The sequence below is a fragment of the Mustela putorius genome, unplaced genomic scaffold, assembly GCF_011764305.1.
Source record: "Mustela putorius furo isolate JIRA1106 unplaced genomic scaffold, ASM1176430v1.1 tig00000129_pilon_pilon_pilon, whole genome shotgun sequence".
NCBI classification, from domain to species: domain Eukaryota; kingdom Metazoa; phylum Chordata; class Mammalia; order Carnivora; family Mustelidae; genus Mustela; species Mustela putorius.
The window spans coordinates 44,749,552-44,820,927 of NW_025421290.1; the positions used below are offsets into that span (position 1 = coordinate 44,749,552).

Consider the following 71,376-nt stretch of genomic DNA (forward strand, 5'->3'; position numbering starts at 1 on the left):
TAAGCTATATGATTCTGACATATATTGAAAGTGTAAATCACAAAAAAACTAATAATTTCACTCAGTTAAGTTTTTACTTGGTACACCAGGTATTTTTATATCAGTCCTTAATTCATGGATTCAGGAATGAAAGCAGAAATGCAGAGTAGCCGGTAGATGTGAGCCTGCTGTCCATGGTCCTGAATCACCCATTGACTCACCTTAGGGTCTGGTTGCTTTGCCTCACCCTAGGAGGGCTAAAATCAGAGTCGGGATTCAGAAACCCTGTTCTCATTCTAAACTGTATGACTAATTGAGTGATAAGAGACAGATTATTCCCTTGTTCTGTCTCAACCTTGATTTCTTCCAATGTAAGATGAGCAGGTTGAACGAGAGGAACCTAAGCACCAATATTCTAGGATCTTGTGACTTCAAACATTTTGCCCAAAATCACCAACATATTTGAACAAGCTGAAGGGCTCTTGATGATTGAATAAAATGTTATTAAGGGTCATTTCTTATACTCCAGGTACTATGTTAGGCACTAAATATACAATGGTATATAATTTAGAACCTTTTTGATTGATACAGAGATAAAACACGCAGGCTTCTGTGAAGAATGGATAATGATGGCGCATTATTAGCTGGGACTAAGGAACAATTAGAATGAGGATCTGTGACACTCAGTTCTTCTTTCTTTATTCTTTTTTCTTTATTCCAAAATGAATTATTCTATTTAGAATGTGTGTGGCAGACAGAGTCTAAGGTGACCGTCAGTTATCTCAGCTCCCTAACATACATAACCTTGTGTAAACTTCCCACTTCCCTTGAGTGTGGGCATGATCTGTGACTTGCTTCTAACCAGCAGAATATGGCAGAGTTAATTAGATGTCTCTTCTGTGGTTACGTTACATAAGACTGTAGCATCTTTCTCATTAGCGTATTTTCCCTTGCTGTATTGGATGACACCAATGGACATGATGGAGAGGCTTATGTGACAAAAAACTGAAGGCAACCTTAAGCCAGTAACCAGGTAGGAACTAAAGGTTCCCACCTTTAGGCTACAAGATTCTGAGTTCTGCCAACAACCATGTAAATGTGGAAGGGGATCCTTCCCATTTGAACCTTGAGATGAGAGTGGAGCATCAGCTGACACCTCAGTTCTAACCTTCAGGTGAAATCCTGCCCAGATTCATGACCACAGGAACTGTGAGATAATAAATGTGTGTTGTTTTAAGTCACTGGGTTAGAATTTTGTTGTGCAATAGACTAATACAAGAAGCATGGCCCTTAAAATCCCCACACCCACCTCCCAAACTGTGGAACCTGGGTGGATCTGAAGATCACATGTTCTCCTTTCATGTTAAAAAAAAATCCCAAGGAAGGGCTCTGATTGGCCCAGCTTGTGTGAAGCTTCCATCTTACTAATCACTGTGGCCAAGGAGGTAGGCATCAGCAAAAAGATAGTAGCTGCATTTTTACTAACTGATTTAAATAGATATATTCCTCAATAAGAGGAAGTGCAGTTATGCATAGGCAGAATGGTAGCTATCCATGGCAAAGGTGAACAGTGTAAATACATTCTTTGCCCATAATCTAGAGGCAGATGCAGATGAGTTAATAGCCCATGACCTTGCAATAATTTGTGTGCTGCAGCATAGGAAGTACAGGTCAAAGAGGGACCTTTAACACAGACTTTGTGAGTCAGGAAAGAATTTCCAGGGAAAGTGATACCTACAAAAGAACCTAAAAACTGATTAGGGGTAATGCAAGTAATTAAAGGATAGGTAAGAATGTCTATGGCACAAGGAATAGGATGTGGAAAAGCCCAGGAACTAGAGAAAGAATGAAATATTTGGTGAACTCCAAATATTTTTTAATGCAGTCACATCATAGCATAGAGGGTGTGAGAAAAATACCAAGAGAGAAGCTGAAGAAATTTGTCAGCATTGGGACATAATTACCTTGTATTGGTCAGAATTCTTATTGACAAATCATAGACTCCGCTCCATTAGTTAAACCCACAGGGTTAAGACACCATGCTGTCAGCAACTATGCAGCCATGACTAATACTAAACATACCAGAGCACTTACCACTCGGCACCAATCATCCTGGGCAGGGTACTGCTCCAGATACCCCCACGATTGCTCCTGACAAAAACCGTCTCCTGCGTTATGACTGGTCTTGCTGCCTCATAGAACACTTCCATATCCAATTCTCCCAGGAGGGATCTCGTTGGAGGAACCCAAATCACATGCCTCATGGCAATGTGACTGTTAATGTTATTTTTCACTCAGCCATGGGAATGCAGGCATCAAGTGTGGGAGCTATCGAAGAATAGTCAGATTTTTCAAAAGATATTAGATGTCCACGAAAGGCAGCTATTCAGGAAAGGCCGCGTGAGCCAATTAAGGGATTTTGCCATTGTCTTGAAGGATGTTGTTGAAGAGGTTTCAGTAGGGGAATGGTATGGTTGTCATAGTTTAGAGGGTCACTTGGGCTGCAGGGTGGGGGATGGACTGGAGGCAGAGAGGTCAGGTAGAAGCCTGCTGCAGGCACCCAGGTGAGAAAGTCTGAATGTTTCAACTAAAGCTAGTGCAGTGGTAATGGAGAGAAGGACATCTTTAGGCAGGTCCTAGAAAGCACACAGAGAAGTGCTTTCTTTTATGTAGATAAAAATAATAAATCACTTTGCCTTTTCTGGGCTTCATCTTAGCAACTCTTGAGGCTCTTCCTATTTACATAGGGTCAAATTTGGATTTTTTTTTTTTGATAGAGAGAGAGAGTAGGGGGAACAGAGAGAGAGGGAGTGAGAATCCCAAGCAGACTCCCAATGAAGAGCCTGACATGAGGCTCAGTCTCATGATCTTGAGATCATGACCTGAGCTGAAATCAAGATTCAGTTGCTTAACCCCCTAAGCCACCCACCTGCCCCACAGATTTGGATTTTTAAATATGTTTTCCCAAAGAAACAATACTACAAGGGGTTGGCTATCTGGGGAATTAAACTATCATTTGTAACACCACTCCAAATATCTATTCATCATGGAATCTTTCTTTCAATGAAATCTAATATAAATTAGAAGACAGTGGCTATTCAGCTATGTGGAAGGGGGCTTTGAGTGTAGAATTCTTCCCTCCATGTCTCCCCAAAACATTAGCCCCGAGGAATCTCTGCAGAACCCTGGATTGCGTGGTTCACATTTTAAGGCCACGTGCCCCTTGAAAGTGTGCCTTAAGGGTCCACCAAACAGCTAACACAGAAAAATGGTATGCACCAGAATACTATGTCTGCTATTATCAATGCTAGAGGAATTCACTGGGGGGAGAAAGGAAAGGGAAGGGTGCAGCTCCCAGAGATGGTTTCTTGGAGGAAGGTGTGGCTGCAGCAGAACATCCAAGGCCAAGAAAGTTCTGGTGAGGAGAGGAAAGGGACATAAGAACAAACTTGGATATTGGGTACCATTTTAGTGGCAACTATAATTGGATGGTTGGCATGGTGGGCAAACTCAAAGATGCCCCTGGTAACCCAGCCCCCTGGTCTTCACACCCTAGAATAATTTCCTCTTCTTGAGTGAGTGTGGGCAGGACCTCTGACTTTCTTTTAACCAGCAGAATATAGCAAAGGTTATAGGGTATCACTTCTCTGCTTAGGTCACCTAACATTGTGGTTTCCATCTTTCTGGTCTTCTCTCTCTAATGCTTTCTTCACATGTACAAGTTGATGAACCAATGCTGGAGAGGTCCATGGGGCAAACTGATAGGCAGCTAGGAAGTGAGCTTCTCAGTCCATCTTCCCACAAGGAACTAAACTCTGCCAACAACAGTGGGCAGAAAAGCCTGGTGCAGATACTGTCTCCAACTGAGTCTTCAGATGAGCCCCTAGCCCTGGCTGATACATTGATTACAGCTTTGTGAGACACTATGAATCAGAGGGTCCAGCTAGACCATGCCCATTCTTCTGAGTCACACTAACTGTCAAATAATAAATGTGTTCTCTTTTTAGTCCTTGAGTGATATGGTAATTTGCTGTGAAGCAGTAGATAACTGGAGATTTGAGGTTTGCTCTTGACATCTCTGACCCTTGGCTTTCTTCTCTGTGAGAGTGGGTAATGCATGAACCACCTCTCACTCAGGCTTGGTAGAAGGACTGAATAAAATAAAATGTGGCGTGCCAGGATTCTACAAGGCTCATGGTAGGTGTTCAGTAACCATTACCTCTGGCAGCGCCATCAACCATGCATAAAAGGAGAAATAACCCCCAACAAACTTTTCCAATCTGTGCATCTTTGTCACATGGCAGAAGAATTAATATGCATGTCTTTATGAGCTGCTCTCAGAAATTTATCTCCAGAATGAGGGCAAAGAAAATAAGTAAATAAAATAAAATAAAGACAAAAAAAAAAAGTCTCCAAATGCCTTAAGCCTCTTGGCTCCTTGGGTTGGCCTTGACTGTACATGTTTCTCAAAAACAATGCACCAGAGAAATCCCTGGTTCAGGACTATGGTTGGATTTACAATACTTATTAGTTTATCCTGTGTCGGGGGTGGTGGGGGAAGAAGGGCAACATGACACTAATTTTTCGAGGCAGCCTTTCCCAAGTTGCTGTAAAAAAACACAAGTTTGCATTTTCTTTATTACTCCTCCATCATACTTAACCCCCACTGCAGACTATAACCTTTGGCTATTAGTTACTCTCTAGTTGTAATACTTAAAATTAAGAGGGTAAACATATTCTGTACTGCTTTGCCGGGAAAGCTTGGCTGATCCAACAAATTTTTAACTCCGTAGGACAGATTTTGCTGTATTAGTGCTTTATCTTTCCTGTTGTGCTGCCTTCCCCAGGGAGGAATATTATCTCAAAGTCATCGCGAAAGACCCATCACCGCCTGCTGCTTTCTGCGTGACCACTTACATCTCTCTTCTCCTATAACTTCTCCACCTGTTCGAGTAAGCACACCCACACTCACACACGCAGAGGTTGTCACTCACTTCTAAGGTGGCAACAACGTGACTGGGGAATGGGGAACTCATAATCCTTTGCACTGACTACACTTCCACCTACCTTTTCTGTCCTACCCAAGCAAGCAGCAGGGTTGCTCTGATCACCTAAGAGCTGCTAGGAACCGCAGCTAGAGCGACCCTTGAGAGGACCTGAGAAGACGGGGAAGCTACCAGAGAGGTACCCCCTGCACTTGTATATTCCATGATCTCTTAAAAACCTAATGGGTTACAATGTTTTAACAAGGTTGTTGATACTTAGACCTTAATGGTTTAGAGAAAACAAACAGGAGGGGGGAAGAACTTTTCTTCCTTTGTTCCAAAGTATGGAGTGACTAAGTGTGTGGAGTGGGTTGGTAGAAAATAACAGTAGTTTAAAATAACAGCTGTTTGGAAGGCAGCAAGCTAAGTCTCTCAGCCACTGAGCCTCTTGCTACTCTGAAAAGGGAGAAATTCGTTCTTGAAAGTTCTGCGTTTAGATCACTGATGGGGCAGAACGCATTGCATTTTCTTAGTTATAGCCTCTGCCTGGTCCGATAGAAATATATTTTATGGTTACTTTTAAGTTAATGACTTCTAACAGTTTGAAATATTCATCAGCCAAGTTTAGATTTTTGGAGATTAAAAAGAGCCTTGGGCTTTTGGGGGATGCCGCTTCTTCATCTGTAAAATGGGGATAATAATAGGGACTTGCAGTGTTTCTGTGAATTTTAGGTGGGAATAAAGCACGGGAAAGCATCTGGAGCAGAGCCAGGTCCAATCATGCTCCCAGAGATGACCGTGACAAGGACTATAATGAAGGCATTACCTCAGAGACTTGTGTATCTAGAGATCCCTATTTAAAGTTTTCTCAACTCAGTGAAACATCTTTGGAAATTTTCCTGGATGGCTTATCAATAGAATCCTGCCCCCCAGCAATTCCACATCCATGGTACCTTTTCATAAGCAACCCAAAGCCCCTCCCTCTTTGTTCATTTATTCGTTTAGAGGAATCAGGGGCAAGGTAACCAGCTTCCTCAAACTGGGCTTGGTTCTCCACAGAGCCTCGCAAGACACATCAGGCTCTGGCTGATTTGTTGGATCAAATGAGAGTCTTAACAAGGACCCTGATAGGAAAGACAAGGTGCGGAAGCTTTTGTCTTCTTTGCAGCCAAGAGCCTCATTCCTGACTCGCGACTGAGGTGACAGTGTGACGGTCTGTTTAGCCTTGGCAGATGACACAGTTAACTGACTGTGTGTGGTGGGGGGCAGGTTCTTCCGCACGGAATCTCTTAATTACCATGGCTTCGCTATCATTGGAGCATATCTGTCAAGTTTTTAAAGCAATTAACATTATGGATAGTTGAGACTAAGGGAGAATGATTGACTTCAAAAACCTTCGCATTTTTAGTAATTTCAGGGAAATGTCTGTTTTATGGGAAGTTCTCGGCAGAATTGAATTACTACATTAATATTAATCCTTGGAATAAGGTCATGTGTACTTGGATGTACACAGAGTGATTAATTTAATAATACTTGCCAAGTTTTACCTTGGGAGCCGAAACCAAGCATGCTGACGCCAGGTAATTATCAATAAAATATCTAAGAATCATTCCATTTGTAATTAACTGGGGACCAGGTTAGTATTCCCTTGCCCCCTTGCATTGTAAGTTGTTAAACACACACACACACACACACACACACACACACACACACACAGAGAGCAATTAACTCTGATTTAAGAATTCAACACCATTCAAGCTATGGCTGAGAGAGATGGCAAAAATAAAGCTCAGAGAAGGGTTAGGTGCTCTGTGGTCTGGATGAGAGCCCGAGACCAGAGGTGTGAGCACAGACGTTAGAGGATCCATATGGCACACAGCAAATGGGACTGGAAAACCATGGAATAGTGGGCTTTGTGGATCCCCCTGAAGGCATGGAACATTTAGAGCATTTCGCAGGACGCTGCCTTGTTTACGTCCAGGTGGAAGTCCCTGGCATTCTGCGTGATCTTCTTACATGCTGCATAAACACAGAGTAACACCAAGATGCCCCCTAGCTGGAGAGCTAGCCTAACTTTGGTTGAAATAAGCTTTGAGCATGATTAAGTGGCTGAGGACGGATGCATCAGGGTCTGAATAACATTCGACTGCTTCTCAGGAGTAAAGCTCTCAGGGGTGTCTGTCAGCAGGGGAATCCTGCCAAGGGCAACCTGCAACCAAATACCTTGATTATCTGTCACTTGGAGACAAAAGCAGCAACAAGAAAAATAGGAAATGTAAAAATGTAAAATGGGCTTGTCACTGCTGTCATCACACTCTGATAGGGGAAAGGAAAAAAAGCTCCAAGCAATGATGGCTTCAGGGAGAGCAATACCTGGAATTCACGGTGGCGTGAGCTGGACCCGGCCACTTAGGATAGGGGACACAGTCCTCCACTCAGGCACTCAGAAGAGTATTGAATCAATGTGGCCTTGCTGGTGCTGTTCATTAGGGGATGCTCTCCTTTTTGGGGCTGGAAAATCTTTGCTTCTGCTCGCGGGCTGTAGATTACTGCATGGGAACATTACCCTGTGTTCCCATCGTGGTGTTTGTGAGACAGTCAAGGGTGGGGACACAGAACCTGTTTGCATCCAGTCTGCTGAGAAAAAAAAGATGGAGAAATGGCCACCAACTTTCATTTTTCTGGAAAGAGACCATTTTGCTTTTCTTTGCAACGCTGCTTGGAAAGAAAACACATTTCTGTTAATAGCGCTGAGCAGCAATGTTGTCCTGCTGGATAAATGCACCTGGCTGAGTTAAGTCTCTCGCTGCCTTTGGGATGTGACAGATTCTTCTCTCACTCTGGCCGAGCTAGCTGGGGCCTCAGCCACCAGCTCTTCAAGGTCTGGGCTGAGTTTGCTGAATGACATCCCCAGAGACCCCGACAGAAGGCGAATGCAGCTAAGTTAGCTTATACCGCAGCTAACCCCTTCGTGTAACACGGTAATGTGTGAGCCTCGTGGCATGCTGGTGGCCCGGAAACGATCGTCGCAGTGATTCATCAATGAATTGGCACGTGAGTGCGTCTCTCCCAGCGGGAGAGGCTTGGGTGTAAAAAGGTTTTCCGCACACGTTCACCCTTGGGACTGCCTGAATTTGCACATCGTCTATCACGGATGAAACAGACTGAGGAAGCTATCACTCTCTTTGACAGGCTTCAGTCTGGTGATGGAGACCTTACCCCATGTGGCCCTACTGAGGCAGCTCAGAAGTGGGATGGCTTATCGATGGTTGTGACTTTTGGGATCAGCGGGCAACAAAGAAGTTTGAATGAGTAACTGAGTCATTTGAGTCATTAAGTGTCTCTTACTGTCTTACCATAACTGGACTCTTAGCCTTTCAAAGGGACTTTAAAGGTCATGTGGGCACTTTGCAACGTCACCGCTTAACAGGTCTCAGCTTTTGCTTGAAGACTGCAAGAGATGGGGAGCTCACCACCTAATGAGGCAGCCCCTGGGGGACTGGGGTTGCTCTAATTCAGGGGTTGGCAAACCGTTCTGCGCTACATCTGTTAGGCTTAGTAGGCCATTCGGTCTCTGCAGTAAATAGTCGACTCGGCTCTTCTGGCGTGAGAGCACTGTGGGCAAGACACGAAGGAACGGGCAGGCGACAGTCCAGCAGAACCTGGCTGACAGAAGTAATCGGCGGGCAGATTTCACGGATCATTGCTCTTCTAAGTGCCATGCTCCCTGGTGGTCTAGATCAACCTTGTCGGGCCACACCTAAGAGTGGACGAAACCAGGTCCGATAAGAAATCCCTTCAGCTTCCGGATGTGGGTGATACCCTCTTCACAAGTGATCTGTTTCCTTGTCTCCAGTTGTCTCGTCTGTCCTCAGGGGTCCTGAGCAAGTGTCTCCCCCCTTGTAAGTAGGGTGGCTTCAATGATCTCATTTTCATAACCACTCTAATATGGGTGTTACGAAGGAAGAGTCCAGACTCCAAAGCCTCCTATCTACAGGGAAATGATGCTAGAGACCTCTTGGTTTCATTTTACCTGTCCTTTGTGTTATCCGTGCCCCCCCCCCGCCCCAACACACACGCACAGGCCCTGTCTCTCCCCGCCACAGGCTGCCCTGTTCACAGAATGCAGATGATTCTGATCAGCCCCCTTGCTGACCAGGGGGCTGGCGTTTTCTTCCTTTGAGGCTGGAGACACTAACACAGTCAGGCAACGTGGACCGCGGGAGGCAGGCATGCCTGGTGAACCACAGGGAGTCAGGTAAACTTATTAGGGATTCTCAGGACCAGACCACCCAGGAGGAAGGCCCAGGTTCAAGTTATGGGGTCTGCCAGGTATCAGCATTGAAGCTGAGGGCCCATCTTGACCAAACTCCCTTGTATGTGACAAGGGCCATTGAAACGGGTTGTGGAAGGCTCTGGAAAACCACAGAGTGCTGTGAATAACTGGGAAGTCATTAACAAGCAGAGATACCCATTCTTTATTTTATTTTATTTCATTTTTAAAGACTTTATGTATTTACTTGAGAAAGAGAGAGAGAGAGAGAGCATGAGCGGGGGAGGGGCAGAGGCATGAGCAGAGGGGTTGAGTCCCGCGTCCCTGAGATCACGACCTGAAGTCAGACACCTAACTGACTGAGCCGCCCACCTGCCCCGGTACCCATTTTTAAAGAGGAGGTATGCTTCTGGCTTTTCCCGAACCATTTCGGAGGAGTTCCTTCCTCCCTCCCTCCCAGACTCCACTGCCCCCACCCCCACATCAAACGCTTACTGGGCTGGACTACACAGGCTTGTTCCCCACGAGTTACAGCAAGGTTGGACTTTTCTCAGTGGGCCGTACGTTTCAGTATCTGGGACGCCCCGCAGCTCCCTGCGCGTGGAACATTCCCCTACCCATTGCCTTCCACTGGGCTAACTCCCACTCATCTTGGAAAATATCTACCAGGAAGTCCTCCCCAACCCCTGAAATCTGGGGAAGGGTCCCGCTTACCACCACGCAGCCCACAGGTGCCATAGCGCTGAGCCCAGGTCCTGCCACACACCCCGTTGACTGCTGTGTCTCCCCATGAGACTGTGAGTGACCTGAGGGCAGGCCGCGGCAAGTTCAGGGCTGAACGCTTGGAGGCAAGAGGCGGGTTGGGTAGTAAGTAAGTGCTCAGTACACATTTATCAGATGAATGAGTGCACAGAAGAATGAATGAGGTGGGGGGAAAAACTCGAGTGCAGGTGAACTAGTCAGGCCTCCCATGCGTACAATGTACCCAGTCCAGGTGACAAGTCCTGTCTCACACACGGTGAGCCTTGTGGTGGACTATGTCCCTCGCAATGGCCTTGCCAAGTGCTGAGGTTGGCAGGGATTATGACTCTCTTGTCCCTGAGACCGGAGATCAGGCACAGCTGGTCATCCAGCCGCCTGCAGGCTGGGCACTGTCCTCTAGCTCCTAGCTTGCTGTCTGTCCCGACTTGCCACCGAAGAGACCAGTAGATGGCCTTGCCTGCGCTTTCGGGGAGGGGACCAGCACTAACAGAGGCCGGTCCTGTCTTCTGCTTTCCTGTCTTGGGTCTCTCTCAGCTCCAGCCCAAGCAGGCTGCTGTTCGCAACTCTGTGCTTCTCCCATTTACATGCTGGATCAGCTCGTTCCTGCTCTCCACCACCTAACACTTACTCACATCTGGAGACCCCATTCAGATGCCCCCTCCTCTATGAGCCCACGAAGTCCCTGCAACAGATAGAGTGGCTTTGGTCTATGCCGCCCAAAGTATCACTTGGTGAAACTTATAAGATAGATCTTATCATCAATGAAACAAGATGGAATTGGGAGGGAGACAAACCATAAGTGACTCTTAATCTCACAAAACAAACTGAGGGTTGCTGGGGGGAGGGAGGTTGGGAGAAGGGGGTGGGATTATGGACAATGGGGAGGGTATGTGCTTTGGTGAGTGCTGTGAAGTGTGTAAACCTGGTGATTCACAGACCTGTACCCCTGGGGATAAAAATATATGTTTATAAAAAATAAAAAATAAAAAAAAAAGATAGATCTTATCACTTCAAAAGAAAATCGAGGGCCTAATGACAATGACAGATATCCTCTGTTGAGAGCTTTCTCTGTTCCAGGAACTACTCTGGGGACTTCAGGCACACATCTCATTTGTTATCCTCAGTGTCAGGTAGGCACGTTCTATATTTTTGTTGTCCCATTTTCCTTTAGTCTGGCAGACAAAATAGGGTAATGGCTAGGAACATGGGCCATGGGGTCAGGGAGACCAGGCTGCGACTCCCAAGTCCGTCCTTTGCCACCTGTGCAACTTTAGGAACCCTATGTAAGCTTTTAATGCTTCCCCTGTGGAAGGGAGAAGCTGCCCCACAGGCTTTGGTGAGGTTAAAATGGGCTCTTGTTGATAAAGCCCTTGGCACCTGGAGTGTCTGCACAGGTTTAAGCCTCCATAAGTGTCCCTAGGAGGCCCCGCGTGAAAGAGGGCTTATCTGATTCCTCTTTGCATCCCAAGCGCCTAGCGCTGTGCTGACTTTGGTGGGTGTTGGTTTCGAATTTGAGGTGTTCTTCCACTGGACTGCGGAAGGACATCTTGGAAAGATGCGGCCGTAGGGATTCGTGGGCCTCCTGGGTCTCAACCTGCTCACGCAGTCCTCCCCGCTATCGAGAAAAGTGCGTGGAACGACCACGCAGCGTAGGGGAAGACTTTCCCGCGGCCTCCCGACCCCAGCCCACATGCAGACCCCTACAGGATGAGCACACTTGCTTCGCTTACCGCATAATCTAATGTTTTTCTAATCTCTGTGTCCTGTGAATGAGACGCTTCTGCCCTCAAGGCCCATTCTCCCCCTCCCCCAAGCTGCCTGCTGTCCTGGAATAGTGGGGCCCCTGGTACTGGTTGTGGGTAGATTACAAGGTCTGAGGTCTCATTTGTTAGGTCTCGGTTACACACGCACCTGGGTAAGTGTGTGCTGAGGAGGAGGGAGCTGGCTGCCACCGAGGCACCGTGGCACCCTTCTCCTAGAATCCCCATGGGCCTAGAATCCGCCCTGGCTGTCACCAACCATAAAAATGTGGTTGGGGTTTCAGAGGTGTTGCTTCCATTTCGCTGGAACACATCAGACTTCAACCACTGCACCTGGGCTCAGCTGCAAAGTGGTTTTCCTAGAAAAGTGCTGCCTTTGGCCTCAGTTTCTGAAGATCCAGGCTTCTGTTTGGATGGTCCCACATGAGTTGCGACCTCTCAATGGCGTTGATGATGACGATGATGGAGGAAGTATCCTATCACTGGGCCAGCAATACCCACGCAGGTCCTGCTGGTTCCCAAAGCTCCCAAGGGAGGGGGTCTGCACGGTGGAGATCCACAGCTGGGGTATGGGGTGTTCTTGGGCAGGTAGGATGCTGCTTGTCCTCTGGAGGGCGTGTCTTCTCCCTCTTCTTCCCCACATGCATACCAGAAAGGAAAAGAAGACACCAGGGTGGGGAAAGGGCATGAGTTTGGTCCTGCGGCTGTGGCCACAGGTGGCCCCTATTCTGTCACAGGAATAGGAGGTCATCTGAGAAGTGGAGAGGCGAGACTCCCTGAACCCAGCTGTTGAAGAGGGAGCAGTGGTGAGGTATGAAAGCCTGGGAACCAGGAAGCCTAGGTTCTGGGCCCAGCTCAGCCCGGAAGCACCCGGTGGACTTGGGCAAGTAACTTTGTAGAAGCTGTGATCCCTGCCCAGTATGACAGGTTTCATATGTCATAGCATCATGTCCTGGGCACTGGGGTGTATTTTGGTGAGGTCCGAGCAAATCCATGTTCACATTCACGGAGCATCTTAGATGCTAGTACTTAGCTAGGAGTTCTGGGGACAAGCACTCCAGCTTATTTAAGTTTTATTTTGTTATTTACATCCAATTAAGCAACATACAGTGCATTATTAGTGTCAGAGGTGAGGTCAGGGACTCATCGGTGCCCAGGGCTCCTTCCGTCACGTGCCCTCCTTAATGCCCGTGCCCCGGTTACCCCAACCATCCCTTTCCCTCCGCTTCAGCAGCTCTGTTTGTTTCCTGTGATTTAGAGTCTCTTACAGTTTACCTCCCTCTCTTATCTCGTCTCGTTTTATTTTTCCCTCCCTTCCTCCATGCCCGTTTTGTTTCTTAAGTTCCACATATGAATGAAATCGTATGATAATCGTCTTTCTCTGATCGGGTTATCTCGCTTAGCGTAACACCCTCTAGTTCCATCCACATTGTAAATGTGGCAAGATTTCATTTGTAAATGGCAAGATTTCATTTCCCGGTGGCTGAGTAATAGTCCATTGTGTATACCCACCACTTCTTTATCCACTCCTCTGTCAATGTCAGTGGACGTCTGGGCTCTTCCCATAGTTTGGCCATTGTGCTCACTGTGGCTGCAAACACTGGGGTGCACATGCCCCTTCGGATTCCTGCATTCGTGTCTTTGGCCTGAATACCCAGTTATGCAATGGCTGGGTCCTAGTGTAGCTCTAATCTCAACGTTTTGAGGACCCTCCATACTGTTTTCCAGAGTGGCCGCACCAGCTCACATTCCCACGCACAGTGTAGGGACGTTCCCCTTTCTCGCATCCTGGCCGACACCTGTCCTTTCCTGACTTGCTGACGTCAGCCATTCTGACCTGCGTGAGGTGTTTTCTCATTACGGTTTTGATTTGTGTGTCCCTGACAAGCTCTCCGGTTACTGAAGATGTGAAGTAACTAAAGGAGCATCCGACGTACTACAGACAGTTGAAAAGGCCCAAGTGTGAACCCCAGGCTGCAAGGCCCCAAACGCAGAAACAGGAAGGCACCCTAAGGCACGTTATAGGGTCCCCAGGGCAAGCTGGGGGACGCGGGAGTTGGGGTGGGGAGGCATCGCCAGGGGCCGGGGAGGGAAGGTGGTGGTGGTGTGATCAGGACAAGGCAGCTGCCCCAACCTCCTGTTTTCAGAAAGTAGGAGGAGCTCAGAGCACGGAGCTGAGGGACCTGCGCTTCCATGACGAAGAGACAGTCGTCGCTGGAGCAGAATGTCTAGGAAGGAGGGAGGGAAACCAAGGAAGCAGGAGGCTCCTCCTTCACTCGCGTCCTCCGGTCCCCATGTATGCCACGTGGGTGGGAGGGTGTCACACACACCCACGCGTCCACAACCACACTCGCCGCGCTCCCGCCCGGGCCGGACCCGTCTCCACGCGCCTGTAGGCGCCGGGCCTCAACCGGCCACGCCGCCACCTGCTGCTGCGTCCCCAGTGAGGGAGGAGCATCTCTGCGCATCCCCTACCCGCTCCCGCAGCCTCCCCATCCTCCCCGGCGGGGCTGAGGCCAAGTCTTTCCCCGGAGCCCCCTCCTCTGCGCTGAGGGGGAGGCGGAGGGAGGAGCTCCGGCCCCAGCCGCCCGCCCTCCCCCATCCCTCCCTCCCGCCGCTCCCCCTCCCCTCCCTTCCCCTCGGTTGCCGCAGCCCGGTTAGTCGCGCGCGTCAGCGTGGGCTCCCCGGAGCGAGTCGCTAGGTAACGGGACTGGCTCCGCAGACCCGCGGCCCAGGGAAGCCCGCGCGCGCTGTCAGCAGCTGCGCGCGGGGCGCGGGCGGGGGCGCACGGACCCTCCCCTGGCGGGGCTGCAGACCCCGACCCGCACGCGGCCCCCTCCCAGGATGCCTTAACCGGTTCGGATCGCCACCGCCCAGGTGCCCCTCCCTCGCAGAGACCCCGACCCCGCCGGCCCTCTCCTCTTCCCCCCGAGCCGGTGCACACCGCTCTGCGCGCAGCCCGGTGGGCGCCCCACCTCCGTGGTCGCCGTCGCCGCCGGTAAGCTGGGTTCGCGGGGCGGGGGGCGGCACTGGGGCAGGGAGTGGGGGACTCGCGCGGAGCCCAGCACCTCCCGCGGCCTCCGACCGGCCATGTGCTAAAGTTTCTGGGGCTCGGCGCCCCGCCTGGCGCGCAGCGCGGGGCTCAGCGGCGCGGTAGGTGGGGCGGCGCGGTCCTGCCGGGCGCCCGCGGGGTGCAGCTCTGCGCGCTCTCACGCTCTCTTTCTCTCTTTCCCTCCGCGCTGCCTCCCCGAGGTCCTCCTGCCGAGCCCCTGCGCGGGGCATGAGGATCCCCGGGGCGCCGCCCGGAGACGACCCGGCTGCGCGCACACCTCGCCAGCGGCGGACGGGGACATGAGCGGAGCGCACGGGGTCCGTCGCCCGGCGGCCAGCCCCAGCCGGCGGCGGCCAGCGGGTCGGCGCTGCCCGGGAGAATGAGGCAGGAGCCCGCGGCAGCCTCCTCCTTCACCACCTTCTCCTCCTCCTCTTCGCCTTCCTTCGGCTCCGGCGCCCGGGCCCCGGCCGGGCTGTGGCTCTGCTGCGTGCCCCGCGCGCCCCCCGCCCGCCTCCGGATGCGCTGCTCGGTAAGCCAGGCCCTCCGCCTCGGGAACAAAGCCCCTTCGCCTGGCCAGGAGGCCGCCTCCGAGCCCCTTGCTCGGCCCCCACCGAGAGCCTGGAAGCCTGCGGGGCTCCCGATTGAACCGTTCCATTTCCTGTATCCCCAAACCCTGCCTGGGAGGCTAAAGCTCCCGGGCGCCTTCGAGACCCGGAGCTTTCCTCTGCCACTGCCATCGGGGAGGCAGATGCAGGCTTGACACACAGGCGGGAGACCTGTTTGGTCCAGATAAGGATATATGTATGCATCTTGGCTCAGACTGGTCTGTGTGTGTGTGTGGGGGGGGGGGAACTCATTTGTGCAGGGAGACGACTCCCATATAGTGACTACGTAATGGGCGTCCAAGCTGTGCCGGGTAGCGTGCCTGAGAAACACCAGGGAAGTAGGTCCCCCTTCTTCCGTGGCTCAGATTTGGAAACTGAGGCCCAGAGAGGTTGGATGACTTAATCAAGGTCACAAGGCCAGAGTGCGAGAGACCAGGTTTGGAAACCAGGGTCTTCTTTCCGCCAAGCTGACCCCCTTGTAACAAACACGCTTGTCCCAATTCTACAAACTGCCTCCTTCTGGAATCATTGCGTACAGTGTGTGCAAGCACCTGTGCCGGGGAGGATCTGCTGGGGGAAATAAATTGCCTATAGCTTGTATTCTTCTTGTCCTTCCTCTCCACCATGGCTGCTAAGCCCTCTTGTGAACTGTAAGTACAAGATTACTTCTTAGTTAAGGGGAGAGGTTAACATGGTCCCCTGGGTGCTCCCTTTCCTGCCATCCTGTTTCTCTCAGGCCTCCTCAGGGATGCAAAGGGCAGAGTTGGGGTCCTCTTCCCAGCCCCTCCTAGGCTCTGTCTGCTGGCATGTGCTCAGCCCCGGAATCCATGTCCTAAACCTTTCCATGGGGTGAGGGCTAATCCAGGCCACCTTCCCCTGGTTGTGTAAGTCTTAGAGACGGTTACTTCGCAAGCACAGGGGGGCTGATCCCAGAGGGGCCCCATTTAGGAACTGACCCTGTCGGAAACATCATCTTGGCTCATACTTGCCCAGCGGTCCCTGTCAGCCCAACTGCACACTTGCTAGCCCAGAAAAAAAGGGGAGGGGCTTGATGTAGACATGGGGCCTTCTGCTGGTGCCCATTTCTCCAGCTTGCAGCATTTCAAGCAACCTGGTCTGAGTGGCTCGTTTACTGATCAAGTGTCCAAATGTTGGGTTTGTCAGTTGTCTCCCCGACATGTATAGTGTTCGTATTGGTGCAGGGAGAGCCCTTAGCAGGAAGGGTCTCAGTTTCCTGACTCCCGGAGCTGGACTGGATGACCTCTTGGTTCCTTTCCAACTAAATGATCCTGGGATCAGGAGGAGAGTGGGTTGCTGGCCTGAGCCGGGGTGCGTGAGTTCATCAGACACATGCATTCGGACTAACAGCTCTGCCCTGAATATGCTCTTGATTTCCAAGAAGAAGACATGGTTGAAGGGGGGACTGCAAGATTTAGCTTCTACCCCAAGGAGGGCAAGGCTGAGCAGTGCCCTGGTGGATGGATTATTTATTGGTCTAAAGCATGGTGGCTGTAAAGTGTCCCAAGGTGCCAGATTAGGGTTATGGGGTTAGGCTTTTCATTGGGAGAAATGACATTGGCCCCTAGGAACTGATCAAATACAGTGCATCAATTAGAGGTCCAGCTGGCTTGAAATCGGCAAGCTGGTGAGCCTGCCTGTCCTTTCTGGAAAGAATCCATCATAGTTGAATAGATAAAGACTGCTCAGCTTAAACAATTAACCATGTAAATAAAGTGGTTTTTAGAAATCCCACCCCCATCATGTTTGCTGGTTATATTAGCGACAGGTGCAACCCACCCAAGTCGGGACCCAGAGGGACTGTGACAAAAAGTTGGCCATAGGAATGTTTAGACCCTGACTTGTTCTTTGCCTGTTGCAGCTAAATCCATCAACTTGACCTATGGGCCCTTAATGGGGTTGTCATAGGTCTTTTAAGATGTGGATTAATGAAGCTTTTAAAGTGTTACTGAATCCCAAGTGAAATGGGCATATCTCACCTTTTTCCCAGAAACTAAGCTCCCCGTGGGTTTCATGACTGCTTGAAATTCACAAAACCAGAGCAAAGCTTTCATTTTGACAAGGTAGGAGAGTCTGGAAACAGCAAGTGATGCATCTCATGCGGGCATATTAATCTAATCTCCCCGCATCGTGGATGCCATGCTTCAGCTTGTCATGGCTAACCTGCCCAGTTTGGTATAAAAACGAATGCAGAGAAACAATCTTTGTTGAATTACTTTTTGAAAATGGTAATGTAATTATGAAAAGACACTTTTTATGTCATAGATCATACGACTGATATCCAAAGCCAGATCACACAGTAAAACATTACTTCCGTGCCTGATAATCTAGTTTTTAATTAGTCAGTTCTTTCCCTTTCTTTTGCCCCCCCCCCCACCCCGAGCATGAGAATGTGTAATCAAGAATAAATCCTCCCTTTTCAGTTTTGGGTTTGTCTTAAACCCACCTTTTTTGGAAGATCTCTAAGGCTGGGTTCGTGGGTACGGTACATACAGTGGCCTCGTGTACAAATACATTTGGGGTGCCTTTGATTTCTTTTGGGAGGACAGGATGGGCTCGTATCACAAAGGCATAAGAACAATGAGGTGTTACCCTGTTGGCATTCTATCTGTGAATCGGGAGCCTAGACATGAATCCTTGCTTAGAGCTGAGATGCCCGGCATCCCGGGAACCTAGGGGGTGCCGGGAGTTTGTGTAACATTAAGGATGTGCGAAGGTACTTAAGGGATGTGTCAATGAAAGGAACATCCCCAGAGGTAAGGAAGTGTGGGATTTGTCCCTGACTCTGTTGTTCCTTGGCTCTGGGACTGTGGACAAGTTATTCCTGTTCTCTAGGCGTCCGTGGGTGTACCTGCGGCGAGTGTGGCTGTGTTCCTGTGTCTGTGTGCGTGCCTGCACTTGTCTGTGTGTGTGTGTGTGTGTGTTAGAAAAGGTGATCTCTCCAAATCTAAGTGTCAGGAGTTCTCGGCTGAGGATACAGCTGGTTATTAATAGCTCGAGGATGCTCCGTATTGTAAGGTTACATAACATTTCCAATTAGACATCTGTATAAACAGTAAGGCGAACCAGTCATTATAAAACATTCCCTTTAGTACCCTAAACGGAGACTCTCCCCTGAACATGTGATGATGGGGCTTTCATTCTAAAGGCAATTATGCCGGCATCCCCGCCCAGTGGAGTCTTGGCACGCATCGGAGAGGGCTAGAATGAGCCGTGACCCTCTCTAGGGTCCGTGTGGCCGGAGCCGCAGGAGCCTGTATGTAATTTGGGTCATTGGGGTAAGAAGAGCATGACGTTCTGTGTGTGTAACTTGAAGTCCTGGGGAAGCTGAGGCTCTGCCTCTGTCTCAGGCTGTTCCTGGAAGGTAAGGAGGGGAAGTATGTAATTACTGTTTGCCGTTTGTTTTGCAAATGGGAAGTACTTTAATTAGAGCCTAGAACTCAGCCGAAGCTGAAAGCTGGTGAGAAGTTTGGAGGTTTGGCAGTGGTGTTTTTGCCGGGTTCTCTGCACGGGCTTCCCTGTAACACTTGAAGCAGGCTGCTGTCCGAGGTCAGGCTCCTTAGCAGAGCTGCAGTCCCCGGCAGATACCGAGGGGACAGCGGCGGCTAAGGGAACCGGAAGTCCTCAAACACACTTTGTCTTGTCTGCAGAGGAGACGTCGCCAACCGGCCATTCTAGATGAGGAGCCTGGGGCTCGAGAGAGTGTCCCCTGGAGCGTGGCACTGGGACCCGCGTAGTTAGTGAATTGGCAGAACCACAGAGGATTCAGAATTAAGTCACCCGCGCCACACCTCACTGCCACCATCCCTGCAATGTGCCTGGCAACCAAATCGTGTCCTTTCATCCCAAATTTCTCAACAGCACCGCGGCACCGAGAGAACAGGCAGGGGATTCTATGCGGGTGACCTGTGGGGCTGATCTGACTATCCTGAGAATTTTGAATTCGTTGGGGGTTTTTGTAAGGATATTGGATTTCTTTTAACTCTTGCGTCAGGTGTATTAGATTCTGGTCGTGTTCAGAAATAAGTCAAAGTTTACCCCAAAAGGGTTAGTGTTGGTAGTTCTTCCGGGGAGGCTAAAAATAACTTCTCCAGGTCCCGTGTCACCCTGGGGATGTGAGCCCGCCCTGGCACATAGGGCGTTTCGGGAGGCGTTGTCAGCCTACACCTCCGAGAAGGACCTCACAATCGAAGTTATGTAACAGAAGCTTCCCAAAGGAGCATGACCGCACCTCCAAGATGCTACACGGGTTAATCCTCCCTAAACAACGAGCTGGGAGGAAAAGAGGAGGGACAAAAACCAGAATCTCAAGGTTTAGCTGCAGCTTTTAAGGGTCCAGGACTGGGGCACCTGGGTGGCTCAGTCAGTGAAGCGTCCGCCTTCCGCTCAGGCCGTATCTCCGGGTCCTGGGATCCAGCCCCGAGTCAGACTCCCTGCTCAGTGGGGAGTCCGCTTCTCCCTCTCTCTGTCTGTCTCTCCCCCACCCTGGCTCATTCTCTCTCTCTCTCTCTCTCTCTCAAATAAATACATAAAATCTTAAAAAAAAATGAATTTCCAGGACTTGGAGGAAATGCAGGTTTTGAAGAACGTTTCAAGCTACCGCCTAGAGATGCCATCACCATGGGCTTTCTAGGGGCCATCGGAGTCCGCGTGCCTTCACTGAGCTCCAGCTGATCTTTGCCGATTGGCCTGCAGATCTGGACAAGTGGCATACAAACGTAGGACAGGAGATTCCAGACACACAGTTTACAACCAGTAAGGGAGTCCCCGAAGTCACCTGTCCCTCCATTCTTTTTTTTTTTTTGTAAGGTTTTTATTTATTTATTTGACAGACAGAGATCATAAGCAGGCAGAGAGACAGGCAGAGAGAGAGGAGGAAGCAGGCCCCCTGCTAAGCAGAGAGCCGATGCGTGGCTCGATCCCAGGACCCTGGGATCATGACTTGAGCCGAAGGCAGAGGCTTAACCCTCTGAGCCACCCAGGCACCCCTGTCCCTCCATTCTTGTAACGACACTCAGGCTGGTTCTCCTTGCTGGCGGCTTAAAATCCTGTGGGCTGCAATGCTGGCCTGGCCGTGTCCTGCGAGCGAAGTCTTAACAAACCAGACCCTCCCTCTACCTCGCCTAGATTCCTAAACTGCTTATCTGCCAGAGGTTTAAGTTCTGTGATAGGTGATTAACGAGAAAAAGCGGACAGAAGGCATTGGAAAACTCAACTGTGATTCATCTGCCATCAGCGAGATACTAAAACATCTTCCTGGCCGGCCCAATTTTTTGATTCGGCGAATTAGAAAGAACATTGCACGGCTCCCGTGAGACCCATTGAGTCTGCACCTTTGGCCCCCGAACCTTGAGAGAACAGATGCCCAGGCTTTGCAGCTCTGGGCCAGATTTCTAGTACATATGGCTATTAAGTGGCAGGAAATGCAAAAGTGGCCGTACAGACGTATCGGGCGTAAGGCAAGAGGGCACCGATGTTTGTGATCTGTGGTTATGATGAACGGCATTTAGGACACGGTCGTAGAAATGATTTAATGTCTGCTTACAGCCCCAAGAGTCCTGGCATACATTCACTAAAGGATTTTAGAAGTTTTCGTGCTGTCTGTGTGCGTGGCTTACGATGAGCGAGGACAAGAGGGGTGCTGTACGCGGGGTTCAACCGCCCCCTTCACAGGCTCTCCTGGTGGGCAGAGGGTGGTGCGTCTCCGAATTTGCGAGGCTCTGTGCTTGGGAGGCTCAGTGTAGCCCTCGTTGGTTCCTGTTCTTAATAATCTGTGATGAGCCGACCTTTACCCCACTCAGCATCCTAAAGCAGACTGGCAAATAGGGAATATCCGCGACCTTGGTCACCCCGGTGTCTCAGCCTCTACCTACTCACGTCGTCCCAGATCCTGGCCGACTTGCTGCTCTGTTCCAGCACGGGTAAACCGTCCCAGTTCCTAGTGGCCTTGACGCGACCCCCGAAGGATCCCCGATTCCTTTTAATTCAGGAAGCGGATGATAACGGCAGTCAGCATCGGCGTCACGATCAATATTGACCAGTCTTCTATTTTTTAATACAATGCATGTGGCCTGAGAGCACAGTGCCCGGCTGAAGATGATGTATGACTGCGGACAGCTAACTTGCTGAGAGGGCTTTATCGAGTACTTTGAGAAGAGTAAGCCTGGCCGTTGCGATGTGAAGTCTAACGGGAGAAATGGAAGTCTGCACCCCATATCCGCCCCCACAAAGCAGGTGGGGAACAGTACACCCGGCTTCTAGAAGGGAATGTCGAGACCGTCCTCGGTCCGTTTGGCTGACAGTATTGACGTTGCCTCGGTCAGTCCCTAAATTCCCTCTCGATGAGGCAGTGTCCCTGCTTGTCCACAGGCCTGCCCCAGGACATGGCTGTGGACTGGGATCGTGGCTCCGTCCATGGGTGCAGGCTGGGTGCCATCTCCTCCTGGCATCGGGTGTGCCTGCCCCCGGTCCTGCCTGAGCCCTGGGAGCCACCCCCTCACTCTGCCGTCCCGTGGGTGCTGTCCGAGGTCCATCACAAGCACGCTGAGCCCCAGCTCTCAGTGCAGCTGGGCTGGGGGCTGTGCTGGGAGACAGTGGGCAGCAGCAGAGTGTCTATGACCTGCTTCTGCTCCCTGAGGCCTGGGATGCGGCCCCCCACCCCCGCCCTTCAGAAGTCCATTCAAAATCTGGGAGACGTGGCTGGTGCAGCGGAGCAAGGAGCCCAGTGGGGAGAGCCTCGGGGGGAGTTAGGCACCTGTCCCTCGCCTGGGTTTGGGGCAAGCCTCTGCCACACTCTGTCCTCACCCCAAGCTTTCTGGGCCATCAGGTGGAAGGTTTATCTCCAGTGTGATCCAGGGGACCACTTCCATGAACCTGCCTGGGAGCTTACTAAAATACAGGTGCCCTGAGCCCCTTTGCAGACCTGTTGTATTGGAACCAGGTATATTTTTAACACCTGCCCTGTAATTCCTCTCTCGGGCATGACGACATTCCAGACCCAGGGGTTCTCACAGCTGGTTGATCACTAGTGGCCCTTCCTGCTGCAGAATCCTCAGAATAACACCCCCACCTGGCTGGCCACTCTCATCGGCTCCACCCAGGCCCCCCTCCTCTCTCCCAGCCGCTCTCCGGGCTTCCCTCCTGCCCTCTACAGTTTGCTTTCCAGCGGGTCTCACCACCCTCCTCTGTTCAGGGCTCTCGGGAGGCTTGCTGTCTCCCCAAGAGCAGTGGCCAGCGGCTTTGGGAAGGCGCCAGGCCCTGCACGCTCTGGTCCTGGGTCTCTCTCCTGCCTCCCGCCCCTCGCTTCTGCCCTTCGAGCCACACTGCGTTCTGTGCCATTCCTGAAACCGCGCAGCCCCCCAGCGCTCCCTCTGGCCTGTGGGGGCCGAGGACTGACGAGGCTGGGTGCTCCGAGGGCGGTGAACGGTGCTTTCTGAAACCCCATTCCAGGGGACACGCTTAAGTGGGCTGGGGCAGAGCTCAGTTTCCAGGCCCTCCACCAGATACATGTTGTTTCAGGTGAAGCCCTTTAACCGGGCACCGTAGTTTAGGGTGACTCATCCCTGGACAGGGTTATCAAAGTGGATCTAGAAATCTCTTCCAGAAGAACTTTCTAGAATTGGGCAAGATCTCTCCTGACCTTGGGCTGCACAGTTTCTTCAGCTGCCATTAATCCCAGTGGTCCTGCTGTCCCCCCTGCTCTGCCTCCACAAATGCTCCCAGACCCCAGCTATGGCCAGGCAGTGTTCTGGGCCCCAGGATGTTCTGGAGGAACAATGGTTCTAGAGGAGCAGAGTCTGTCTGGGTTCCTGTCTGACTCTTGCTCTGGCTTTCCTACAGATGGGACAGTGAGGCCCAGACATTATTCCTCGGGCCCTTATTTTCTGCCACCAGGAAAGAGAAGCTCTGGCCTTTTTACCAGGAGCGGCCCTCCTGGGTTTAAGCACAGCAAATCTCACTCATAAATAGTGATCGCACGGTGAGTAGGAGGGAGAGAGGGACCACCTTGTACATTTGCCTCCACAGCCAGCTGAGTGAGTAACGGGGTGCAGTTATGTAAGATACAAGGAGTCTCACAGGTGGGATAAGTGGTTAATACAGGGCCCTGGTCCAGGTCCCCGTGAAGCCAGCCTGCCCAGCTGTATATCAACACGGAAAAGGCTGAGAACATTCAGACTCTTCCCGGCCCTGCTCACTGCAGATGCTTCTCCTCGAATCTTATAGGAGGAGGAATTTTCACTGTCACCTTTGGTGTTCTTGTCGATCCCTGTCACCGTAACATTGACCAAACCTCTGCTGATAGTAGACAAGGTGTCCCTTGTCTTCAACAGACTCCCAAGACCCTTGGGAAACGTGTTACGTCACGCCCGTAGCTCACTGCAGTGGTTGCTGTGAGCAAGCAGGCAGAGGTGGGGAAGGTGGGTTTGGATGCGGGACGCGGGGCCATCTGACGTCAGCCTTGAGAGATGGGAAGCAACTTGTCAAGCAGAGATGAGGGAGGCAGGGCATCCCAGGGCATCCCAGTATGAGCAGCCGTGCAGAGGCTGGACCACTTGGGATGGGTGAACGGGGGGGGGGGGGCTGGCTGTAGGGTTAGGCCGAAGAAGCAGGTGCTTCCATCTTGGCCTGTTCCCTTGTGCTCCACTTGCTTGCAGTTCCCGAGTGGTCTTCCGGGCGCTGCTGCCCAGACCTCAGCTCCGCCGACCCTGCGGGGGCTCGGAGGGAAAGGGAGGGAGCTGCTGGCTCAGGCACTTGCTGCCCAGACATGGTGGACTCCGGCCAACAGGAAATGGAGCGGGCAGTGTCCCAGCCTGATTCACCGAGCCGTGGGTCTCCCTGCGCCTCTGCAAGCACGTTCAGGCTGCTCCTGGCCTCAAATAATGCTCTCAGACCTACATCCACAGCTGAGAGAATCCAGGGCACACATCCGCCGGCCACCTTCCCCAAGCGTCCCCCCAGCAGGGGGCCTAATGGGTGGGAGATGGGGTCCGTGTCAGGAGCCGAAGCCTGGACTGCTCTTTGTCCTTCTGCTTTGAGATCACCGCGCTTGGCCGGGCGCTGACCTCTGCAGAGTGGACAGGGTAGCTGGGACACAAGGAAGAAGGTTCCAGGGGTCACTGGTGCTTTTCCCACCTCTGTCTTCCACCTCCACCTTCTCATTGTGACAGGGCAGAGGAAGAGAAGGAAGAAAAGCATGGTCCACAGGCCAGTGCGTAAATTCGTAACTGTTTCTGGGTAGTTGGGACCTGGCCAAGAGCCTTTCCTCGTTCTAGGCTGACTGCCAGATCATGCCAAGGGCAAAGCATCCCGGGCAGGGAGAGGAGCTGCCGTGGGCTGGAGAGCTCACTGCCCCAGAATGTGGGCCCAGCAAGGGAATGCACCTCCACCCTCACACTGGCCCCATTTATAGGTCAGCAAACCAAGGCCCAGAGAGGGGAGGCCACTGGTCCGAGGTTGCACAGTGGGCTTGTCGCCGAGCAGGGCATCAAATCATTCCGGAGTCAGTGATCTTTGAGGCTGGCCAATGCCCAGTGTTGGCGGGCGTCCACGTGGCGGTGGACAATTTGTACTCATACCGCCTTGCTGCCAACCAGGCACAGAGGACATGGCTTCCTCCTCGTTCCTCTGCCTGTCCTCTTGGAAGCCAGCGCCGGAGCCAGGGTCCTGGGCAACCAGCATTGGAGGGGGCTGGGCACGCTGCCTACGTCTCCGGCCCTTTTTTCACTCCTTTGGTTTCTGGAAGCTTGTGTGGATGTTTAATGCAAGAAAAGGGGGATAAGGGAGCAAATTAGAATGCTTCAGGGTCTGGGCAGAGAAAGAAATGAGGCTGAGATCTCTGGAGCTCTGGGTATCATGAAAAGCCCCATCAAATGTCCCAGGAAAGCCTTTCGTATTGGTTCTCCAAGCCCCGTGGACGGCCATGGCATCGCACAAACCACCCTTTGGCCTCCGCCTCCATGCGTCTTGTTTCCTCACAGCTGTATGTTCCCTGGGTCCCCAGCACCGGGGACAGAGCTGACTCAGTGCAGGCTGCTCGCGGCGTCTCAGTGGCCACGCGAGGGGTGCCATGTGTGAAGGGATTTGTCCGTTACCAACCCTGGCTCTCCTGGCTGCTTCTCACCTTTGTCAAGTGGGTTCCCCCAGATGCGAGGGTGAAGCCGACAACAGTCTTGCTGGCTGCCCCCAACACAGTAAAACCTTCCAGGCTTTAGTAGATAGATCTAGAAATACAGTTCCTGCCCCTAAACTGTGTCTGTCACCTGTCACTTCCCCAGGTTATTATCCCCAAATTCGGGAGGTACTTGCATTAGGTGAGTAATCTCGGGATTACTGCAGTACACACGTTACTGCAGCTGGGATCAAAAGAAATCTGCCTGCCGGCCCATTTCATAGACATCCCCACCTTACTGACTCTTGATGAAAGCGGGGAGCGGAGCTGTGACAGGTGGCAGGCTGCTGCTGATGAAGACACTTGGAGCGCCTGACCTCAGTCCCTCTTGTTTTTCTGGTCAAGGTCCGAGCGCCTGGAGTGACCTTTCTTCGGGGACATTGTGATGATGGTCACGGCCGCTGCCAGGGGCATGCACTTTTATTTGAAGCTGTTCTCAGGGTCAGACTGTGGGCGATCTCACTCACCATGTGATTCTTGGATGATTTGCAATCATCATTTTGCTTTGGTCTTTCGGAGTCCCGTTCTTTCTTATGGACGATGGCCAGGGTGATAACAGCGAGTGATAATCGCAGCTTTTATATACTGGGTGCTTCCTCTGGGTGGAGATTGTGCTAAATAAGGGCTTTCCGGGGACCCCTGCATTGGATCTGAGCAACAGCACAATAGAGTAGTTGCTCTTATTCCCATTTTATAGACATGCAAGCTAAAGATTCAGAGAGTATTTCTTGCTGCATATAAGATATTTTCAAATAGTGGCTTCAAACACTAGTCACCCTTTTTTTTTGCTCATGAATCCAGTGGCTGCCTGGGCTCAGGTAGGTGGTTCTTGTGGGAGGCCTCATGGGGGATTGCATTCAGATGGGCTGGGACTGAAATCATCTGGAAGGCTTCCTCACTCACAAGTCTGCCCCCCCACACCCCGCCTCCCTGGGGGTGTGGCGCTGGGAAGATCCACACAACCTGGGGACATGGAGAGGCTCCTTGATCTCTGTGTGGCCTGTCTGTGGGGTCTTTCCTGCCTGGCTGTGGCCAGATGAGCCCGACTTCCTATGTCATGGCACAGGCTCCAATGCACGTGTTCTGGGAAAGAGCGACGTAGGGGGTGTGTCTGTACCTCATTCCTTGGCCCAGCCTCCTGAATCACACAGTGTCCTTTCTGGCATACTCTGCTCCTTAGAAGCAAGTTCTTGCAGCTCTCACCTTGGGGGGAGGGCAGTGGCACCCAGTCTCTAGATGGAGGATCATCGGCCTCTTTTCACCGAGTTATTTCTAAGCGGGCACAGAGCACATGGTTGGGTTGCACTGGTAGGCAATGGCAGTAGAGTGGGCTGTGACTCTGGAGGTTGGAGCACATCCTGTCACCCTCAGACATAAACACCTTGACCACCTGGCCCTGGCGGAAACCCCTGTACTTCTCCTGTTCACCTGTCAGACATTCTCCCTGAAGAAACAAGCAAGAGTATGTAAGAGCACAGGTGTCTCCTCCTTTGGTTCAAAGAGGCGCTAGTACAGACCCTACAGCCACCCCCTCCCATCCCCTCCACTTCTCCCCTCCCCTCCCCTTGCCCTTCACCAGGCTTGTGAGCTCACTTTCTTGGGCCTTAGCCTCTGTGGGCCCCTTCCTCCACAAAAAAGTATTGAAAATTATTATCTTATGACTGAGTTGATTTAAAGATGAGTATTTTAATAGTATATGTTCAAACATTTTCTTCTAACTAAAATTACTTTTAGATGGCAGGATTGCTTGAACCTCCTCTCCCTGCCTCCTCTCTCTCCCCTTCCCCCACCCCCCTACCTGCTTTCGTCCACTTCCTCTGTCTCCTCCTGCTCCTCTCTCTGCCTGTCCTCCCCACCCTGCACTACTTTAGTCTTTATTCTGGTCCCCACTTCACAGGCCCCTCTCCCCTCCTGGACTATGAACCCCAGGTTCCTGTCTGTGTCTGTTAAGCTGGTCTCCACACTGGGCATGGACTGTCCCCACTGCCTCTGGGCCTCTTCTGTCCTGGCCCTTCCCTAGGGGGTGGACCCTCCTTGTGGGAAGGGACTTCAGCAGAGGCATCCCTGTCTGGTTTCTGGCTTGTCTCTGAAAGCTGAACCCAGGGAGCACCTCCCTTTTTTCCCTGCAGCTCAAGAGAGGAGTCTTGCTCCCCCGGCTGCTGCAGCCATGCAGGGTGGCCAGTCTCAGACGCCCCCGGCCAGCTTGTAATGAGCCTCCCATCCGTCTAGAAGCTTTACTGAGGTCCTGTGCCAGCAAGACCTCCCAGGTTTCTATCTTCGTGGAACTTAGAGAGGTACGGAGACAGAAAAAATTAACATGAATTTTATAAACAATAGGAGATTTTTGAGAAGGAGTCAGCATTTCATGAAAACCAAAGTGAGCACGGTCACGGGAGACTCTGCGGCAGCAGCCAGGATGCCTGCCTTCCTGTCCATTGGGGGGTCCTCGTCTCACCACCTGGCACTGCCCGCCCCCACCCTCCCCCTCACCACTGGCCATCTCCTCCTGCTCCTCTGAGCACAAAGACAACTGAGACCCTCCCCCACATGACAGCCTCATCAGGACTTGCTCCCTCTGCTGGGGTCCTGGGTTCCTGAGAGGGAAGCAGAGTGGCCTGGCTTGGGTTGGGGGTTGCCCTCCAGGCTGAGCAGCTGTGGCTGGGCAGGTGGGGCCCTGGGGTGGGGTGAGCTGCCTGTCCTCAGATACCGTTGGGACAATTGTTCATGGAGGGTGTGTGGGGTGGGGGAACCTCAAAACTGGCTCACATTAAGGTTGTGTTTGCCAGCCTTTTAATGTACAGAGACGAGGAAGTATGTTGAATCAAGGAATTGCACGAGATTGTGAAACTTTCACTTGCCAAGTGTTACCACTGTGATATAATAAATAATTAGAAAAATGGGATTGGGGGTTGGGGTGCCTGGCTGGCTCAGTCGACAAAACATGGCAGTCTTAATCTCGAGGCCATGCACTGGAGCCCTGCATCAGGCAATCTTTGAAAAAAAAAATCTTTAAAAGAAAGAAAAATAGGAAGATCCTAGCATTAGAATTTTCAAAAAAAAATTTTTTTTAAAAGATTCTCTTTATTTATTTGAAAGAGGGAGAGAGGGAGCACCAGCAGAAGGGAGAGGGAGAGGGAGAAGCAGGGTCCCTGCTGAGCAGCGAGCCCGATGTGGGGCTCAATCCCAGGGCCCTGGGATCGTGACCTGAGCTGAAGTCATCCTCTTAACAGTGTGAGCCACCCAGGCACCCTCCAGATTAGTTATTTTTAATTAATTCGTTTCACGAAGTTCAAATAATTCACCACTCAGCGTGCCTTGTTCTTGGACTTTTCATTTTGCCAAATGCATTTAAGACTGTGTTCACAGACCTGGTGTGCTCTGGGGACACACACTGGGGACCCATGGGCAGGAAGGGGTCCTCAAAGGTGACTTAGCAATAGTACCAGCCCCCTTAGCAGCAGGAAGGGCTGAGACCCGTCAGCACTGGGCTCTGAGCCTCGCGGGCTCCATGCTGTCCTGAGTCCCCCGTGGGCCACTGCTCGTTGGAAGCCGGAGATGACACAGCTCAGGGAAGCTGCTGGCCTCGTCCGGGGTGCACAGTCCATGAGAGCAGGAGCAAGATTTAATTCCAAGTTGTTGGCTGCTCTAAGCGTGTCCTTTTAGGGGAGGGAGAGGAGTGGGGTTCCGTCAGCTAGAGCAGAGGCAAGCTGTGATGTGGGGGTGCACACAGCAGAATGAACCGACTGTTCAGAGACTGTGAGGGGTGGGGGGAGGGGGGAACTCAGGAAATTTCCCTGAGGAGGTGTTGGCTTAGGCAGACCTGGACCAGGATGGAAGCATCCGAGCCAGGGATGGACACAGAAGCACAGACGCAGGTGTGAGCGAGCGTGGAGAGCCCAGCCTGGACATTCCTGTCCTGGCCGAGTAGGGCTGGGGTACTGGGAACGGACGTGATCCAATCTGGAATTTAGAAAGACAGTCCTATGGCAACACAGAGGTTGAACCAACATTTGCAAATTAAAAAACGGTGCTGGCAAACACGTTTAAAAGAGCAAATGTTTGGCATATGCAGATACAGTCAAACTGATTTCTGAAAACGCATTCCCGTTTGGAAGTGACGCCAAGGTCCCGCCTCCCTCGAGCCTTCTGTGGAACTCGAGGGAAGCCCCGTTTGCAACCTGCCTTCCCGTCTCCAAAGACACAGGCAGGGGGCAGACATCACAGTGCCGTGGACTTTGGAATGTTGATGGTTTTTTCAGACAAAACACCGGCCTTTAATTTTTTTTTTTTTGAGATTTTATTTATTCATTTGAGAGAGAAAGAGCGTGCATGTGAGCAGGGAGGAGGGGCAGAGGGAGAGGGGGAAGCAGACTCTCCGCTAAGCAGGGAGCCCAATGCAGGGCTGCATACCAGGATCCTGAGATCACGACCTGAGCCGAAGGTAGACGCTTAACCCACTGAGCCACCCAGGTGTCCTAAACATTGGTTTTCATTAACTTCCACCCCCTTCTACAGAGTCTCCCGACTGGTTTTCTGTATGCAGCCGTATCACGGGCACAGTCGAGTTTGCAACTCTGGGGCGTGGGGCAGGACCTCATGTCCCGAAATGACAGATAAGAAAGGCTCAGGTGGCCTTGGCAGCAACCCCAGGGTCACACAGGTGAAGAAGGAAAGTGGACCAGGGTCTCCTGGCCGCCAAGTGTCAACCCTGAGGACTTCCTACCCTGTTATTATGCAGGACACGTGCGTGTGGGAGGGTTTCTCCGGTCTCTGCTCCCTGTTGTCATGTGTCCTTGCCGAGCCCTTAGTTCTGGGCTGCGGAACCATGCAGCAAGCTGGGTGGCTGAAAACAAGAGAAACGGCTTCTCTTGCTGTTCTCAGGGGCAGAAGTCCGAAATCCAGGTGCTGGCAGGGCTGTGACCTTCCGGAAGATTCTAAGGAGATCCTGTTCCATGCCTCTTCCTGGCTTGGGGATGCGGCGAGCAAATCCTTGGTGCTCCTGGGCCCGTAGCGGCATCCCCTTGTTGTATTCTCGCCAGCCTCCTGTGGCATCCTGTGTGTCTGTGTGCCTGCCTCTGCGTGCAGACTGCTGGGTTTAGGGCCCACCTTCACCCGCTATGACCTCATTTTAACTTGATCGTCTCTGCAGAGGCTGGATCTCCGTATGAGTCACAGGAGAGCAGCAGTTAGGACTTGAACTTACCTGATGAGGAGGCGCAGTTCAGCCCATCGCACCCCGAGAGATGGACCGCCCCGGGGGCAGGTTTGTCCTGGACCACACCCTCATCTAGAATGTTCTGGGAGCAGTCAGTGCTACCGGGCTGTGGGGATCTCACCTGTCGCCTGCACAGGTTGGCTTGGCACATGCCCCCAGTGGGCTCCTGTGGCTTCTGGCCCCTCGGCCAGGAGGGGCATGAAGTCAGCGGCTGCCAGCTCCGTGCTCCGGGGATGGGCTGTGATGCTTTGACGTCCGTTTGGGATGCTGCCAGCATCTGGATGTAGTGAGTAGGTGGCGGCTTGGGCACACCGCGTGTCCTAGGGAGCAGGGCCGCCCCTGGTAGCCTTCCGTGGGCTCCTGGCAGCACCTGGCACGTGTCTCGGTCAGCGACCGCTCCAGCGGCAGGGTGGCCAGGGGACAGCTGTGTCCGGGGAGGCAGCACAGGGCTGAGACGTTGGAGCGAGGCTGATTCCTTTCCCCCACCAGACTGCAGACCTCTCTAGGGCAGGGCCGTCTGTCATTCCTCCACAGGTTCGGATGTGTGGCAACTGCCCCGTGTTCTCTGATTCAGTCACCGTGTGGCTGCTCCTTGGAGACTCTGAGACTCCCCTGGGCGAGTCTCTGTGCCCATGGCTGGGATTCAGTGAGATTGTGGATATTAATTTAAAACTATGCACATGAGAGATGCCAACTCCAGGTATAATCTGGAAGGTGGCTTAGGGAAGAAGGGTCAGAGTGTGATGGAGAAACAGAGCAGAGTCCAAGATGGCACCTGGCTGGTTGGCCGCAGGGATGGGTAGTCGGGGGGCCCCAGTGGGGACAGCTATTGCTGGGGGGGGGGCGCTGGGTTTGGGACAGAAATGTGTTCCCCTGTGAAAAAGGCATTGCTGCTGCAAGTGAAAGCATGACCTGTCAGGTCTACAGGGACTGTGGCTTGTGTGGTGGGAAAAATGTTCTCACCCCTGGATCCCAGAGAGGGGGAAACCCTTTCGAGAGTTTTGTTAGGGGGTCCAGAGAGGGGGAAACCCTTTCGAGAGTTTTGGTAGGGGGTCTTCTGCCGAGGGCAGGAGGAGACGAGGGGCAGCAGGAGGGTTGGAGACCACAGGGGAGCTTGGGCAGGGGCGTCTGGCCCGTGGGTAGCACCAAAACCACCCTAGAAGGTGAGGTTTGGAGGATGGGGATTTGGGGTCTCAGGAGACGGGAGTCAGGAGCAGCCCTTGTGGGCAGGGGGTCGGCAGACCTGAAAATAGCGTCTGCTTGGCCCTTTAAGGGAATTCTTGTGCCAAGAAGAATCGGAAGTTACGGGCAGATAAGGGCCCATCCTCTAGGAACTCCCTAGGGCTTGAGGGTGTGGGTCGGCTCTCACCCGTGCGGGGCCCCGGTTTCTCCAGCTGCATGAATGCCCCCTGGGGGCAGAGATTGCTCTGGAGAGACCGCAGGACGTCAGGTGCATAGTAGGTGTGTGGTTAAAACTAGAAGACCTTCTTGTTGCCTAAGGTATTGTGCTCAAGGGCTGGGATTCTGGGAGCCCCGGAAAAAGCTGAAGCCCACCCCACCCCCCACTGCGCGTTATGGTGCAGCTGCTCTGAGACCTCTGGTGCCTGAACACCAGCACTTTTATAAAGCTTGTCGCCAACACCGCACCCCGTCAGCGCCACCCCTGGGCCCCCTTCCCGCCTTGCTGGACGGGGCTCCTCATGGCCCCAAGGCACTGCCTTGCAGGCCTGAGGCACGAGGAGGGTCTAGCCCAGCGCCTGGCACATAGAGGCCCCCGCTACTCTTGATTCAAAGTACAAAGAGGACATTGCTGTGTGTTGAGGGAAATGGGTCTCCTTTGGGTAAAACCAGTGCCATCTTTGTCACTGTCTCTCTGCATGGGGATGAGGTCGTGCCATTCCTGTTAGGGAACCACGCCTGAATGAGGGGTTGGGGACCCCTAAATGAATTAGTTGGAGCCCAACGCACTGGGACTCCCTCCCACCACCTCCCCTGAACCCGGGGTGGCAGGAAAGCTGGGGAGGGGCCGTGGAGGGGCCGTGGTCAGCCATCTCGTGCCTATCGAAACTTTTTTTTTTTTTCTGGGTGTAAACGGTTGCCAGTCGAGTGAGAGAGGGGATTTGGAATCAAGCCCGTGAGCTGCTGCAGGTGCTGAGCCGCGGGTCTATGGATTCTTCAGTTTTTTACATTAAAAAAAAAATCCTTAAGGCCATGCCTGAAAGAACAAGGCAGGCTCTCCAGCTGACCTGCTTCTCTTTGCACCATTGCAGAGCCTCAGGACATCTCCAGAGACAAGCAGCCAGCCCCTTCGGCAAGCCGCAGATGGGCTCGGTGTGACGTGCGGCCCGGGTGTAGACTGAGTTAGGGTGTAGGGTGGCCGGAGGACCCAGACTCGCGGGGTTGCCTCATTTGGAGCAGGTGCTCTCGGACGAATGTGGGGGGGGCTGGGGGGTGTCCCTGCCGGGTGGATTGTTCCATCACTTGTGGCTCTGCTGAGCGCCTTCTCTCTGCTGGCAGTTGGGGGGCAGCTGGGCCCCTGAGATGGATCAAGCGGGCCGTCCCCACCCTCCGGAGTCGGGTCAGACAGCAGTGTCTCTGGGGATTCGTGACAAATCCTGGGAGCCCAGAGCCAGACCTGAGAGCAGGTGAGGGTCAGACAAGCCTTCGTGGGGAGGAGGGAACCTCCGAGATGTGTTCTGAGAAGGGGTAGCCATCAGTCCCTTGAAGGAGGGTGGTCCAGGTGCAGAGAACAGCTCCTGTGTCTTAATGGGGAAGAGAGAGCCAGGGAAGACGCACCGGGACTTAACCACAGGCTGGTGGCAGGAGGGACGCTAAGCCTGGGACGAGAAAGAGAGATTCGCACGCAGGTTTGCTTTGGTGGGAGAAGTGCTGGGACCACCCCCCAGTCTAGCTCCGTGTCCAGAGAGCTTAGTTCCAGCAGAGCGCACCTGTGCCTGCATCTGGTGTGTGTGCACCTATGCATGCGTTCGTATGTGCTTGCGTGCAGGGGTCGGGTGGAGAGCTGTTAAGCCCAAATCCAGGCCATCAGATGGTCAGGTCACCTAGTCAGCGTGCTTCTGTGATACATACCAATACTAGGTCCCAAGGCTCTGTTCCCCGCCCCAGGTCCTGGTTCCCTAAACCTCACATTTCTGCAAAGTGGGAACGGTTGTCTGCGTTTACCGATGCTTGAGAATCCTTATAAGGAAGCCTCAGGGGCTGACAGAACCTCAGATCTTCCTGGCAGGGTTTTCTGAAATCTGGCCCACTCTCTGCCTCAAACCTTCAGAACTTCCTTCAGATCCTTTTGCTTTATTTGAGCCATTGTACCTACCGTTTGCACCTCTGGACTGTTTTTCTGTTTCTTCTCCTCCTTCCTATCCGAGCTTGGGTCTCCCCTTCTCCCTCCCCTCAGCCCCCAACCACGGCTCCTGCTCCCATCTCTCTGGGCGGCTCCTGCACAGAGCGCTTGCCCTTCGGAGCACGCACTGCACTGTGGCTTTTTCCTTGCCAGGTTCTTTGCAAACATGCCACACGCTTTGTGCACCTGGCATGGTACCTGGGCCCAGGGAGGGTGGTTCGTGAAGTATTTACTAAGTAAATTAGTGAATCCTGGAGAAGGCCAGAGCTCAGTGAGGTTCAGAAATGTTCCCAAGGTCACCCTGCCAGCAAGTGGCAGAGTTGGGATTCAGCTGTCTTTTTTCCGCCCCCACACCTGTGTGGGTCCTGCTGCACACCCAGCCTCCGCTTCCCTTGCCAGGCTGAACAGTCCCGCAGCCAGCGGTGGGAGGAAAGGGGGCTCAGTGAGACTGGGCCGGTGCTGGGAGGGCACTGGCAGAGCCAGGTGGGGTGTCAGGGCCTCCGTATTTGGGCTTCATTGGGAAGCTAAGGCAGAAGCCCAGAAATAGACAAGGGGCTGATCCAGCCAGCTGGGGAGACGTCGGGCCTTAACTCCAGGCCCGCTGGAGATGGAATCTCTGGCAGCAAGCTTCATTCCAGCCCCGGCTCCAGGGACGAGGTATCCCCTACCACGTTTGTCTCAGAATAAAGCTGGAACTTTGGGGAAAGGTCGGCGGGGGTGGAGGCAGAGTCAAACGGAAAGCTGCTGCATCACACCCTCCGGCCATCGTTCTGAGCCTCTGTTGTTTCTCTTTTCCCTGGAAATTTAGCGAAAGTTTCTGCATGCAGCATTTGCTTTTCCTGCAATATAATGTAAGTAGTAGGGTGGCAGTTCGGACCTACTGTTTAAAAAGTCCCCAGGTTCCCCCAAAAGTATAGAGACTTGTGATTGCAAAAAAAAAAAAAATAGTAATAGCAATCATATTCCATCGTGTCCGTATTATGCAACTGTAGAGACGTTTGCAAACACTTGGGACACTCAAAGAATGGAATCTCTGTCCAGGCTGTCTCTGGGAAGCCTTCTTCACCAAAGGCCCCCTCCCCCCATTTTCTGGGTCACCTGTTAGCCCAGTGCAAGTTGCCTGGTCTTACTTAGCAGACTTGAAAATTGTTGTCGTACATTATATCCTGATTTGGGTTCATTTTTGCATAGATTTCTTCAAATTGTTCTGCTTGACATATCTTTTTACTTCAACCCTTGAAGCTCTTTTCTGGTCAATATTTGCACATCGTAAGGCAGGGGTAGGCACAGTAAAATACCTGATGTATTTCGAGCCCTGCAGATATTATACGTTTAAACTCGTTTAATCCCCAACGGGACCCTTTTCCATGTTTTTACATAAGCCACGATTCCCACCCAGGTAAATTGGTCACCTTCAGGCTGTAGCTGTGAGTGTTCTAAAATCAAAAAGGAAGATGTGACTCCTCCTTTGCCTGTTCCTATTTTTATTCAAGTGCTTCTATCAGTTCCTTTTTTAAAAAGATTTATTTATTATTTTAGAGAGAGAGCACGCCAACGCAGGACTCGATCCCGTATTCCTGAGATCATGCCCTGAGCCAAAGTCAAGAGTTGGATACAGACCAAGCCACCCCAGTGCTCTTATTTTTAATCTTTAAATAAATGCTTTTCCCCATCACCCTCTTACGCTGCTTCTGTCTCTTCTTTTTGTGAGAAGAGGTGACTAGTGCCCCGCTCTAAATCCGACCTTTCCTCTTGCCTTCAGCTTCATGCACCTGAAGCATTGGGGTTGACCTTACAGCAGAGTGGCTTCTGTTGACATCCTGTACTGTACTTTCCACCATGTGTTTTGTCCGGAGCCCGACTATAGGAATCAATACGGGTACTGCTGTATCAGAAGGACCTAATACTTCATGAAACCCTATGCTGGGATTACTTTTCCTTCTCCAGAGATCAACTTCTCCGCCGCTGGATCACTCAAGACAGAGTGTCCCAGAACAGAGTCAAATGCATCGTATTTGTTTGCATTCCATCCACTGCCTCACATCATGCCTTTTGTTAGTTTCCTTTGTGTTTGGATCATGACTTAATTATGCAGGATTTTGTGTTTATGTGTTTCCTAGAATTTCTAATTGCCTTTCTTTTTCTTTTCCTTTTTTTTTTTTTTTTTTGTTTCATTTATCTCTGTCATATTTCCCTTTCTTCATACCCCCTGCTCTGTTGAGCTCCTCCCTGGTGTGTGTGTGTGTGTGTGTGTGTGTGTGTGTGTGTGTTGGTTTTGAGTTTTTGTCCTCCCAGGACCCTCCTTGTCCTGTACCAAGCTGTGTATCTCTCCTGCACACGCCCTCCACAGTGGTCATCCGGGGCCCATCCTTTATCGCTTCCCTGGGTTGGAGCTTCCTAGGAAAAGATATATGGATCGTAAGCTCTCAGAAAATGTCTTTATTTCATACTCACACTGAGGGTAGATCTCCAGGTTCAAAATCATTTTCCTTCAGAATTTTGAATGCTTTGGAGCTTTCCAGGTTGCTGATGAGAAGTCTGATTCTAGGTCCCTTGTAGATTTTCTGTTTTCTTTTTCTGGCAGATTTTAGGAATTTTTCTTCATCCTTGTCATTCGTATATCACATGAAGATTCTCTGTGGGGGTCTTCCTCCACTCTTCTGGATACTCAGTGTAATCTGAAGGTGAGTCCTTATGGTCTGGGAGATCCTAAAGCATTTTTTTTTATTTAAATCTCCATCTTTTTCCCATTGTGCATTTCTGAACCTCTTATTTGTTGGCTCTTCCCCCTTCCAAGTAAATGGGCCTATTTACTTCTGCATTTTTCTTCTATTTCCTTGTTTCATTGCTGTTTTGCTCTTTATTCTAGATTTTGTCAGTGTCATCTTCCAGTCTATCTTTTTCTTTTGTTTACTTTTAAAAGACATTTTGGCACTAGTTCTTTTTTTTTTTTTAATTTCTAAGGGTTTTTTTTTTTCTTTCTTAAAAAGATTTATTTATTTATTTGAGAGAGTGTGTGTGTGTGTGTGCGCACAAGCAGGCAGAGGAACAGAGGGAGAGGGAGAAGCAGACTCCCTGCTGAGCAGGGAGCCTGATGCAGGACTCGATCCCAGGACCCTGGGACCATGACCTGAGCTGGAGGCAGAGGCTTAACCCACTGAGCCACCCAGGCATCCTGAGAGCTTTTTTCTTATTCCCTTATTGCTCCTTTTCTTAGAATCTCATTTTGTTTTATAGCTGTTAGTATCCTGAGTAGTGAAATATTGGAGGTTTTTTTTTGTTTGTTTGCTTTCATCGATGAATTATTTCCCTCTTCTCAAAGGTCAGTTCTGTGTGTGTCTCTCTTGATCGTTCCCTTCATGGTGCTTATCTCCTCGTGTGCCTGCTCATCTGGGGTTGGGATAGTCTAGCTGCTCTTGACTTTCTTCGTTGGCCAATAAGTCATTAGACTCAGAAGGACTGAATCATCAGCCAAGGTCACACAGTAGAAATGGCACAGCAGTTGAACCCCAACTTTTGGATTTCTGACCTGCCTCTTTTACCTGAGAGCTCTGCTTCTCCATAGCCCTGATATTTTCTCCTTAAACATGGTGAACCCCTCCCGCCCATACCCTGAGCACCCTTAGGGGCAGGCCTCCGTCTTTCATGCCTAAGTGCCCTTGCTTTGGCATCCATACATTCTGGAGGTTTCTGGGACTCTGCATGTCAGTTTTTCTGTTCTTCTGCCTCTGTCTGACCTGTGCTTCCCAGACCAGGTAGCCTGATTTTAAGGTTACGAAAAGCAGACAGCAAATTTAAGGCTCCAGCCCGGTGTTTTCTACCTAGTAGGACCTCCGTGTCTGTGTTCTGCTCCAAAGACTTGACTGATTTGAGGTAGACTTTAGGCTCAGATTCATCTGCTTTGCTGAGTGTGCAAAGATTGGAATTTTCTGCAAATAGTAGGTCACAGCACAACTGTGGCACATGTGTATCAGTAGGAGGACATGAGATCTGGTCCCCAAAAACCCTAGAAACACCAGTTCTGAAGGAAAAATGGCAACTACGTTAGGCTTTTTAACCACCCTCCCCTTTCAAAATGCAGCCATTTTCTTTTTAATGTTTGTTTATTTATTTTTAAAAGATTTTATGTATTTACTTAACAGAGAGAAAGAGACAGCGAGAGAGGGAACACAAGCAGGGGCAGGGGGAGAGGGAGAAGCCGGCTCCCTGCAGAGCAGGGAGCCCGATGCGGGGCTCGATCCCAGGAACCTGGGACCATGACCCAAGCCGAAGGCAGAAGCCCAATGCCTGAGCCACCCAGGCACCCCTCTTTTTAATTTTTAAATGGTAGAACTAACGTATTCATAAGAGCAAACAACGTAACCGTCAGACACATCCCTGAGATGTACTGGCTCCGACACCGTGGGGGTTTATTACTAATGTGTAAATAGTCTTGGTGGGTGTCCCTGGTTGGGGGACGGCTGTGTTCCAGGCAGTGACGCAGGACTCGGCTTCCCCACGTGGGCTCTACCATGCTCCAGGTCCTCGTGGGCTCCACCATGCTCCGGGTCTTCTGACATCCTCATCATCTGTTCTAGGCTGGAGGGAAGGCAGAGAGCGACTGGCCACTTGCTCACCTGGAGCATTTTGCTCACATTCCTCTGTGAAGACCTGAACAGCTGCACCTCACTGCAGGGCAGATGGGCAGTGTAGCCTGGCTGTGCCCCAGGTGAAGGCGGCATGTGGATTTGGTGGGACAGCTAGCAGTCTCTACCCAGGAGGGTGTCTGAAGCCATCCCGGGCAATCCGTCCCAGCCTCAGCCCGCCAGCCAGCGTCTAGGGTATGCCCATGGCATGCCAGCCCCTGGGACAAGTGCAGGGCTGCAGAAAGATGCACCTCCAGAGTGCAGCTGGAGAGGGGGAGGGGAGGTCAGAGAGTGTCACTGAGATGCTGCGTGCTCTGTGCAGTATCCGCTGAGAGCACCTGGCTTGGCATGTCTGCAGAGGAAGAGTCTGTCTATTCTTCTTTCCTTCCTTCTTTTTTTTTTTTTTTTTTAATTTTTATTTATGGGCACAAGCAGGCAGAGGGAGAAATAGACTCCCTGCTGAGCAGGGAGCCTGAGGCAGGGCTTGATCCCAGGACCCCATGATCATGACCTGAGCCAAAGGCAGACGCTTCACTGACTGACCCCTCCAGGCACCCAGAAGAGTTCTTTCTGTTGGTGGGTCCCAGTGGCTCTAGTAGATGCCTGGCTTTCTGACCCCCCTCTCTCTCACAGAACTTTCTCAACTTAGGCTATTGGATAATGGGATGTAAGAGCAGGCAGCAAACCCAGAGATTGTCCGGTAGTCTGTCCACTCCAGTCTAATGGAAAGATGGGGACAGAGACTCATGAGGGGAAGGGGCCGGCTGGGAGTCCCACAGCTGAGTGCTCTTTCCATGCCCCCCTGCAGGGACAGACCCCTGTTCTTCTCCTTTTCTGTAACTTCGTTTTTGACTAGTTTCGGATTTCCTGTCCACCTGTCTCCACTGCCCCAGCAGGGAGCAATGCTGGAGTTCCTTCTGAGTCCTGTGGTTGTCAGCGGGCATGCAGACCTTTCCTGAGACGGATGCTTCTCCCCTGCCCAGTGGCCTTCCCAAGGGCTCTCCACAGCTCCCAGTAAAGACGTGGGCTTGTCCCTTGCAGGCAGGAGAGCCTCCAGAGCCTGGGGGGCTTTTAGGGGGGAGGCTGTTGTACTCACTGGCTGGCTCTGGGGCAGCGTTCCCCAAGAGGGACTCCTGAGTCTGGAGGCGAGGGGGGCCGCATACAGGATTCAAGCAGACAGGTGCCAAACAGAAAAATGTGGAATAAACATTCACGTCAGTCCTAGCTCACTTACCCTCATCTTCTGCTCCTGAAAACTTTCTCCTTTGAACATTCCAACTTTCAGGGAGGAAACATATAACCACTTAAGAGCATTTAGAGCGTCCCGGGCTTCGGGAAGCCCCTCCGACCCACCAGGATCTGAGACGGACACATTCTCCGGGAGCCGTTATTTTTCTTTCATTTTTTCTCCTGGGCTCAGCTAACCTGTATGAAATCTTCCTGTAATACACCTGCTCAGGGCTGGGGGTGTGGAGGAGGCTGACGGGTTAAGACCTAGTTGCTGCTCTTGGCTGAGTCTTCGTCCCCATGTCCTGGTCCCCGCAGCAGTAGGAGTTGGTGTTTCTGGGGTTCTGTGAGGGGGCGGGGTGCGGGCCACGTGGTCAGGAGCCCGGCAGCAGGGGGTTTGCCACTAGAAGGCAGATGGGTTTCTTGTTCGGGGCAGGGCACACACAGTTCCTACCTCGTTCACAGAGCTGTGCTGGGGAGTAAAGGAGCCGGCCAGGACAGGTGGCGAGCACAGGGACAAGGACACAGTAAGCGTGTGGGCAGTTACCACGTGTGACAAGGTGGCTAAGGACCCCAGGCAGTGAGCGATTCGGAGAGTGAGTGCTGCTGGATTGCGCGGCTGGCATTAACAGACAGTAGCAAAAGGGAGGGAAGCAGCTTGCCCTTAGAAAGAGTGAGACCACCAGGCCTGAACCCCGTTTTATGGACAGGCAAACAGAGGATCATGGATGGAAAGCATGGCCTGTTTTTGTGTAGTTAGACATAGGCTTTATACATGCTTTGTGATTCCCTTTCTTTCTTTCTTTTTGGCATTCTTTACCTGTCTTTAAAGAGCGTATTTTTCCCTTTTTATTTCAGTGATCACTTATTGATTCTCTCTTCTATTCTCTTGACATAACGTTTGAGACGGTGTGAGGTGATCCAAGAAATCACTCCAGAAGGCTTGTGCTTAGCAGACAAATAAGCACGCGCTGTTGTCTGGTTGGGCTAAGAACCTGCCTGCTGCCGGCGTGGACCAGAGCCTGCTTTGCGGGAGGTGGGGATCCAAGCGGCCCCCTGAGGTGCCCTGGCCGAAATCTGGGAAGTCTCGTGACAGGCCTGTCGCAGGACGGGCTGCGTGTTCCACGAGGGGTCACATGGGAAGAGCGGGGCCAGGGGTTCTGCTCATGCATGCAGACCTCCTTCCTCAAGCATTCTCTGAGCGTCTTCTGGGTACCAGGCCCCTGGGGGATGGCAGGAGAGACCAGGGAAGAGCCAGTGTGGTTGGATGGAGTCAGAAAAGGTAAATTAGGCAAGTGTAGAATGTAGGAGTTAATCTGATTGATTTGAGTTGACGCCCCCAGCTCCTGGCTGTGTCATTGTGAAAAAATCACTTGCCCTCAGGGAACCACGGCTTCCTCTTCTGGAAAATGGGCAGTTACGCACTCCCTCAAAAACAGCTTACTGTCTCTACAACATGGCACTGGGTCTCCTGTGGAGGACAGGATTGCTATCACGTGACTTATCTTCAAATGGAGGAGGAATGGTGAAAAAATAATATAGCTTTGAGTTGTGACCAGCACTTTGATGAAAGTAAGGCATGTGGGCATGTAAGTAAGGCAGTAAGGCAAGTAGGGCATGTGGATGGAGTGAGAAGGGGGGGACCTTTATCAACAGAGCGACCAGCAGAGCTTTCTGATGTGTGATGTCTGAGCAAAGCCTGATACGCCAGGAAAGAGCACGTCAGCACAAAAGCTGGAGCAACGTGTGTTATGATAGTGGAGAGGGCAAGTGCAAACACCCTGGGGTGACAGTGGAGACAGCAAGTGCAAAGGCCCTGGGGTGGTATTTTCCAAAAAGATAGAGGGTACGGGAAGGACTGAGAAGGGAAATAGGAACGTGGATAGGGAGGTGGCAGCTGAATCATGCATATTTTTTCAGAGACGACACCTTACAGCAAAATCCATTTAAAACGATTTTCCCCCCTGTTCGTTTTGGGCAAGCATTGGCTTGAAATTGTAACCCTGATTTTTCTCTGGATGTCAGTAGCAATTTCTTCAAAAATGCTGTCATTCGGATGGATGCAATTTCCAGCCCGGACACAAACAAACTTGGAGAGATCCATACACAGAGATGAGATTTTTGGGGTCTCAGGAGATGGGGAAGCCCACCCAGCTGTCCAGTTGTGTTGAAAAATAAATCATTTTAAAATGCAGATGCTCCTGAGTCAGTGAAATGTTGATGGGTACAGCTCTCCAAAGAAAAATGTTCATGAAATACAGAATGTTGGTCCCTAGCTAACTGGCCGAGACGTTTGTTCAGCAAGAGACGGGGGCCGAGAAATCTCAATTACAGAAGCTGTTCCGAAACCCTGGGATCTCCCCAGGAGTGTTTAGAAATGGGGATACCACGCATACCGGGAAATCATGGGCTGGGCTTCCTGGAAGGACTTTCTGGCCACATCCCTTCCATATTTTAGTTGGACCTCTCACCATGGAGCTTGGGGAGAAGGAATAAAAATCGATGCCATCATGTTGCTAAGGAGCGATCCACCTTCCTTCACCCCTGTTCAGCTTCTGGTTCTGATCTGAGCAAGATCTTCAAGTTAGATGTCCTTAAAAAGGATGATCCTTTCCCTTATGGGACTTTGCAAATTAAAAAGGGGGCGGGGAAGCCTACATTTTCTTAGTAAATATGCTTCCTTTGCAACTTGGAGCCATAAAGAGTGCAGGTGGAGAGAGAGGGAGAAACGTGCCGCAGGAACTATGAATGTCTCATGGGGTCCATACCTCAGTTATCAGGTACGTGTTACCATCCTACTTTGTAGACAAGGAATAAGCTTAGGGATGAAAGAAGAGGACGCTGGGGTCGCTTGCCAGAAAGCCATACACCAGTGTCCCTGGGGGCGTGGGCCTGGTCCAGATGTGCGGGTTCGTTCCAGCTCTCTTGCACCTGCCAGCTGTGGGGCCTGCCAGGGGACGTCCCTCCGTCCGCCTTCCTGGCCCCACTTTGCTCGTTTATAAATGTGATGACAGCACCATCCCCTCTTCATCTGCTGGGCAGATTCAAATGGCCTGTGCCTATGAAGTGCTCAGAGCACTGCCTGCTCCCGGGAAAGTGTCCGGGAGCCCAGAGAGTCCTCAGACCGCCTTCTCTGTGGCCCAGATCGCTCGCGGGCAAGAAGAGAGGAATGATGGCACAGCCACACCGGGTCTTCCATGTGAGGGGCGACGAGACCCGAAACCCAGAGACCTTGCTTGTTTCTTGGGATCTGTGACTACTGGGAACACAGGTGCATGACCCCCTTCCCATGCACACATGCAGTGACATACAGGGACATAATCACAGGCACAGCCAGCTCCATCCACAGCCTGGCTCACACAGGGCTCATGCTATTCCTCAGGGAGTCATGACCCCCATTCTACAAGTGAGAATGTTCCTGATCTTCGTTGTTCCCCCAAAAGGGTCTGTCCGTTTGCTTATCTATCAGATTCTGCTGGAAGCGCTTGCTTCTGCTTGAAGAAGAAAAGTGTTTCCTTCAGCATCTCCCACAAAGGAGCTCTTTCCATCACAGTCCTGTTACCTCTTGTTAACAAGCCTAACTAAAACTCCATGGTTCGGGACAAAAGTCGTTATCCTCTCTCCTGGTCCTGGGGGCAGATGGGCCCATCTAGGCAGCTTGGACTTCAGACCGTCCTGCCCTGAAGTGGCTGGTGGCCATCACAGGAGTGCCGAAGGCTCCCCTGGGGGGACATCTCTCTCTCCAGGCTCCCATCCGGGTGACCAGCTTGGGCTTCTTTGCAGCAGGTGGTCCCAGGGAGGTGGGACTTCTGATGTGCTGACTGGCTTCTTCCGGAGTGGAGCGCTCCAAGAGACAGGCCATGAAAGTCGCTAGCCTCTTTGGGCTGGATCCAGAACAGTCCCTGTATGTTGTCACTCGAGGGGAGGGGACTCCAATGTTTGCCTCTTGATGGTGGAGAGTGTCAGAAGATTTGTTGTCCTCTGATAATCACCGCAGCTGGGGAGGAGGGGTCTGGCAGGCTCTGTGGGGTCCGAATGTGTTTGACAGCTCCCTTTCACGCAATGTAGATTCCGCTAACTCTGTCAGAACAGATCTGGGGCCTTGTCTGACTTACCTGGAGACAGACCACCTTGGCTTCAGCTGGGACCTGCCTCTTTTGGAAGCTGGAAGAAAGTCCAGCATATAGATGGAGGCCAGTCAAGCAGTTGAGGTTTAGGGTAGGGGACAACATCCCCAAAGATGTGCTGAGCTAAGGGGCAGAGGAGTGGGAGAGGTGAGGTGGACACAAACAGGACTCGGGAAGGCTCAGCCTGAACCCCCAGCCTTGGGAGCAGAGCAGGCTTCTAGAGTAGAACATGTGTCCCTGGAGGGTAGGGGGCAGGCATAAGAGTCAACAGCCCAGACCCAGGGCTGCCAAGCAGAGGGTAGGAACTCACAGAGCCTGTGCAGCGAGAGGCCTAGTCCTAGGAGGAAAGCCACAGATGTGTGCTGGCAAAGCCTGGGTATTAGCCCCAAAACACAGAATCTGAAACGACTCCCAGGACCCTTGAGACTCAGCTCCTGAAAGACGGTGGCCTCGGATCCGATTGCTTCTGAGAACCAGGGTGGGCAGTGTCTACAGAAGGGTCTGGGAATCGGAGAACCCAAAGGGCCTAACTATAGACCCCTCTCCCTCAGGACGGCTGAGAACATTAGACAGAATGTTCCAGAAATTCCCTTCAGTTCTGGGGATCTCTGTAACTAAGGAGTGACCTGGAGCCTGTGACCTAAGGCCCTGGAAACTCTGGTTCAAATCTCGGACCCCTTCGCCTCTGTCTCCCGACCACTGCCACGAAGGATTCACAATGAAGCAAATCCTAAGTAGGGCCTGGCAAAGGCCAGCTGGGTTGGCTTAAGTGTTCGTGAATTGACCCCTACCTCTCTTTTCTTAACAAACACAGTCACTTGAAAGTTGCAATAACAGTTCAGGAAGTTCCCCTCACCCAGCTTATTTGCGGGTCCTCAGCATGCATGACCAGAGTGAGGTCAGCAAACACAGAGAGGGAGCCCTGTACAACCCTACACCTTGTTCACATGTCACTGCGTTTTCTACTCGTGTCCTTTCCCATCAGGCCCCATATCACTTTACCCGGGTCTCCTGGTTCCCTCCTGTCCGGAAGCCTTGCTTGTTCTTTCCTTGTCTTTCATGACCCCTGACACTGCTGGAAAGTTCTCACCAGTTATATTGTATAGACTGTCCCTCAGTTTGGGTCTGTCTCACATTTCGTGCGGAGTGGGTTGAGGGTGTGCATTTTTGGCAAGAACTCCACAGAGGTGATGTTGTGTTCCGCTCACGCTGCCTGTCGGGGGGTCATGCTGTCCATGTCCCGTCGCTGGTGATGTTGACCTTGTTCACCGTGAAATCTGCCAGACTTCTCCACCATAAAGCTTCCATCTTTCCTTGGTGAAATTCCTTATGGAACGTACTTTGAGACCATGCAAATCCTGTTTCTCCTTAAACTTCCCCCCCCCCCATTCATTTTAGCATCTGTTTATAAATCTTGCCTCCAACAGTGATTGCTGTCAAGTTTGCCTGGTGGTGATTTTCTTATTTCCTGCTTTCCTTCTACATTTATTGCTTAGAATTATATGGGAAGAAAGAACTAGCCCTTCTCCCCATTTATGTATTTATGATCATTTATTTTTGTCAATATAAACTCTTGGATATTTACTTTATTCTATGAATTACAAACTGATTCAATGGCTATTTATTTTCTGGCTTAGATTATTCCCAGCTTGGCCTAATATATGGAGCTCCTTCAGTTTTGTGCTTGTAGATTTGGCCAGCCCATGCCCCCTTGTCTTTTGGGGGGACACTTTCTTGCTTTCTCAAATCACAAGGTGTACTGGGCTCATCTGTCTTTCCCCAGCCCCTCAGTCAGCTGCTTCTCCAAGGAGTCCTGGGTCCTATCACTGGGGCGTGGTGCATAGAAACCAAGGTCTGAGAGCTGGGTGTGCTCATTGCTTCTGGGGCATCGCGGCTCTCAGGCCCTTTCAGGGGACAGAGCTGGGTGTGTATTGACACATCATGTGTGTCTCTATGCCTGCCTACTTGTATGTACATTGAAAATCTCAAGTCTTCTCTGAGACTGTGAATTCCAGTATCAACAGCAGGAGCTCCATGTTAGACTTCTCCCCTTTCCACATTTGTAACTTCCTTGGCCAACGGAGAGAGACCAGCTCCTGATAGATAAAATAAATTCACTTAATTCAAGTATGCCTGAGTTCCAAATGGCTAACACACACCCTTGGGAGAAACACTTGCTCTGTCAGTGACTGCATCTGTGTCCCATGTTTTATCTTTGGCCTTCCACCATTTGATCAGGCTACCGTTTCCAGAGTCTCTGAAGTGAGTACTTTTCTTTCCCACCCCCTCCTGTGTGGGCATGCTATATATTTGTAATGGTTTGGTCCATTTGTTGGTGTTTATCCTTGACTTTGGGTCTCCCTCACATTTGGTTGGTGATGATCATCTTGTGCGGAGTGGGGGGGGGGATCTATGAAGGTCACATGAACATTGCAGTGCTTCTAAATCAAGTCTTAGAAGATCTCAGACACTCCAAAAATTGTCACTCCCTCTGTCCCAGTCCCTGCCCCTTCGTTCCACCCCTTATCACTCACCTCTGCTAGGGAGCCAGTCTGTTCTGCATCCAGTTGACTCTTGCTGGACACAAAGTGGGTTATATATTTTGTCACCCTTTCATGAATGTAGCGTACTATAAATATAAATACTCTTCACTCTTTGCTTTTTGAATGGAATGGTGTGTCCTGAAATTTTCTCCAAATCTGTTCATATCATGCCTGCCTTCTTTACAGCTACAGAGTGCTCCATTGTGTGGGACCAGAATTGATTCGGCTGCTCTCCTATGTCTAGGCACTGATGTTGCTTCCTGTGTTGTGGTGTTCACAGATGATGCTTCAGTGAATAAGCTTGCATGTGCATTGTTGTAGAGCTGGGGGTTGTGTTCATGGTAGAGTACAAGGAGTAGGGTTGCTATGTTGGTGGACCAACACATATGTAGTTTTGTGAGGTGCTGTCCAGTTGCCTTCCAGTAAGTTTTTTGCTCAGCTGTTGGAAAATATTTGCCTCTTGTTGAAAGTCAACAATTTGTGTCCATCCTGAGTCAATTACAGGTGAGGACTAGGGGTGGGGGGGCAGGGATCATGTATTTCAGTGACACAGCTCCCTAGGTCCCAACAAGACCAAAATCTGGCTCTCCAGAGTCCCAGGCTCCTTTTCTCCTTCCTGCTGGTCCTGGGAATTGGGGGTGGAGTCTACTGGCAAGTGGAGTCCATGGCCAAGTGGGGGTATAGCAGATGGGTGTGACATTGCTAGTGAGGCTACAGGACCAGACCACAGGCCAGAGCCTTATTTTTCACTGGCTGGTTTCAGCAGCCTTACCACAGAGCTACCTTGGGGAAGACTAGGCTAATATAAGTCAGTTTTCCAGAAACTGAAAAATGTGTTCTCATCTGAGCAGGGAAAATACTGATTCATTTACTCTTAAGTGTTAGCATAGGGAGCTGTTTTCTTCAGTTTGTATCAGTGTTTAAACTTTTTTTTTTACTCCACATGAAGTAAACTAAGCCTCCTTTCCATCAGACTTCAAGGTGAAGGAGAAAGAAGCAAGTCTGGCAAGGGTCCTTGTACCTTACCAGGTGGGTCCCCCCTCTCCTTGGTCACACGGACAAATGGAATCCAAGGAGGTTTACTGAGGCTCTTTCGCACATAAGAGCAGAGCGGGAAGGCAGATCCCACTCCGTCCAGGGCTCTGAGTGGGACACTGGTGCTCCAGAGAAGGAAGAGGCCAGGAGCTGCTGGTGTGGGAGCGGTCCTTCTGACCTGGCCTCAGAGCTGATGACCCACCGTGCATCCCCGCCCCCACACTCACCAGCCCAGCCTCCCGGCCCTAGCTGACCCCTGCTTGGAGTGTCGGGAAAGAGGGCATACTCATTCAACACTGGTTCCCCTCACTTCTTGTTCCTTTCTAGTGAGGTCCAACTGGGTGGGCTGGAGTGTTCCTGCCATGCACTCTACTGCCTCCCACAACTTTCCCTCCCTTGACCTAGAAGCTGGGTTCCGCAGGCTCACTTGAGGCCCCTCTTTTCATTCATTCACTTACTACACTGAGCACTACTGGTATTCCAGGCACAGGGGCAGGGGGACATGGAGACGACTCAGACCCAGGCCTGCCCCTCCTGAGAAGATCACAGTTCTGTGGCGAAGGCTCTAGATAAAGAGATAGTTACAGAATCGGGCAGGAGGTACTCAGATTCAGCCTGGGGCAGGCCTCCCAACATCAAGGAGGCAGGGTCCCTGGAGACGCTGCCAACAGAGCTGAGCCTGGAAAGATGAGCAGCAGTTGTCCAAGCCAAGAAGAGAGTATGAGCAAAGGTCCTGTGGCAGAAGCTCAGTGGAGGTGGGGGCTGGTACGGTGGTAGGACAGGGTGTGGGGAGCACTTAAGGGTGGGCAGGAGATGGGTCATGTCGGGTAGCAGAATCAACTGCTGAATTCAATCCTGACTCCGTTTTTGATGAATTCTTTATTTTATTCACTCCTCTGTCCCTGCTGCCTGCAACACTGCCTGGTGTCTTATGGGTGTTCAGTCATTATTTTGAGTCTCGATTCCTTATTTCTCAAACAGGAAGAGCACTTATTTTTGTCTGTGCCCCAATATTCTCTAATAGCACCTAAAGTATATAGTAGGTGCTGGGTAAACACCTGGCGAGTGGCTGACTGACGGAATGGTCTGGGGCTTGGCCTACTGTATGCTTAGTCATTAGCGGTCATGGGCACTAGAGTCACCTGTGGCTGAAGAAGCAGCCACAGGCCACAGTGTGATGGAGATCAGCCTTATGTGCCCGTGTAGATCCAGCAACTTCTTGGCAATTCATGACTTCTTAACAAGCACTCTACTTGTTAAGAAGAAGAATCATGAACTTCTGCTGAGCAAATTCAATGCTTTTACCCATATCCTTTGTCTTTAGTGACCCATTGGGACTTGTGGAAGTAAATCCCAGTCCCCGGGGCTGTCCTGGCTGATGCCCCCTTCGTAGCCTCCAGGGGCAGCCAGGCCTTGTGGCCACCCAGGATGGGCATGGGGACATGTGGAGGAGTTTGTCCTCTCAAGATGAGCCCAGAGCCTGCCCAGGACCTCCCCCCGGGGCAGGACACCTGTTCCTTGGAGGGAAGCTTGCAGTGGATTTCCCGAGGCCCTGGAAGGTGAGGTGCTCCTCCCTGTGGAATGGTGGTTAGAGCTAGAGGTCCCCGAGCACCATGTTCCGTCAGGGAGAGGAGGTCACCAGCTCGCTCTTGTGCAGCCTGATGGAGCTCTTAGGAGCTAGATGGGTTTTTTAAATTCAGGACGAGGTATCTCGGGCACACTAAAGAGACTACATATGTACAGGTACCATTGAAGAAATAAGTATGAGGTGGGCATCACGGATGCATCTCGCCTACTGAATAAATTCCAAAGTCTTCTGTGTCGCTTGCAAGAGCCCCTTCTGGCCTCCTCTTCCACCCGCAGCCTCCGTGCTGCCCAGGCTCTCTGGGATCCTTCATCAACCCCACTCGCCGCCTCCCTCCACACTTCTCCTTTCCCTTTGCACTTGCTCGCCCCTCTCCTGCCACCATCGCAGAGCGAGTCCCCTAGACTTCCACATCTCAGCCACAACACCGCCCATCTTCCAGGGACAGTGCGGGACTCCTGCATTCTCTGAGGCCCCCAGTGGCCAGAGTGATGGGCCCGAGGGGTCCTGGAGGGCCAAAGACGTAGCATGGAGCTTGGGTCAGCACAAGGGCTCTGGGGATATTTGATGGACGCCCGGGCCTTGGGGTCCCGGGGGGTGCTGTGTTTTAGGTGACCCCTGAGGTCTCTTCTCTGGGAAGACGTTCTTGCTGCATCCACTCGACTGGTCACCCAGAGTTTCTGAATTTCTAGGCAGGAGCTCATCCTCAGAAAGAGGATCAGAGTGATCCTTCTTATCCCAAATGTGGATGTGCCCTCGAGACGGAGAAACACTTGGAGTTGCAGCTCAGCCTGACCCGCTCCTGAAAAAGAACACAGTCGGCGAGCCGTGGGAGGAATTTGGACGGCGTGATTCCTTCCCTTGTCTTGCCTGTGTGGTACTTTTCAGCACAGATGTAGTCCCCAGACTGGCGTTATTTTTTGTCTAAGATTTATATTAGAGAGAGAGCATGAGCGGGAAGGCAGAGGAAGAGAGAATGTCAAGCCAACTCTCCTCTGAGCGAAGAACCCAACGCAGGACTTGACTTCACAACCTGAGATCACGACCTGAGCCGAAATCGAGTCGGATGCTTCACCCACTGAGCGCCTCCCCCCCGCCCCCCCCCCAGAGTGGCATCATTTGGAAAAAGAAGAATTCTACTAGAATTCAGTGAAACCAAAGTCGACTCCTTTCTGCCTGAAGGTCTCTGCTCACTCATGGAAAGGCTGTTGGAACCTTCTCCATGGCAAGGGCCCCTCTCTGGCTGGAATTCAGTGGGAAGTGACTGGCTAGCGCGCTGACATCGGGATGTGTTTTTGCTTGGGTCCTAGTCATTCCCATGGTTCTGGGGGTCCAGGCTGCTGCAAGGCTGTGCCATTTTAAAGTGGAACTGTCGGCAGGTGGAGTGAGCTGTCCCAACCGGACAAAGTCCCAGAGCCACGGGAGGTGTCCGGGAACCATGTAGTGGAGTGCTAAGTCCGGGGGGGGGGAGTCAAAGGTCAAGTGAGGAAGCAAACAAGATACAACCGGGATGTGTCTTCTGTGCGAGTGGAAGTTCCTTGGTTGTAAGCGGCAGGTATAGGAACCGGGTTCTGACTGCCTTCAGTGAAACCATGCTCTTTTTTGCCGTAGAAGGTTGTAGATGGTCATTCATGGGATAGAAGGAACAAAGAACAGAATCTGAAAAAGGACAAGAGTCAGGTTGCCCAGGTGGCGGCAGCTCACAGAGGCTCATTCTGGAGCTGCTACCACGATGACCCAGCATTTACAGCCCCTCCAGGCCCACCTCAGCGCCTTCCCCCAGGTGGGGCTCCCTGAGCGTCTAATGGGTAGAGGTGTTGTTTCTAACAGAAGGGCATGGACTCCGGACAGCCCTGATGGCCAGCAACCGCAGCACCTGCTGGCCCTGACTGGCTGCAGCTACTGTCCAGGCTCCCCTCCACTGCCCTGCAGCCCTGACTCCCAACCCACACCCAGCCCTGTGTCCTCATGTAGCTTCTCTTTCAAGGCCCTGCGTCCCAATGGGGAAACTTTGCCTACCCTTCAGCTGTGTTATCCAGAAGTAGCCCAGCAGAGGACTGGTTTGCTGGAAACCATGCTTGAAACTGAGCTGTCCATCCCTTTGGCAATGCTGGGGGGTGCTCTCTCTCTGCAGCGAGGGCGGCCGCCTTCATGGTTACAGAGCACACTGTTGCGTGGGGCACAGAGCATGGCACTCAGTGCCCCCTGACTTTAGGCTCCTGTTGCTATTAAGTCTTAATCTGTCTTCATCAGTATTGTTTTACTATGAATCAGTTATTCCATTGTCATGCTCCTGATTTCATTAATTGATTTATTAGTTGTTAGATAACAGAAGCATCTTTTAAAGATTTAAAGTATGCAGAACAAACTCCCGTGTAGCCACTGTCCTGCTTAAGAACTATTGCCAGTAGTTCTGGCATTCTCTGAGCACCCCTTCCTGACCTGTCCACTGCCCCTCTCCACTCCCTAGGACGGGCTGCCCTGCCTTTGTGTTTATGATTGTCTCGCTTTTCCTAGCGATTTTATCACATTTGTATCTCTGGGTGACATATTGTTAGATTTTCCATGTTTCTGAACTTCCTATAAAGGGAAACACCCTCTGTGTGGTCTGTGGCAGCACTTTCTCATGCAGTGTTACATGAAGGATCCACGCATGCGTTTGAGACTTCTGCACTTTTTTATGTTATTTTTTGATAGATATTAAGTTTAATGTCATTGACTTTATTAACATTTTCCCTTACAGCTTGAGCCTTTTTGTCTTATTAAGATAAGCTCTACCACAGCATCCTAAAGATAGTCACTTACATTGTCTTCTAAAAATTCTTCCGTTTTCCTTTTCACAGTCGTCTGTAATCCACCAGGAATGGAAGAACTATTAGTTCGAGCTTCCATTCCCCCCCCCTTCTGGATACTTAGTTATTCCAGCACTGTTTATCCAAAGGCCCATTTCCTCCCACTGACTAGTACTGTCCATGCACATGAAGCTCTGTTTCTGTTCTTTAGCCTGTTTGTCTAAGATGTCATTACTAAGGCGGCGTCATAATTCTGGTGGCCTCTGGAGGCACATCCCCCTCCCCACCTTATTCTTCTTTAGTCCCTTTGTACTTTGATACACATTTTAGAATAAGCCCAACAAATAGCAGGAAAAACCTTGAAGAAGCTGACAGGAACTGCAGCAAATCAGTAGATCAATCACACTGGGAAGAACTTGTGGTTTCAGAATATGGACTTTTATACTCCATGAAGATGGTATAGCCCCCCACCCCCTTTTTTTTTTTTTTTAAGATTTTGTTTTTAAGTGATGTCTACGCCCAGCACAGGGCTCAAACTCACACCTCTGAGATCAAGAGTTGCAGCCTCCACCGACTGAGCCGGCCAGGTGCCACAGTCTCCCTTTTTCTGTTGATCTAATTTTATGTCCGTTAGTAAAGTTGCTGATATTCTTTATAAAGATTTTACACATTTTTTATTATATTTATTTCTAGATACTTTGTCTTTCAGATACTACCATAAATGCTAGAAATAGACTTTTGGCGGTCCCCTGGGTGGCTCAGTCGGTTGAACATCTAACACTTTATTTCAGCTCAGGTCATGATCTCAGGGTAGCGAGATCGAGACCCACCTCAGGTTCCATGCTGAATGGGGAGTCTGCTTGAGATTCTCCCCCTCTCCTTCTGACCCTCTCCCTGTGTGTGTGTGTGTGTGTGTGTGTGTGTGTGCACATGCACTCTGTCTCTCCCTTCTTTCTGTCTCTCTAGAACATAAAGAAATAAACAAATATTTTAAAAAATAAAATAAAATAGACTTTTGAAATATCTTTATATTTTCATAAATAATTTTAAATAAATCTTCAATAAAATACAATCTGCAAACCACAAAATTCATTTGTTTAAAGTATATGACTCAGTGGTCTAGTATTTGCAGAGTTATGGAACCATCACTGCAAATCTGTTTTGGAATATTTTTATCACCCCCAGAAGAAATGCCCTCCCCATCAGCAGTCACTCCCCATTTCCCTTGCACCCGGTCCCTGCAGGAAGGGTCCAGTGACCGAGGGAGGGAGGGAGCGTATACTGGAGTAGCAAGCTTCGTGTCACACATCGCCCAGCCCCAGCCTTTGCTTTCTGTTTTATTTCAGTTTTGTTTCCCCTCCCATCTCGAACACTCCTATAGCTTCCAAGCTCATCTCTCATTCTCTGTCCTCACACTCTGCCCAGACAACCTTTTCCAAGGAAAAGAATGTTCCAACCACTTCTCTCCTGGGAAGCCCTCCATAGCTCCCTTGGCAATCCAGCTACGCGGCTGACACGGTTCCTCCGGGGAACTGGAGGCTGATGAGTCAAGTGCTGTGGAAACAGGCTTTGGGGTGTAACTTCCTTGGGGTGGAGAGAGCCTCTCCCGGGCCCTTGGTCTGCTGCAGTCCTCAGAAAGTAAACACAGTCGACCTGATTATTCCCCGCACTTCCTCCTGAGTCAGAGCTATCTCAGGTTAAGTCAGGGAAGAGGCTAAATTAAGCCTTGAAACCAAGCTGCCTTGGTGACAGGCACTTTGTTTTGCTTGAGTGACTGTGATGATGGGTCTTTGGTTTTAAGGACAGCACTAATTGCGTCCCTTTAGACCAACCGTGGTGAACATTCCCTGCCCTGCAGAGACAGCGAGATGCCCGGTCCCTCCGCAGTACCCGCTCATTCATTCCACATGCTTCTCCCAGCCCCTGTCCCGTGCCGGGCCCCGAGCTGGGAGGCCGACGTCAGCAGCTTGCCCTCTCAGGGCTCGACATCTAGCTAAAGAGACTACAAGAAACGAGATCCACAACATCACTGGTACTTGGTTAGAGGTCTGTCCAGAGCAGAGGAAGCTGTGGATCTGGAAGTACCTGTACTTTTTCGTGCCTTCCCACCAGAGGAAAAGAGGCGATCTTTCTAGCATTCTCAAACAAGCCAGCTGATCCAACCCCTTTGAGAAACTGTTTAACGCTGTCCAGTAAATGTACACATGCACCCACTGTGGCTCAGCGATTCCCCTCCTGGGTGTAGGTAGCCAATAGGAAATTGCATGCTAGAAGCTTTATGTCCAAAGAATAAATTGCAGACAAAGATTGAACTCTGGTTAATATATGCATGCTGTAGTACATAAGGGGCGTGTAATAATATTTGCAATTTACTTGGAAATACACCCAAGAAAGGAGATGGATGCAAAGACACACGGATAGAGAGTAGATAAAGAAAGTAGAGTAGCATGTTAATGGTGGAATATGGGTGCTCCCTGTAAATTTTGTTTTGTATGTTGAAAAATTTTATATAAAACATAGGGAAAAATGCAAACGTAGATTTGCCAGCAGACACATGCAAGAATGTTCAGAGCAGCATAATGGCTCAAACTGGAAGCAATCCAAATGTCCACCAGCAATAGGTAGAGATCTAAATTGTGAGTCTCTTTGTATCATGGGTGTTCTCAGTAAGATTGAATGAGCCACAGATCCACAACACAGATCCATTCAAGCAGGTGAATTTCACCCATGGAACACTGAGGGGGAAAAAAAAAATGAGACTCAAAAGATAACATGCTGTATGATTCTATTTGTATAAAATTCACAAACACTCAAAACTAACCTCGGGTGTAGAAGTCAGGATAATGGTTTGGGGGGCAAAGGGTGGGAAGAACGGAGAAAGAATAGTAAGTGCATTCGGGTGCCATGGGGGCCTCCTGGGGTACTGGAAGTTTCTGTTTCTTGATCTCGATGCTGGCTAAAGAGATGTGAATATTGATCAAGCTGTGCGTTTAAGGTATGTGCACTTTTCTCTGTGTGTACTATCCATCATTAAAAACTATACTAGGAGAAAGGAAACCAAGTAGAGCCACCTGGAAGCTTTGCTTAGCTGAGCTACAGGGTTAGGATCCCACTCTGAGCCTGTCTAGCATACCAAAGCTGTGAACGAAATGATACTTTGCTTTAAGACATTCATTCATTCCTTTCTGCTTATATTCATGCTGCATTAATTCCCCGGCTTCCACTGATTGTCTCTCCTTTACACAGACGTCTGCCTGCATATGCTGTGTTCCAAATCTAGACTTGATCCACACATCCTGACCTAGCCCTTTCCAGATTCAATGCCCAGAGGAAGGGGCGTGCAGACATTTCAGTTTGCAGCCATACCCCCCACTTCCCTGGATTTCTGTTTGTGATCTTTCCTGGATATTGGCCCACAGATATCTTGACCCCTCTATTGGTCAGTTCTCCAGAGAAAACAGAAACAGTAAGAAAGATGATAGACTGATGATAGATAGGTACAGATAAAAAGAGATTCATTCCAAGGAATGGGCTCATGTCATTATGGAGGCTGGCCGGTCTCAAGACCTGCAGGGTGAGTCAGCATCCCAGAGACTCAGGAGAGCCGATGGGTTTAGTTTCAATAGGAAGACAAGCAAGATCAAGACCCAAGAAGAACCAGAGTGATTCAATCTGAATTCAAAGGCAGGGGAAAGCTGATGTCCCAGCTCAAAGGCAGTCAGGCAAGAGAAATTCCTCCTACTCAGCCCTTTTGTTGTATTTAGGTCTTCAACTGATTAGATGAGGCCCACCCACTTTAGGAAGAGCCACCTGCTTTATTCAGTCTACTGACTGAAATGTTAATCTCATCTAGAAACACCCTCACAGAGACACCTAGAATAGTGTTTGACAAATGCAATGGGGCCCTGTGACCCAGTCAAGATGACACACAAAATGAACCATCACAACCGCAGAGCGTGAAACACTTTCTGGCTCTGAGAAGGGAAGGGCAGAAGTCTCCAGCGGCCCACCAGTTCCCCTCGATGAACATGTTTATTATCTTAGAGAAAGAAAAAAAAAGGATGTTAGTGACTGCAAAATGTGTCATGCAAACAAGTCTGAAACCTACAAATATGGTTCAAAAGGTAATGATAATAATGAACACCCGAGACCTCCCCACCCACCGTAACAGATGGAAACGGCCAGTGCATCGAAGGCTCTCAGTGCTTCCTCCAAATGGCCTCCCACTGTCCTTACCTGTGAGACACCTATCTCCTGAATTTGATCATTAATCATTCCCCTGCTTTCTATAAAAACCAAATATATGTCTATAAACAGTACATTGTTTAGTTTTGCCCGTTTTAAGCCTTTGTGCATTGACACTTGCTGTATAAAGTCGTCTGCGTATCACCTTCCATTCTCCATTATGTGTTGGGGTTTTAGCCACGTCATCACTTGTACCCTCAGTGCATTCATTTCACTGCTGCATAATATTCCATTCTGTCTAGCCATGTCTCATGCCCAGACCACCATGTGTCCATCTGTTTTATACTTGGTGCATGTTTGGGTAGTTTCTGGTCATCTGCTATCACAAAGCTTGTAGGCTTGTCCCATCCACATCCCCAGATACAGGAATTTCCCTGGGTCTACACCTGGGGGAACCGGTGGCCTGCCTAGTTGTGCAATATGTCTCTTTGCTTTCTAGATAATCCCAAGGAACTTTCCAGAAGGGCTATACCAGTTTATACTCCTGCTAGAGGCTATGCAAATTTCTTACGGGGGTCTTCTCATCCCTTCTGGTCCCAGGATATCACCTTCCCCAGGTCCCAGCCACCCTGCCCACACTGCCACCAGTGTTCCCATAATGTGTCCTGTATATCGTGCCTTCTTTGTACAGATGCAGGGCAGTGCATACCTGGGTGGCATCTCATACATGAATGCGTGGAAAATTCCCGCCTGCCTGACTGCTATTCAGTGGCCTCTGTTTCTGCTTCAAGGAACAGGGAGAGAACAGGGTCAGAAGAGTAGGTGGCCCCTGGCAGCCCCCACCCCCAGGGTGATCTCTTCCTGCCAGTGTCAGGACAGTTAAGCCGCGTGCTCTGCTCTTTCTCTGCGGCCCAGAGCTGTGTGTCCCAAGATTGGATCCACAGGGGATTTTTCCGCTCCCAGGCACACTCTAGTGCCCAGGCATGGAATCACCCACTGCGCCGGGTCTCCCTGCTACGGAGAGGAGGTCTCCCTGCTAACTGATCGTCTCTTGTGCTGCCTCTTTCCCATTACAGGTTAGCCTGGGGCGGAAGATAAAGACATTTGCCACCAAGATGGTAATCACGAGTGGAAATGAGGAGGACAGAGAAGGCCAGGAGAGAGAGAATAAAGAAGAGAGTATCTTGGCGATGCTGGGGATTATCGGGACCATTCTGAACCTGATTGTTATCATATTTGTATACATCTACACCACTCTGTGAATGGCCCGGAGGGTGCTTGGAGCCCACGGGGGTGGCCGGAAGACGGGAGCCCTGCGTGTCGACACAGCCATGATCAGACGCTGTGCAAACAAGCGGGCTTGACCTACACACGCTGCTGGAGCAAATGCACCTTCGAACTTTATAAAAGGGTCACACAAACCAAGCCTGCCACCAGGAGCAGACACTAAAGCACAATGAATCCAACAAGACTCATTCACACAACAAGGAACTCAGCGTCTTTGGCCCAGGGCCCGCGAGACCGCTCGGAAGACCAGCCTTTGACGCCGTCGGTGAGCAGATGGGGGCAGAAATCCACGGTCCCAGATCTCTGATGGCTCTCACGCCTCGGGCAAGGGCAACAGGGCAGTGTGGCTCGGGGGTGCATCACCCGGGACATGCGCTTGGCCTCCACTCCACGGACCGTTCGGAACAAAACCCTTTGACACACATCCCACCCATCAAAAGTGTCTAACTATTTGATACTGGGGAGATAACTTATTTTTCTTTTTTCATTGGCTTGACGTGTGTATCTGTTCATATCAAGGTTTATAAATATATATTTTTAATAAATGTGCTCTATTTTTTAGCATGAACCAAATATTTGGAGAGGCGCTCCTGGAGTCCTAGAGCCTTCTTTGGTTTTATCTGCTTTGCCCCGTAGACTCGCAGGTGTTCTGTGGTATTGCCATTCTTGTCCTGCTTTGAACATCTTCAGTCTTTTACCTTCTTTCTCTCTCTCTCCTTTTCTCCCTCTCTCTCTCCCCCACTTTTTGGTCTGGAGGGCATTTCCCATAATACCAGCCATGGCCCTGGTCAATGCATGTTTTCAGATTGTCCGTTGAGCGGCTTTTTGTTGTTATAGGGGAGATCTAAAACGATCGTGGGCATGGGGTCCTTCGTTGCACCGTATCCTTATTGAGAATTTTGCATGAACAAGGGCTGAGTGATAGATCAGCTTCTGAGAGATGTAAAAAGGACTGTCATGGAAGCAGAGAGGGCAGCTGTATCCACAGATCATCTCTAGGATGGAACATTCAGCTTCTTCCTGGCAGCATTATTATTTCATGCTTGTGACCATTTGTCGATCAGATTTTTATCTTAATGGCCACATGCCGTGCAAGATAGGGGAGACCGAGGGGGTAGAGGCCAGCGTGAGTGCATAATCCCTCCCTTAGTGAACTGCCTGGGACCGTTATCAAAGTAGTTGGGATGTAAAGGGCACGTGGATTCCGTCCCCGCAGGAGAGATCTGGGTGTTTCAGGCTGCAGAGATACCCCTGTGACAGGTGACCTTTTAAGGGCACAAGAAGGGGTCAGAATGATCACCCCCAAAAGATTGCTGTGCTTCCTTAAAGCTCCTGGTTTACACCCCCGCAAAGCCACTTCCTCCCCGGTAGGGTTGGGTGAATATATATGAATTTGCTCTGTTCTCCCAGCTCCCTGAGCCGGGTCTTTGCCTGGCTGTGACAAAGAGGGTCACAGTTCCTTTTGCCAGTGCCAGACTTGTTCATGGATGAAAGAAGCAGCAACTTGCCTTGTTGGGTTCAAATGACGCGCGGCAGGTCTCTACCGCCAGATCTCTCCCTCCCCTTGTGGTATCTGAAATTCCACCATTAGAGAGTCATTTCTTGTGCTCTTCTAAGGGACCAGGTTCTTTTATTAAGCAGATGCCCTTGAGCACCTGGCTCTGACATTATTCATCTGGTGTCTTCTCTTCCCTACCGGAAGCAAGTAGACACGCATTTAGGGCACACGGTGTGCCAGACACAGTGCCGGACACTTTCTATTCCTTAGGTCATTGAATTCCCCCTGTATCCCTGTGAGATGGGGAGGTCTTTTCCCAGCATCGTGGAAGAAAGGCGGACTCAGAGAGATCATGTGGCTGAAACGCCTCCTCCCGATCTGATCGTTTCCTTAGCCCAGCCAGGACTGGGCTTCTGGAGAGAGAGGAAATGCTCAGGAGGGGAAGGCGCTGGAGAGAGCCCTTGGGGTCAGGTCACAGACCTGATCGCTTTGCTAAGGGCCAGCTCCGCACACCTCCCCACCCCCTCCTCCATAAAAATAAATAAGCCTTGGCAACTCCTTGGACACTGACAGAATATCATACAAATAAGGACAAGGGACCAGAGGAGGCTGGTTAGAAATAAAACGGGATGTCGGGCGGGGGGAGTTATCTACCAGGTTCTTTGTGATTCTAGAAAGACTGTATGAAAATTCTGAACAGTGAACAGAGTAAACAATAAAGGTGCAATGGATTAAAAAAAATCGATGTCTTCTCTTCTTTAACATCAGCGTGTTTTTAAGCTTCTCTCTCATTCCTTCCTCTGTACTTTTATTATATTCAAAAAACACACTAAAGAAAACCCAGAGTGTAACGCTCTTCAACAGAGACTGTTTGGGCCCTAGAAGCCACGATGCTTTTTCAAGTATACGAGTTCAAAATTTATTGAGGGAAAAACTTCCTTTCCAACCCTCCGAGCCGCCTCCCGATGGTTCTTCTAGCCTGGAATCCGGAGCCTGGAAAGAAAGCTGCCCGGTCAGTGCATGCTGGACGCAGGAGCGGCAGTCTCCTGGGTATCTGGTACGCATGGTCTGATCCCCACTCTCACTTAGCACAACCCAAGAAGGCACGTGGCGCACACTCACAGCTCCCCCGACAATCTGGAGGAGTCTTCTGAGAACAGTGAAGGGAGATGCTGCCTTCAGCCCTGGGTCCTCAGAGTCTTAGTAAGTGTAGGGAGCCCAGCCTCGGAGAGCGTAGCAATAATCCCGACCACAGAGGGCCTGTGCCCTCCCCAGCACTTTGCACCCACTCTGCAGGACCCTCCCAACCACCACCCCTTCCCCCCCCCCCGCCCCCGGCCATGAGATGTGTCTGCTTATTCCAGTTTGACAAGCTGATGGAAACGGCTCTTAAGAAGGCAGTTGGATCGTTCCAAGTTTGCAGGGTGAGGAACCAGCAGAATCAGACCTTCTGATTCCGGATTCCGAGCGCTGTCAGCAGCTTGTGTGGCCCAGGCTATGGGGGGTCAGCTCCGTGGGCATCCGGCAGATGTCGGCTCAGAGCACACTGCTTCCCACCACTCCTGGAGCTCCCTGATCTCCATGCAGCTGGCCCGGGCAGCACGGCTGAATAGACACCTCTCACTTCGGCCCCAGGGGAGAAACTCAGACAGCCCAGTCCAGGAAGCAGAGGTTTGGGGCTGCAGAGTGCTCGCCTGTGGTCCGAACCGCATTTGGGGCTCCTACGCGTGGGCATCCCACCCCAACTCTAGGACCCCTGGTGTTCCTCACCTGGAAACCGGAGAGATAATGGCCCCCAAATTCCATCAGGTGGATACATCTACTGCATTCAACTGAGGCAGAAAGTGGGACCAGCAAGGTGAGTTACTTGTCAGGGGCCCAAGGACTGTGAATTCATGCAGCAAGGCGCCGGGCCGAAGTCCTGGGGACCGCTGCCTTCCCCCGTGCAGCCCAAGTATGAGATGGAGGCCCCCAAAGAGCGAGCCCCGAGGAGCCTGAGGTCACTGGAGGGAACAGGATGCCTCAAAGACCTTCAGGTTCAGTGTGAATGACCCAGACCCTGCGAAGCCGAGGAGGGGCTTGGGGTCCCACTGACTCTGCCGGATAGGGGAGGGACAGGACCAGAGACGCTTTCCCTAAGACTTTTTTTCCCTTTTTTTTTTTTTAACTCATAAAGCCAACTGACACCTAGGTGGGAGCAAGTCCCCAAGTCACATAGCTCAGGAGTCCAGAGACGTCAAGGGAAGTCTGGGGAAATTTTATAAAGACTTTTTTCTTTTTATTTTATTTTTAATTTTATTTATTTATTTGACATAGAGGGAGAAAGAGAGTGAGAGAGGGAAACGGGCAAGGGGAGTGAGAGAGGGAGAAGCAGACTTCCCGCAGAACGGGGAGCTGGATGCGAGGCTCAATCCCAGGACCCTGGGATCATGACCTGAGCTGAAGGCAGATGCTTAATGGCTGAGCCACCCAGGTGATCTGAGACTTTTTCTTTTAAAAAGAGCTTCCTGAATTTTAGTTTTGGACTAAAGGGTATTATGCTGAGCAAAATAAGTCAACCAGAGAAAGACAACTATCTTATGGTTTCACTTCTTTTTTTTTTTTTTTTTTTTTAAAGATTTTATTTATTTGACAGCACAAGTAGAGAGACAGGCAGAGAAAGAGGGGGAAGCAGGCTCCCTGCTGAGCAGAGAGCCCGATGCAGGACTCGATCCCAGGACCCTGAGATCATGACCTGAGCTGAAGGCAGAGGCTTAACCCACTGAGCCACCCAGGTGCCCCTTATGGTTTCACTTCTATGTGGAGCATCAGAAACAATATAGAGGATCCTAGGGGAGGGGCGGGGAAGTGAAGAGGAAATCATCAGGGAGGGAGACAAACCAGGAGAGACTCTTAATTACAGGAAACAATCTGAGGGTTGCTGGAGGGGAGGTGAGTAGGGGAGTGGGGTAACTGGGTGATGGGCATGAAGGAGGGGACGTGATGTAATGAGTACTGGTGTGATATGCACCTGACGAATTACTGAATGTTACATTGGAAAAATAAAGAGCTTCCTGGATATTGGCTGCACCACAAGGCCTTTTTCCAGTGCACGTTGCTGTGATTTCTATGCAAAATCTAAGACTGAGAAATGCCTCTTAAAGCCGCAACAGAAGGGGCCTTTCATTCTTATTTGTCTTTTCACGAATCACACACACATGGTCACAGTTGAAAAGAGCGAATACTTTTTTAAAAACTCTTTAAAATTTTTTTAAAAATTAAAATAATCTCCAGATACCGCCACCCAGAATCAAGTTGATATTTAGTGCCTTCATTCAAGACCCAGGTGGCAGGCACATCAGTTTGGTGAGACCGTTTTCCTTGAAATATTAAAATGTTGTTGCCTTGAGGCAAGGCACGCTCTTGGTCGTTGGGGATGTTGGGGAGCCATTGTCCCTACATTCCCTGTTCTAATGGACAGCTCCCCTTGTTTCTCTTACTTGCTGCGTCCGAAGGCATCCTAGATGGCCATCTTCAACAACCACCCAGGCACTTCAGCATGAGCAGTTGGAATATTATAATTTACACGAACAGTGCCACGCTGTGAACACTGCTCTCAGATATTTTGTCTGTAACAATCAGGCATATGCTTGCCTATCAATGAGTCTTGGGATTCTGTCGCTTAGATGTACCATCACTGATGACCCTGTTTTCTTACTGTTGGACCTTGAGGCTGTTGGCAGCGTTTGCTCGAAAGCACCAGCCCAAGCACCCTGGGATGGTCCCCTCCAGTAGTATCAGTGGGTTCCTTCACAACAGCGTGGAGGAAGTCACTTCCCCAGACTAAAGTGATGGTGGGAATCCCGTGGGTGCAGGAAACATACGCTTCTTCTCAGATCTCAGCTGCAGAGGGCAGCCTGGCCCGAGTCTTCAGAGAGGCTCCCAGCTGACCAGGTGTATTTGTAGGTGGGGATGCAGGTGGAACACAGGATGATGACCTGGGCCAGGACCCCGGGTCGCAGGTGGTTGTGCTGGTCTTAGACAGACCTCCCAGATCTCCAGGTCATTAGGAAAGCCGAAGGAGACAATGCAGATAGAGCTCCCTGCGGAATGCCTGGAGGACAGGTGTGCTGTCATACATTGCGGGATGGCAAATCACAGGAAGTCTTTCAGTTAGAGTGTCTGTCTCTATCTCCCTCACCACCTCCTCCTGCCTCCCTCTCTCCTTATTTCTCTTCCTCCCTCTCCCCTTTCCTCCCTCTCCTCTTAGCACCTGGACCTCTGCCCACTTTCCTGTGAACACTGCCATCTGCCACGCTTGGTCTTAGGGCATCTCTCTGCCCCTCAGGAGCCTACAGAGCATCAGAATGCCCACCAGTCTCCTTGCATCCTGTTCTCTGCAGAAACAGTCCCGTCTGCCATGCAAGCACTTTCCTGATAGCGACTTCGGGAGCCCAGACTGGTTTCCACAATGTCACACGTTGGGAAGAGAAAGTTCCAGAGGCCAAATTCCCGATTCTGCCTCTGAGAGCGGTCTCCTAGAAGACCCTGTGTCTTCTGCTTCACTAAAGGCAGGATTTCTATGATGGGACACCCTGAGAAAGACCCCTTTGTGGGCCAGGGGACTGTCTGACATCACTGCATAATGATTCTTCCCTCTCGCAGGAAGCAGATGGAATGAACAGACAGCGGATATTTTCTGTTGTTCGTAAACAAGTTACACAAAATGGTGCATGCTTCTGGAAGAAAACGAGCAACATATTGCTGTGAGAAACAAGATCACAAAATAGATGAACTTTTCCCTCCAAGACTCTGTTAAGAGGCATGTTTGTGAGACAATAATGGGGGAATTCTGCAGAACAGGAGTCAGATCGGACGCCTCTACTGCAGACTAATCAAGGGTCAGTGCACCTCGCTGCCTAGGATAGCAGCCTGCCAGGTACATACCCTCGGCCTTAGAGCCTGGAGTTCAACTCTGTTGCCTGTTTTGGTCACTGAGAGGACAGCACAACTCAATGTCCTGTTTGGATAGGAGGAGCATCCCACTTCCCAGCCAAGGGCGGGAAGCTGTGGGGTAATAGCCGAAGGGTCTTAAGCATTACAGTTAGTAAGGAAACAAAAGGACAATGTCTTTAACTAGGATCAGTCTCACTGGGACTAAAGGAATCAAAGTTAGAACAAGCAAAGAGGTGGGTCAGCCTTAATTCTGGCAAAAGCCAAAGTTCACGCCTCCAATCTTCCCTACCCATAAGCTGCCATCTTTCTCTTCATCAGAAAGTGGTCACTTCTGTCATGAAAGGCCAAAGGCATAGACCGATGATGACCCATCACTATGGACCAGTTACACATCCAAGCTTCTGGGATGCCTGTGTGTCACTTAATCTGTGGGACCTCCAGCCCAGGAAAGGTCACTTCAGGCCTTCCCTCACAAACTTGCATATTCCAGAAGAAACTTGTGGGTTCCTCTGGGAGTCCATACACATTTAGCTTACCTACCCCTTGAGTCAGCTCCCAAGGAGACTTGTGTTGATAATTCATAGAACAGGAGTCAGACGACACCCCCACAGCGCTCTTGTCTCCCTGTGCCTTAACACCCTCCTCCCATCTTGCCCTCTGAGACTCTATTGTCCCAGCGTCTGAGGCCATTATCTGACCCAGGTTGACCATGTTTTGTTCTTTGGTAACTTTGTATTTAGTTCTGAAGAGTCCACGTTAATGTTTTTGATTCTCAAGACTCTGGTGTAGAACTTTGGATTCTGAAGTTCTAAGACTCTGCCTCAGCCTTAGAGAGGTATGAATTCAGCTTCAGTGCGGTGGTCTGGTTGGTTGGACGTTGGCTTGGCCACCAGAACTGGGCAACAGTTCTTTCCTATCTCACTTCCCTCTGGAAAACTCACTGGACAAGTCCATTGCTTTGGGTATTTGAGCAAATAACATGATCAGAAAGCCCATCTCTCAGTCCTTGCTAGTGACTACCCCCAGCTCTTCCTGAGAGCCAGGAAGTCAACCAGAAATGAGGATGGGGTTTTGAACCTGACAAGTCTTCTGTTCCAGTCCCCAGTCTGCTCCTGATCAGTCATAGATCTCGGACCGGAATCTTTTTATTTTTTTTAAAAATTAAATTAATTTATTTATTTTCAGAAAAACAGTATTCATTATTTTTTCACCACATCCAGTGCTCCATGCAATCCATGCTCTCTATAATACCCACCACCTGGTACCCCAACCTCCTACCCGCCCCCCTGCCACTTCAAACCCCTCAGTTGTTTTTCAGAGTCCATAGTCTCTCATGGTTCACCTCCCCTTCCAATTTACCCCAACTCCCTTCTCCTCTCTAACACCCCTTGTCCTCCATGATATTTGTTATGCTCCACAAATAAGTGAAACCATATGATAGTTGACTCTCTCTGCTTGACTTCTTTCACTCAGCATAATCTCTTCCAGTCTGGTCCATGTTGCTACAAAAGTTGGGTATTCATCCTTTCTGATGGAGGCATCATACTCCATAGTGTATATGGACCACATTTTCCTTATCCATTCGTCTGTTGAAGGGCATCTTGGTTCTTTCCATAGTTTGGCAACCATTCGGACCGGAATCTTGATGTTTTTGAACTTTGATTCTCTTGCCATGAATTTAATAAATCCATTCCCTCAGTGTAATTGTGTAGATTACATTTTTATGTTGGGAAACTTAAGAAAGTAAGCTTCTATTAACTATTAACAGCAACTAAATGTGTGTGTATGTATTTAAGACATTTTTCCTACTAAGGAATAATGATAAGGATACAAGAATCAGATTCAATGTTTCAGAATCTTCTTAGGGACAAAATTAGCCATGTAGCTTCACCTGAGATGGTGGCAAAGGTCTATTCAATTGAAGAAACTAAGTATTAGAAACTTGGAAGTCACTGCATATTGAAATGTGAGCATAGTGAGCTCCTCATAAATCATTCCATATTTTAGTTCTGTCTTCTACCCACAAAGAAAATGAACACAGAAAAATGTTTAGGAAGACAAAGATGTGTGACTTGTAAAGAACATGGCAGGATGGGAAAATGTGTAAGTTTTCTGTATAGAAAGAACTTACCAAGAAACTTAACCTTCAGAAGAATCTTTGTGGAGTGGATGGGGCAGAAGGAGACCAACTGTCAGTCTCAATCAAGAATTAACGACATCATTCTTGAATCTCCAGGCCACTCCTTATGTCCCCTATGCTATCTTTCTCACTATTGCAGAAGAAGACAAAACCTTAGTCAAGGCTTCCAGAAGGGGTCACCATAGTGCTCTCCATCTGTGATAGTAGATGGCACTTCTCTTCCTGAGGTATGTCATTTCTCTGAGCCTTATCTCTTCTAGAAAACTGGATGATACTTTGCAAAGATCCGGTGAGGATTTACAGATCATGCTTGTCCAGTGCCTAGCAGGTGCTTAGCACATAGAAGGTACTTACTGAGTGAAAGTTCTTACCATTATTTCCCTAAGATAAAAGAGTAAAGAACTTGATTCATCTCCTTGGAGGTTGGCCTTAAAAACCACCTCTTCCAACACAGCATCCCAGACTCTCTTTCTAAGTGATTTCACCTTGGAAAATGGAAGGAGTTGAAAGTTTCTACTACTGGACGCCTGGATGGCTCAGTGGGTTAAGCCTCTGCCTTCAGCTCAGGTCATGATCTTGGCGTCCTGGGATCGAGCCCCGCATCGGGCTCTCTGCTCAGCAGGGAGCCTGCTTCCTCCTCTCTCTCTGCCTGTCTCTCTGCCTACTTGTGATCTCTCTCTCTCTCTGTCAAATAAATAAATAAAATCTTTAAAAAAAAAAAAAGAAAGAAAGAAAGTTTCTACTACTTACTAGCTGTATGACCTTGAGACAAATGACTTGTGTGGGCACTTTTTGTCTTAGAGGGGTGGATAGGGACACACCAAGATTTAATGTTGGTAGCCCATTCTTGTTAGCCAGTTCCCATACTGTATAGGTTAGTAGACATTTTAAATGATCACTTTGCCTCCCCCTGTTACCTTATCCCCAGGCTTCCCACAAAAAATCAGTACACTCCACTCTTTGCTTTATCCTCTGCCACTATCCCCCAACCTCTGCCAGCCTCCACCACCTGCTTCCTCCCAGGTAAAGAATCTTTGAGAAAAATCTACAAAACTTCTCCTGATTTGCCCCATGCTGATCCTTATTACAAGATATGTCAGTCCTTGCCCCATCTTCCCCTTCTGACTGAGGCTGCCTCACCAATTGCACCCTGCAGAAAGCAATACCAGATTCTTCCTTGCTCATGGATAGCCACCAAAGGTCCAGGAATAGGGGCACCTGGGTGGCTCAGTGGGTTAAGCCTCTGCCTTTGGCTTAGGTCATGATCAGGGTCCTGGGATCAAGCCCCACATTGGACTCCCTGCTCAACAGGGAGCCTGTTTTCCCCTCTCTCTCTGCCTGCCTCTCAGTGTGCTTGTGATCCCTCTCTCTCTCTGTCAAATAAATAAATAAAATCTATTTAAAAAAAAAAGAAGAAGAAGAAATAAAAAGGTCCAGGAATGGATGACTGACCCAAAGGTGGCCTTTCCACTGATAGGATACTTGATATAGGTAGCCTGACTCAGAAAGATGGATTCGGCCAATGAAATTCCCAAGAGATATAGATAGAAGATTCCAGGAAAGATCTAGTCAGAAGGATAAATATACTGAAAGCTTCCATGATGTAGAGAGGGCTGGGAATATCTAGGGACCGTGTCCACAGCCTGAAATCTTGAAGATAATGATCAGAAGAGGCAAATGAAACTTACAGACAGTGTGATCAATGGAATTACTGGTTCTGATTCTTCACTACTAGATGGTAATATCACATGCTGTCTTTTCTCTTCCCACCTCCCATTGTTAATTCTCCAGTCTTTACTTTGGGTTTGGCTATATAACTTGCCTTGGCTAAAGGAATACTAGGGAGCGTGGTCCAAGTTGAGGTTAGAATTTGCTTTTGTATTTGGCATTTTCTCCTTAGAGCTTGTGACACAGTCATGAGAGAATATGCCCTGGGTATCCGGGGCCACAGTAACCTGAGTCTGAAAATGGGCCACTAGGATCAGAACTTCCCCAGCCACCCAGGCCCTGAGTCACTCTCGTCAACCTGAGGACATGTGATGGGAAATAAGTCATTACTGTCGTTACTCCTCAGCTTCTGTGGTTGTCTCTCATCAATAGCTGACTGATAGAGGCAGAGCAAGGTGGATACACCATGGCAGGGAGAAGCTTCTATTTCTGACACTTCCAACTGGGAATTTTCCCAAAACTGACAGTGCCCTCATCTCTCCTCTGGATTTTCATGGAGCTCTTTGTAGTCGTGCAATAAATGCTTTTTTAATTTTTTAACAGTCTCATTAATGCAAATGTGACATGCACGTAAGCTGTCTATTCATTTTCTTCACTGAGCAATCTGGCATTGGGATTGGCCACTCTGCTGGCCAGCTGGGCTGCTCTCTCCAGGATGGTTCTGTGGTCCTTGGAGGAGACACTGTGAGCAATCTCACAATGAGATTTGTTCCACAACAGCAGCACTTCAAGCTCCTTGACATTGTGACTAGGAACTTCCTGAAGCCCCTGGGCAGCATGGGCTTTGTTTCCTTGTTGTTCCTGTAACTAATGCTGGGCATCAAGACCTGGTCCTTGAATCTTCTGCATACCCTCCTGGATTTCTGCCAGTTGCATTTTATTTTATTTATTAGTAGTATTAATTATTAATTTAATTATTTTTGACATATCTGTCCGACTGGGTGCCAGATGAATTTCTTAGTCCTCTTTTTAATGATCTTGGGCTTCACCACAGGTCTGAGGGTGGCCGTGATGCCCAGTGGCAGATGGTCGCCACCTTCACTGGCAGTGCCAAAGAAGAGAGTATGAACTCTTATCTTAATTCCAGAAAATAGTCTTAGTTCTTAATTTCACAAAACAAACTGAGGTTTGCCAGGGGGAGTGGGGTAGGGAGAGGGTGGTGGGGTTATGGACATTGGGGAAGGTATGTGCTATGGTGAGTGCTGTGAAGTGTGTAAACCTGGTGATTCACAGACCTGTACCCCTGGGGCTAATAATACATTATACATTAATTAAAAAATTAAAAAATTTAAAATTAAAAAAAAAGAAAGTAGTCAGGAGAGACAGATTTGGGGGAGTCTACAGTTTCTACAATGCACAGGCCTCCTTAAGAAAAAGGACACAGAATTACAAACACAAAATGAGGAGCTAAAGTGAACCCTTATTTATAATGACAAATAGGTCACAACAAATATTTTAAGAATTTGAGCAGACTTCTTATTTCTGTCCAGATGGAGTAACTGGTACCAAACCAGCCTTCCTGACATAAATAACTAAAAGCTAGACAAAATATATGGACCTACTGTCTCCAACATCATCAGGCAACAAGCAACACAGGACTGATCCCCAAGAGAAAGGAAATAAATGAGATGAGTCACTGCACACCGTTATCTCTCAAGAACATAGATGCAAAAATCCTTCTAAAATCCACAAATCACATTGAGCAATATATTTTAAAAATATGCTGTGACAAAGTAAATGTAATTTTTCTCAGAAATGAAAGGTTGAATGAAACAAGACAAAGCCAGAGAGGGAGACAAACCATAAGAGACTCTTAATCTCAGGAAATAAACTGAGGTTTGCTGGGGTGATGGGGTATGTGGAGGGTTGGTGTGGCTGGATGATGGACACTGGGGAGGGTATGTGTTGTCGTGAGCGCTGGATGTTATGTAGGACTGATGAATCACAGACCTGCACCCCTGAAACAAATAATACATTATATGTTAATCCTAGGAAAAAATCAGTCAGTGTCATTCACCACATTAGCAGGATAAAGGTTGAAAAGCATACGATGATCATCACCTCATCCCAATAGATACAGAAAAAGCAGTTGGCAAAATTCAACACCCCTTCATGATTTTTTAAAAAATCTTGGAAAATTAGGAGCATAAGCAAACTTTCTTTTTTTAAAAAAAAGAAAAAGATTTATTTATTTGCGAGAGAGAGCATGGGGAGGGAGGGGTTTAGGGAGAGAGAGGGAGAAACTCAAGCAGACTCCCCGCTGAGCTCAGAGCCCAAATGGAGCTTGCTCTTTTGATCTTGAGATCATTACCTGAGATCATGACAGCTAAAATCAAGAGTTGGATGCTTAACAGACTGAGCCCCTCCGGTGCCCCATAAGCAAATTTTATAAAAGTGTTAAAGGATGTGAATCATGAGAGACTATGGACTCTGAAAAACAATCTGAGGGGTTTGAAGTGGCGGGGGTGTGGGAGGTCGGGGTACCAGGTGGTGGGTATTATAGAGGGCACGGATTGCATGGAGCACTGGGTGTGGTGAAAAAATAATGATAATGTTATGCTTAAAATAAATAATTTTTTAAAAAGTGTTAAAGGATGTATAATAAGAAAATCCATAGGTAAAATTACAATTAATGGCCAAAAACTGAATGCTTTCCCCCTAAACGTGGGAGAAAAATGCTAATACAAAAAATATGAAGTAATGAAGAATAAATTTAAAAATATAGGCAACATCTGCTCATTGAAATACAGATTTTTGCTAAGAGACATTTTAAAAGATTCAAATAAATGGAGAGATATTCCACATTCATGAATTCAAAGACTAACATGGGTAAGGTTTCAGTTTTCCCTAAGTTTGAACCATGCATTCCACAAAATCCCTATCAAATTGCAGCATCCTCTGTGGGTGGTACCTGACAAAATGATTCTAAAATATATATGGATATGCAAAGGACATGTACAAGCCTGAATAATTTTTAAAAGAACAATTCTGAGGATTTACATCACTTAATTTTAAGATCACTCAAATTTACAATTAATGAAATGTTGTGGTCTTGGTATAAACCATGACAAAGGATCGACAGAACAGAGTAGAAAATCTAGAAAGAAACCCGCACTTAATAGGCCAACTGATTTTTAGCAAAGGTGCCAATACAGATTAATGGGGAAATTAAAATCCTTTCATCAAGAACTGCTCGATCAATTGAAAATATATATGGGGGGGAGCATGGGTGGCTCAGTGAGTTAAGCCTCTGCCTTCAGCTCAGGTCATGATCTCAGGGTCCTGAGATCGAGCCCCGCATCGGGCTCTCTGCTCAGCGGGGAGCCTGCTTACCCCTCTCTCTCTGCCTGCCTCTCTGCCACTTGTGATCTCTGTCTGTCAAATAAATAAAAATCTTTAAAAAATTAATTTTTTAAAAAAAGAAAGAAAATATATATGGGGGATAAATTGAACTCTGACTTCCTATCTCATACAAATAATACAAAATTCAT

At 50.0% G+C, this 71,376-nt stretch overlaps 1 long non-coding RNA gene across 1 annotated transcript; it reads left to right on the forward strand.

Annotated features, from left to right (window-relative positions):
• The first annotated feature begins 13,993 nt into the window (after positions 1-13,993).
• Positions 13,994-59,809, forward strand: LOC101670133. Its single transcript, XR_199629.2, has 3 exons — positions 13,994-14,757; positions 15,012-15,340; positions 57,374-59,809. It is a non-coding gene; the product is annotated as an uncharacterized LOC101670133 (long non-coding RNA).
• Positions 59,810-71,376: the final 11,567 nt, after the last annotated feature.